General features: G+C 48.9%; 1 protein-coding gene across 1 annotated transcript; it reads right to left on the reverse strand.

Annotated features, from left to right (window-relative positions):
• Window positions 1–22625: 22625 nt before the first annotated feature.
• Window positions 22626–49907, reverse strand: GCK (glucokinase). The gene is made up of 9 exons (XM_075342959.1): window positions 49752–49907; window positions 38746–38900; window positions 37070–37189; window positions 36627–36722; window positions 34100–34199; window positions 25469–25652; window positions 24943–25098; window positions 23625–23858; window positions 22626–23462 (listed from the first exon to the last, which is right to left on the reverse strand). The coding sequence occupies exons 1-9, from the start codon at window positions 49903–49905 to the stop codon at window positions 23318–23320; spliced, it is 1344 nt and encodes a 447-aa protein (XP_075199074.1). The 5' UTR covers window positions 49906–49907; the 3' UTR covers window positions 22626–23317.
• Between the last annotated feature and the right edge of the window lie 22182 nt (window positions 49908–72089).

The following is a 72089-nucleotide window of genomic DNA, read 5'->3' on the forward strand; positions in this document are numbered from 1 at the left end:
CCATCGTGCTCCATCCCCCATGCTGCGCACTCCCAAACGTGCTCCATCCGCCATGCTGCGCACTCCCCATCGTGCTCCATCTCCCATGCTGCGCACTCCCAAACGTGCTCCATCCGCCATGCTGCGCACTCCCAAACGTGCTCCATCCGCCATGCTTCGCACTCCCAAACGTGCTCCATCCGCCATGCTGCGCACTCCCAAACGTGCTCCATCCGCCATACTCCGCCCTCCCCATCGTGCTGCATCCCCCATGCAGCGCACTCCCCATCGTGCTCCATCCCCTATGCTGCGCACCCCCCATCGTGCTCCATCTCCCATGCTGCGCACTCCCAAACGTGCTCCATCCGCCATGCTGCGCACTTCCAAACGTGGTCCATCCGCCATGCTGCGCACTCCCAAACGTGCTCCATCCGCCATACTCCGCCCTCCCTATCGTGCTGCATCCCCCATGCTGCGCACTCCCAAACGTGCTCCATCCGCCATGCTGCGCACTCCCAAACGTGCTCCATCCCCTATGCTGCGCACCCCCCATCGTGCTCCATCTCCCATCCTGCGCACTCCCAAACGTGCTCCATCCGCCATGCTGCGCACTCCCAAACGTGCTCCATCCGCCATGCTGCGCACTCCCAAACGTGCTCCATCCCCTATGCTGCGCACCCCCCATCGTGCTCCATCTCCCATCCTGCGCACTCCCAAACGTGCTCCATCCGCCATGCTGCGCACTCCCAAACGTGCTCCATCTGCCATGTTGCGCACTCCCAAACGTGCTCCATCCGCCATGCTGCGCACTCCCAAACGTGCTCCATCCGCCATGCTGCGCACTCCCAAACGTGCTCCATCCGCCATGCTGCGCACTCTCAAACGTGCTCCATCCGCCATGCTGCGCACTCCCAAACGTGCTCCATCCGCCATGCTGCGCCAGCATCAGCCTCTCTACCCGCAGCATCAGCCTCTCTGCCCGCAGCATCAGCCTCTCTCCTCCCAGCATCAGCCTCTCTCCCCGCAGCATCAGCCTCTCTGTCCCCAGCATCAGCCTCTCTGTCCCCAGCATCAGCCTCTCTGTCCCCAGCATCAGCCTCTCTGTCCCCAGCATCAGCCTCTCTCCCCGCAGCATCAGCCTCTCTGTTCCCAGCATCAGCCTCTCTCCCCGCAGCATCAGCCTCTCTGTCCCCAGCATCAGCCTCTCTGTCCCCAGCATCAGCCTCTCTGTCCCCAGCATCAGCCTCTCTGTCCCCAGCATCAGCCTCTCTCCCCGCAGCATCAGCCTCTCTGTCCCCAGCATCAGCCTCTCTCCCCGCAGCATCAGCCTCTCTGTCCCCAGCATCAGCCTCTCTGTCCCCAGCATCAGCCTCTCTGTCCCCAGCATCAGCCTCTCTCATCCCAGCATCAGCCTCTCTGTCCCCAGCATCAGCCTCTCTCATCCCAGCATCAGCCTCTCTCCCCGCAGCATCAGCCTCTCTGTCCTCAGCATCAGCCTCTCTGTCCCCAGCATCAGCCTCTCTGTCCTCAGCATCAGCCTCTCTGTCCCCAGCATCAGCCTCTCTGTCCCCAGCATCAGCCTCTCTGTCCTCAGCATCAGCCTCTCTGTCCCCAGCATCAGCCTGTCTGTCCTCAGCATCAGCCTCTCTGTCCCCAGCATCAGCCTCTCTGTCCCCAGCATCAGCCTCTCTCATCCCAGCATCAGCCTCTCTCATCCCAGCATCAGCCTCTCTGTCCCCAGCATCAGCCTCTCTGTCCCCAGCATCAGCCTCTCTGTCCCCAGCATCAGCCTCTCTGTCCTCAGCATCAGCCTCTCTGTCCCCAGCATCAGCCTCTCTCCCCGCAGCATCAGCCTCTCTGTCCCCAGCATCAGCCTCTCTGTCCCCAGCATCAGCCTCTCTGTCCCCAGCATCAGCCTCCCTGTCCCCAGCATCAGCCTCTCTCATCCCAGCATCAGGCTCTCTGTCCCCAGCATCAGCCTCCCCCTCCCAGCCTTCCCCAGGATCAGCCTCTCTCCTCCCAGCCTCCTCCAGCACGCCATGCTCCTCTGCCGACACTCACACACCCGATCGCATACACTCACACACACTCACACACACCCACACACACCCGATCGCATACACTCACACACACCCGATCGCATACACTCACACACACCCGATCGCATACACTCACGCACACACACATTGACGATATTGCACATACGCGCTCATACTCACAACATCCGGAGATACCACATGCTTCTGGCCATGTGATCCTCCGGCAGGTCCTGGAAGGTCACAACAGCACAGTATCGAGGCCGAGAAGCAAGCGATATCGCCGGATGCTGTGAGTGTGTGGATGCGATGTGATGTGTGTGTGAGGTGTGTGTGAGAGTGAGTGTGAGCCGGTGTACACTGGTAACTATGATACACATCGGGTAACCAAGGGACCTTAGTTACCCGATGTGTATAATGGTTACCAGCGTTCACGGCCTCCGTCAAGATCCCAGCATAGCAAGGTTATGTCTGGCGCTGCTGGGATCGTGACGGAGCCGGTGTAGAAGCAAGCGATATCCCAGGATGTTGTGAGTGTGTGGATGTGATGTGTGAGAGTGAGTGTGATCTGATGTGTGTGTGTGTACTCACCTGGGAGTCGGAGCTCCGTGTCAGTTGGGCCAGAGCGAGCGTGCATTGCGTGAGGGGGCGGGGCCTGCAGAGAGCCGGGGCGAGAGGCCAATCCGTGGGGGGGGGGGGCGGGGCCATGGCGAGCCCAGCGGCCAATCAGCTTTGTGTCACCGTAAGGACACAATTTTGGAGCATGACAGACAGACAGACAGACAGACAGACAGAATAAGGCAATCTATATATATAATTGCCTTATTCTGTCTGTCTGTCTGTCTGTCTATCTGTCTGTCTGTCATGCTCCAAAATTGTGTCCTTACGGTGACACAAAGCTGATTGGCCGCTGGGCTCGCCATGGCCCCGCCCCCCCACACCGATTGGCCGCTCGCCCAGGCTGCGCCCCCACACGGATTGGCCAGCCGCTCGCCCAGGCTCCGCCCCCCCCACAGATTGGCCTCTCGCCCCGGCACCCTGCAGGCATTGGCAATTCGGCCACGCCACACCCCGCCCCCCTCACGCAATGCACGCTAGCTCTGGCCCCGCCCCTTCCCTCCCCCCGCGCATTCCCCGAACTGACACGGCTGTCACCGAGGTGAGTACTGTACTTCCCCCCCCCCCCCCCCCGCGCATTCCCCGAACTGACACGGCTGTCACCGAGGTGAGTACTGTACTCCCCCCCCACCAACACCCCCCCCCCCCGCGCATTCCCCGAACTGACACGGCTGTCACGGAGGTGAGTACTGTACTCCCCCCCCCCCGGCCCCCGCTCGCACGGGAGTGGTGTGGATACGTTGGTAACCATGCTCGCATGGTTACAAGCGCATCAAGGTCCTGCTGCGGCGGAAGAAAACATACACACATCAGATCACACTCACTCTCACACACACCTCACACACACCTCACACGCACCTCACACACACCTCACACACACCTCACATCGCATCCACATACTCACAGCATCCGGCGATATCGCTTGCTTCTCGGCCTCGATACTGTGCTGTTGTGACCTTCCAGGACCTGACGGAGGATCACATGGCCAGAGGCATGTGGTATCTCCGGATGTTGTGAGTGTGAGCGCGTATGTGCGATATCGTCAGTGTCTGTGTGTGTGAGTGGATGCGATCGGGTGTGTGTGAGTGGATGCGATCGGGTGTGTGTGAGTGGATGCGATCGGGTGTGTGTGAGTGGATGCGATCGGGTGTGTGTGAGTGGATGCGATCGGGTGTGTGTGAGTGGATGCGATCGGGTGTGTGTGAGTGGATGCGATCGGGTGTGTGAGTGTCGGCAGAGGAGCACGGCGTGCTGGAGGAGGCTGGGAGCAGAGAGGCTGATCATGGGGAAGGCTGTGAGGGGGAGGCTGATCATGGGGAAGGCTGTGAGGGGGAGGCTGATGCTGGGGGAGACTGGGAGGGGAAGGCTGATGCTGAAGGAGGCTGGGAGGGGGAGGCTGGGAGGAAGGAGGCTGGGAGGAGAGAGGCTGATCCTGGGGAAGGCTGGGAAGGGGAGGCTGATGCTGAGGGAGGCTGGAAGGAGAGAGGCTGATGCTGGGGGAGGCTGGAAGGAGAGAGGCTGAGGCTGGGAGGAGAGAGGCTGATGCTGGGGAAGGCTGATGCTGAGGGAGGCTGGGAGGGGAAAGCTGATGCTGGGGAAGGCTGGGAGGACGGAGGCTGGGAGGAGAGAGGCTGATCCTGGGGAAGGCTGGGAGAGGGAGGCTGATGCTGGGGGAGGCTGGAAGGAGAGAGGCTGATGCTGGGGGAGGCTGGAAGAAGAGAGGCTGATGCTGGGGGAGGCTGATGCTGGGGGAGGCTGGGAGGAGAGAGGCTGATGCTGGGGATGGCTGGGGGGAGAGAGGCTGATGCTGGGGACAGAGAGGAGAGGCTGATGCTGGGAGGAGAGAGGCTGATGCTGGGATGAGAGAGGCTGATGCTGGGAGGAGAGAGGCTGATGCTGGGGGAGGCTGGGAGGGGGAGGCTGATGCTGGGGGAGGCTGGGACGAGGGAGGCTGATGCTTGTGGAGGCTGATGCTTGGGGAGGCTGATGCTGGGGGAGGCTGGAAGGAGAGAGGCTAATGCTGGTGGAGGCTGATGCTTGGGGAGGCTGATGCTGGGGGAGACTGGGAGGGGAAGGCTGATGCTGAGGGAGGCTGGGAGAGGGAGGCTGGGAGGAAGGAGGCTGGGAGGAGAGAGGCTGATCCTGGGGAAGGCTGGGAACGGGAGGCTGATGCTGAGAGAGGCTGGAAGGAGAGAGGCTGATGCTGGGGGAGGCTGGAAGGAGAGAGGCTGATGCTGGTGGAGGCTGATGCTTGGGGAGGCTGATGCTGGGGGATACTGGGAGCGGAAAGCTGATGCTGAGGGAGGCTGGGAGGGGGAGGCTGGGAGGAAGGAGGCTGGGAGGCGAGAGGCTGATCCTGGGGAAGGCTGGGAAGGGGAGGCTGATGCTGAGGGAGGCTGGAAGGAGAGAGGCTGATGCTGGGGGAGGCTGGAAGGAGAGAGGCTGAGGCTGGGAGGAGAGAGGCTGATGCTGGGGAAGGCTGATGCTGAGGGAGGCTGGGAGGGGAAAGCTGATGCTGGGGAAGGCTGGTAGGACGGAGGCTGGGAGGAGAGAGGCTGATCCTGGGGAAGGCTGGGAGAAGGAGGCTGATGCTGGAGGAGGCTGGAAGGAGAGAGGCTGATGCTGGCGGAGGCTGATGCTGGGGGAGGCTGGAAGGAGAGAGGCTGATGCTGGTGGAGGCTGATGCTTGGGGAGGCTGGGAGAGGGAGGCTGATGCTGAGGGAGGCTGGGAGGAGGGAGGCTGGGAGAGGTAGGCTGAGAGAAGAGAGGCTGATGCACACACACACACACACGCGCGCGCACTGCACAACACACCACACACCACACACACACACACACTGGGAACCACAAACAACTGCCCTACACAGACACCCACACACACAGACAACGCTGCACACACACAACACCCAACACACAAACACCGCGGCACACACAAATATACGCACATACCGCACAACACACACATTGCACAAAACATACCTCCCCCCAAAACGCTACAGACACACAGCGCTCCACAAACAACGCAACACACGCAACACACATACAACACCGCTCTCACCCCCCGTCACACCCAGACAACACCCAGAACATGTACAGCGCCTACACAAACACTTGGTAACTACACACAACAACATCTATATATATATATACATATATATATATAACAAAAATCATACATGAACTACACAATACGTAAATTCTAGAATACCCGATGCGTAGAATCGGGCCACCTTCTAGTTATATATATAGATATATATATATATATATATATATATATATATATATTGTATATATATATATATATATATATATATATATATATACTGCATTGTGAACACCATAAAAATAAAACAATGATGGAATAGCTGTTTGTTTGTTTCTTTATTCCATACCGCCCATCAAAGAAGTTTTAGACATTTTTTAATGTGTCACATGATAAATTAAATGATGCTATAAAAATAGAACCCTTATATGACTAGGTTGATCGAAAAATAAAAAAAAAGTTATGGCTTTTTATCTATAACTCACAGACTGTTGTCAGACAGATAAAAAAGGTCATCTACAAAGTGGCTGTAATCAGCTATTATTAGTTCCTCTCCTTAAAGACCATTAGCGTAGCTGCTTGGAGCCAGGAATGTACCAAATAATTTGCCGGTTGGATGGAATCATGGTGAGCAAAATGACAGTGTTAAAGGATATCGACACCTTTGGGAATAACTTTTTTTTTTAACTAATATGCATGTATTTTGGGCTAAAAATCATTTTTGCAATAGCATTTTAGTACATTTTTTTACATTGTGGCTGTTTTCAAACACATTCTTGCTTGCTGAATAGAATTCATCAGTGAGATCGGTCTATCAGTTTGTTTTTTTCAGCTAATTTATGTCCCCAAAGTTCAACTCACCATTTGATCTGGCTTGTGATCATAAGGCTATGTGCGCACTTACCGGATTTTGCTGCGGATTTTCCGCGGATTTGCTGCATGTTTCGCTGCAGAAAATGTTCATAACATCTCTGCAGTGAATCACCAGCAAATCCTATGGAGAAAAAAAATCCTGTGCGCACTAGGCGGAATTTGACAGCTGCATGTTTTGCTGCGGGAATCCCGCAGCAAAAACAAGTGCATGTCACTTCTTTTCCGCACATCGCTGCGGGATTTCACTCCATTGACTCAATGTTAATCATGAAATCCCGCAGGGAATAACGCAGGAAGCAAATTCTGTGCGGTTCACTGCGTTTTCCTGCGTTATTCCCTGCGGTATTTCGCGGTTTACCTCCGGTAATGTGCATCGCTTGTCTGCGGTTTTGCAGGGAAGTGATGTCATTACAGGAAGAGGAAGCCGTGCAGAGAGTAAACACACACACATCACACACACACAGACATCACAGACACATAGAACACATAGACACAGACACATAGAATACACATAGAAAGAAAACGGAAATATAGAAAAAAAAGAACGTGGGCTCCGCTGCATATTTACCTTCCAGCCGAGGTAAGCACACAGCGGCGGCCCGGTATTCTCAGGCTGGGGAGGGAGAGGGGCAGGGATAATGGCCCCTGCCTCACTCCCCCTCCGGCAGCCGAGAATATCAGCCGCAGCTGCCCCGGGACTGTCGCATACATTATGCGACAATACCGGCGTGTCCTCGGCTCTTCTTACCACCGTGTAGCAGTGGTGGCAAGGTAATACAAGGGGTTAATGGTGATGGGGGACCACCGCCATTAACCCCAGGCTTGATCATGGCAGCGTCTATGTGACAGCTGACATGATCAACCCGTAAGTAAAGTGAATAAAGCACACACAGAAAAATCCTTTATTTTAAATAAAACCAACAAGCCTCGTTCACCATTTTATTAACCCCCCCAAACAAAGCTCCGACATAATCCACACAGCTCCGGCTCCAGCGTCCTGCACTGCTGACATCCAGCCGCGATGTGTCACAGACACAGGCTGAATGCAGCAGACAGCAGAGGTAATTACCGGTCATTTCCCACGGCCGGTAATGTGAACTCACTGCCGACCGTGGGAAATGCAGCGATCTGTCATCTATCCCTCTATCTATCCCTCTGTCTGTCTATCTATCTATCCCTCTATCTATCTATCCCTCTGTCTGTCTATCTATCTATCCCTCTATCTATTCTTCTGTCTATCCACTATCAGAATTAAATGTCTTTTTTTTTTTTTTTTTCTTCAATGTGCTTTATTGCATTGAATGCAATAAAGCACATCCCAACCCGCACGCGGCAAAACCGCGGCAATACCGCGAATAATACCGCGGTAAAACCGCAGCAAACCGTGGCAAACCGCATGCGGTTTTCGGATGCGGTTTCCGGCGGTTTTTTACCGCGGGTGCGGTAATCTTTGAGGACATGCGGAATTTTCTCAAGAAAATTCCATTTCCCAGTGCGCACAGAGCCTAAAGCTTCATTCATACATTTGTAAATCTGAAAAAGTAAATCTGTTTCCGAAAAATAGAGACAAATTTTGGACAGTTGTTATGTATGTATAGTCTTAAAGGGAACCTGTTAGGTCCCCTATACCCTCCAACCCAGCAGCTTTGATACCTGTATGGACAAAATTCCCTCCCGAACCCATTCTGTATAACACTATTCACAAATATCAATGTTTAAAAAAGGACTTATAAACCTCGCTGTCCCTCTGCTAGTTAGGGTATTGACTAGTCGAATGGGCGTTAGTTCCTGTAGCACTGTATCACTGCACTCCTCGCTTTCCACTCCTACAGGGACGCACTGTCACTGATCGCCGCGTCCGGCTCCCTCCACGCTGCCCGATGTCCCCGCACTCGTCCATGTTTCTGCCTCCTCCTGCCTCCCGGGACCTGTGCGCGTGGCACAGGGCCTCCTGGAGTGCTCCTAGGGTGTAAGCATGCACCGCTGTCCCACTGCTAGGAAGTGTTTCTCAGCCTATTGCTGAGAGGCACTGGGTATTTCAGGCACGCTCCCACTAGCAGAGGTGCCTCTTCAACGCCTTTAGCTCAGTTGTGTACTCTCTAGCTGGTTCTTAGGTCACCTGCCTATCCTGCCGTTTGCCCTTTCCTGTTCTCTCCTGACTGTACCTGGTTCCAGCCCATCCTGCTCTGTTGGCACCTGGTTCCAGTACTACCCTGCCTGTATCTGCTTCCAGTTCCATTCTGCCTGTAACTCGTTTCAGCCCATTCTGCCCTGTTGACACCTGCTCTCAGCTAGTACTACCCTGTTGGCACCTGGATCCAGTCCTGTTCCTGCCTGTACCTGGTCCCAGCCCATCCTACCCTGTTGGCACCTGGTTCCATTCCTGTTCCTGCCTGTACCTAGTCCCAGCCCGTCCTGCACTGTTAGCTCCTGGTCCCAACCAGTCCTGCCCTGTTGGCACCTGGTTCCAGTCTTGTCCTGCCTGTATGTCTGTACCTGCTACCTGTCCATCCTACCGTGTTGGTACTAGTGACTGTGTCCGTCCTTCCGTCCTGGCTGTGCCATCTACCTTGATAGAGACTCTGCCTGTCCGTCCTAGCCATGTCATCTGCATTGCTAGTGACTCTGCCTGTCTGTCCTGTCCTGTTGGTGCTAGAGACTCTGCTTCTCCTGTCTGCCTCAAGCTACCCTCGTGGTTCCTGTCTACACTTGTGGCTAAGTCCTGTCTGCTCCTGTGTCCGCCCCTGCCTCAGGGTCAGCTGCCACAGTCCCGGTCTTTACTCCACTAAAGGGTAGCCCGGGGTTCCCCCGTGGTCCAGTGGGTCCACTTTTGCTCAACGCAGCACCATCTCGTTACATTTCACCAGAGTAGTCGGCCCTCTTTCCATGTTATCAGCTTTCCAGCTTCATTAGGCACACAGAACATGACAGGAGGTTCAGAAGATGGCTAATGTACACGTTTTCTGAACTTCCGGTCATGTGCAGTATGCCTAATGAAACCAGGAAACATCTGTGATGCCCCTGGACTATTCAGGTCGTCACAGGGTACTGCACAATCTTCCCTCCTGTGCGGGATTCAACCCCCCATGGTTCTGGGTCTCTATCCTACCGTACTGCCTCCACTAGCAAATAAAATCCTAGATACACCTTGCACCACACCTGTCAGGCACACCAGTGTGTGGCTTAAGCTGGAATAGGGCCGCCCACCTAAGGGTCAGGCAGGGAGGTGGGAGGTGTCAGTTCAGAGCAGTAGTAGCCCTCGAGCTGAGAGTAGCTCTGAGGAAGCTGGGAGTTGTAGCTCCCAGGGGAAGCAGACTAGGTCTGGACCTAGAGGAGTCGGACCCGCGGTGCCTGAGACCTTTCTTGGAGGACGGTCAGCAGCCTGGTCATATCACCGGTCCGGGCCCGAAGGCACGGCAGGGTACACGGACCTTAGGTCGGGGAGAAGCTTCAGGCGACCCGGCAATTAACCTGTGGAGGACAGGGCCTCTATGGACTGTTCCCAAGAAGCTCAGAGAGTGGGGGCACTAGCGCAATGAGGGGGATAGGCATACCTCCCAACCGTCCCGGATACAGCGGGACAGTCCCTCTTCTGAGCCTTTGATCCCGGGTCCCGCCCGTGAGGCTGTTTGTCACGGCTCCACCCACCCACTGTAGCCCCGCCTCGCTGTTTCTCCCTTCTACTATTCATTACAGAGCCGAGCGCGCACCTACTCCTGTGACTGCTGCTGAGGTATGAATCACCCCCTGCAGCAGAGCGACCCCCCTGCAGCAGAGCGACCCCCCCCTGCAGCAGAGCCCCCCCCCCTGCACCAGAGCCGACCCCCCCAGTCCCGGAGCCTGCGTTTCTCTGCAGCTGTTCTCTGACTCCCCGTGTGCGGCTTCTCACTGCTGCAGACACGCGGGGAGTCAGGAAGCTGAGGAGACCGTGCAATCAGCACTTATCTCCTGCAGATAGCAGTGACAATAACCTATGCAGAGTGACATCTGCAGGCTTCTATTACCGATCAGTGGTCTCCTGCCTGTGGAGCAGAGCTGCTGGGTCCTAGCTTCCCAACAGCTTCAGCTCTGCTTTATCCTGGCTCCCCTACCAGTTAAAGGGAACATGTCAGCAGAAATTTCACAATAAAAATAAAAGATTCCCCTCTGCAGCTCCTGGGCTGCTTCTAGAAAGGTTCCTGTTGTTATTGTGCCCCCTTTGAGACCTACAAAAATACTTTATGAAGTCTTACCTTTTTGTATGCAAATGTGTTTTTATGGTCACGGGGGCGGGCTGTCTGGCGTCCGTTATTCCCCCTCCTGCCGCTTTACGCAGTCCCCCATTGCTCATTTACATACACAAGGACGCCTTCCTCATGTAACTGTCCTCCCGAAGTTTTGCGCATGTGAACGCTTTTTCAGGTGATTGCGCAGGCGCGAGATTATGGGCGGCGCTGTGATTGTCATCAGCAGCGTTAACCAAGTACCCGCCCATAATCTCGTGCCCGCACTTTTCCCTCTGACTCCACCGTTATGCGCAAGTGCTGGCCATATGAACCATGTTACCTATTACTGCTTGCACGAGATTATGGGCGGGTACTTGGATGACTTTGCTGATGACAATCACAGCGCCGCCCATAATCTCGCGCCTGCGCAATCACCTCAAAAGCGTTCACACTTTGCACAGTGCTTACTCCCGCGAGAGTGGCACTGGGCATGCACAAAACTTCAGGAGGACAGTTACATGAGGAAGGCGTCCTCATGTATGGAAATGAGCAATGGGGGACGGCGTACAGCGGCAGGAGGGGGAATAACGGAAGCCAGACAGCCCGCCCCCGTGACCATAAAAACAGATTTGCATACAAAAAGGTAAGACTTCATAAAGTATTATTTTAGGTCTCAAAGGGGGCACAATAGCAACAGGAACCTTTCCAGAATTCATCCCAGGAGCTGCAGAGGGGAATCTTTTATTTTTTTTGCTAAATTTCTGGTGACAGGTTCCCTTTAAAGGGAACCTATCAGGTGCAATCTGCACTCAGAGCCAGGAGCAGTTCTGGGTGTATATTGCTAATCCCTCCCTAACTGTCCCTGTATACACTACCATAGATAAAGGCATCTATAGAAAAAGTATTTTTAAAGAGCTTATATCTTATGCTAATTAGCGCGGGGACTAGTCCCAAGGGCGTTACTTCACTTGGCTAGTCGGCTCACATAGCGTGTTAGTACTCACACAGGGGCGTAATAACATGCTAACATGCTATGCGAGCCGACTAGCCAAGTGAAGTAACGCCCTTGTGACTAGTCCCCGCGCTCATTAGCATAAGATATAAGATCTTTAAAAATATTTGTTCTTGATCTCTTTATCTATGCTAGTGTATACAGGGACGGTTAGGCAGGGATTAGCAATATACACCCAGAACTGCTCCTGGCTCTGAGTGCATATTGCACCTGACAGGTTCACTTTAAAGGGAACCTGTCACCAGATTTGGGGCCTATAAGCTGCGGCCACCACCAGCGGGATCTTATGTACACATTCTAACATGCTGCATACCTCCCAACCGTCCCGGATACAGCGGGACTTTCACGCTTTACGTTGTTTGTCCCGTTGCCACGGGCGGGACGGCCGGCTCCCGGGCTCCTCCCACCCACTCTCTCTCCGCCTCCCTGCTTTTCCCTCCTACCATCCTAGTAGACGTGGCATAGAGAGGAGCGCTGCCTGTGCTGCTGCTGGTACAGTAAACTAATCTCCCCAGCGCTGATTTCCCTCCCTCCCCCCTCACCCCCTGCCGCCTGTCTGTGCGGGCGCCCCCCTGCCGCCTGTCTGTGCGGGCGCCCCCCTGCCGCCTGTCTGTGCGGGCGCCCCCCTGCCGCCTGTCTGTGCGGGCGCCCCCCTGCCGCCTGTCTGTGCGGGCGCCCCCCTGCCGCCTGTCTGTGCGGGCGCCCCCCTGCCGCCTGTCTGTGCGGGCGCCCCCCCGCCGCCTGTCTGTGCGGGCGCCCCCCTGCCGCCTGTCTGTGCGGGCGCCCCCCTGCCGCCTGTCTGTGCGGGCGCCCCCCTGCCGCCTGTCTGTGCGGGCGCCCCCCTGCCGCCTGTCTGTGCGGGCGCCCCCCTGCCGCCTGTCTGTGCGGGCGGCCCGCCGCCTCATTGTGCGGGCGGCCGGCCGCCTCTCTCTGCGGGCGGCTGGCCGCCTCTCTGTGCGGGCGGCCCGCCGCCTGTCTGTGAAGGCGGCCGGCCGCCTGTCTGTGAAGGCGACCGGCCGCCTCACTGTGGCTGCCTGCGTGTCCGTGCTGGAGGCCCGCTGGCTGCCTGCGTGTCCGTGCTGGAGGCCCGCCGGCTGCCTGCGTGTTTGTGCTGAATGGGTGTGGATGGGGAGTGGATATGGGCGTGACTGTGAAATGGGTGTGGTTAGGGGGCGTGGCCTAAAAATTTGCCGCGGCGCGCTACGCGCGCCGCAAACTTTGTCCCTCTTTTCCTTCTTTAAAAGTTGGGAGGTATGGGATAGGGCTTTTCAAATAAGCAGCCCACTAAATTCCCAAGCGTGAGCTCCTGAGAGCAGGCTCCTTCACTTAGCCATAGTGGGGAGCGGGGCCCAGAAAGCTCCAAGCTGACGGGCCACAACGGACACTTTAAATTAATGTGCCAGGAGGCAGGTTATGGACCACCAGGCAGTGCTGCAGGGGACGGGACCCGGATGAGCTCCCCCAAGAGGGCAGCGGCACCCAGAGACTTGGTTAACCTGGTTGTCAGCGTCTGCTTTATTGCTGAGTGAGTACCTGATTAACCCCTGCAACCAGCGAACCTGCGCTCCCCCTGCACCCCATCACATCATCCAGAGTCCCGGGGCCTTCCCCTACCCGTGGAGGGTAACGACACCTAGCTGCCCCACTCCATCACCCCGGCTACTCCCAACGTCAGCGGTGGTACTCCCAATTACCATACACCACGGGTGGCGTCACAAACTATATCTCCCCTGTAAATGCCCCCTTCTACATTTGAGTGTTGCCCCTAGCCCCCGGGTCCGGAGACCCTCGAGCCATGAGTAATCACAACCCCCGGATCCGAGCGGTTCGATCCGCTGCAGGGGCGGCACACATCCACCTGTCTTCTAAGGACGTGTCCTAAATGAACCGCGCACATGCGTGAGATTTCCAGGAGTTGGTGGTGACGCCGGATTGTCGAAATCATGTTACCTCACTCACAGGGGTGTGATAACACGGAAAGAGGGACGACTGGTCAGGGGAACAAACACCCCATCGACTGGTCAAGGCTCTAACTATCATAGGGACAGTGAGGTTTTCAAGTCTTTTTTTTAAACATTCATATTAGTGAATAGCGTTATACAGGGCTGGTTAGGAAGGGAAGTTTGACATATAGGTAACAATGCAGGGCATAGGGGACCTGACAGGTTCTCTTTTAGACCCCCACACCAATACCTATCGGCACCTGAATCTTTGATTAGGGAAAAGTAAGTCACCATTGCTGTACAAGTGACAAGTCTTCTTCTTCTTGCCTTCCAGGGAACCCTCAACGTCGTTCACAGAATCCCAAAACGTCCTGGTGGCTCCACCTGGGGGATACTGGCCTATCTAACATAACGCAGATTTTACATAGAAAACATCATAGAACCAGGCACTATGATAACTACATTGTTTTAATACTTTTTACACTTGCACAAGTCAGTGACGTCTCATTGATATAATTTATTTTAATGGACACAAAGGGCATCATAGGTCAACATATTAACAGGCATCACTAAAAAATTAAAATGTAAATTGAAGAACAGATCAGACGTATTGTACATAAAATACATTTTTGGGGTCATTAGAAACACAAAATTATATCTAATGACCTAAATAACAATAGGCCAAATAGAACACATTGTGGTACACATACAGTGCAATGCATAAAATGGAAAATTAGTATTCAGCAAAAATACAAAATCACTTATTCAAGAGAACATGGCAGCAACAATCTAGAGTATATACAGAGCCTAATACTGTCTATGCCCCTTTGTGCCACCAAAACAACTAAACCTGTCGAGGCAAGAACTCCACAAGACTATTGAAGAGTCCTGTGGTATCTGGCCCCAAGATGTTAGAATTGGAGACATGTTCTTAAATCATTGCTAAATACATTTTGCAGTGTGGCACTAAAAGAGGTCACTGCCATTAAAGAATATTATTATCATGAATGGGGTGTATGTGGACTGTACATTCTTTAGGTGGATGATATGTGTGAGACAGTCACATGATGCCAAAATTCACAGTTCCCAGTAGATCATTGCCCAGAATATCCCACTAATTCCATGGCTGGCCTTCTTCCTATGGCCGCCTGGTTGAGTTTTCATGTGTCGCGGGCGGAGAGGGGTTTTTGGGGAACGCCGCTCGCCTGGGGAATCTCTGACGCTCGGGTCCAGTGCTTCTGCTCCTCGGTGACTCGAGCAGCGCCTCCTCGCCCATGAGTGAAAAGGGGGAGGTTTGGTGGTGGGATGTCGGTTGTGACGCCACCCACGGGGTTGTGGTGATGGTGGGCACCACCGCTGCTGGTGACGGGGGTTCCTGGGAGCGATGGCGGGGAGCAGCTGAGGTGTTGGCCCCTCCGTGGGTAGGGGCTGGTGTCCCGGGGCCCGGTAGGAGGGAGCGTGCTGCAGGGCGCAGTGCTGCGGTGCGGTGCCTGATGGCACTGTTGTACTAACAATTGAACCACACAGAGTCACTGGTAAACTAGAAACTGCCAGAGTCGGCAGCCTTCGGTAAGGAGGGTGTTTAAGTTCCACACACGGTGCAGCAGACCCCTGTTCTTTCCCTGCAGTCAGGTGCCTCTTTCTCCACTCTCTCTCTTTCTTTTCTCCTTGGCCGGGAACGGGGAGTCCACTCCCCTGCAGTGATCTGGGATCTCTTTCGATACTGGCGGGCCACTACCCTGCCCCGGTCACCTCAAGTCCCTTCCTCACTAACAGCCTGTCCCGGCCCTTTTGGAGCACGCTTCTGTAGCAGCCCGGGAGCTACAACTCCGGACTCCTCTCCTCTCCCTCTCTGGTGTGGGATCAAATTACCAAGGAGGAGAATGGCCTGCACTTCGCTGGATTTCTGCAGGCTCTGTGACACCCTGGTTTTGCCAGGGTGTCCCACATGCTCATGTGCACATTACGGTTGACAGTGGCATCCCCAGACATAGCAAGATGCAATGTGCTGTCCAGACACCTTTCTATCATACCCAGCATGAGGACAACTCCTTCCTAACTGCTAATTTGCTACATATAAAAGAAAAACCCTACACATGCTCACCTCCTGGACTGGCGCTGTTCCTGCGATGTTGGCCCTACGGCTCTCAGTGGTCACATGACACTATTATGTCAGTGTCACTATTCTGTCAAAACCGATATCCGCAGCACTTTAGCAGCTAAAGAGTGGCTGTCCAGTTTGACAAATCTATTAAAAGGCCTCTGTCTGCACAGAATGACTGTTCAAACCAAGCACAGTAGCTCGGTGCATCATGGTGTGGCCAAACAATTCAGTGCACCTTCCCACCTGCTTGTTTTCCATCTATCTCCGCCATTCTCTGGCTTTATAAAGCCAGAGCTGTCAATCAAACAGGTCGGGCTGGGGGAAGGGGGCTGGTAGAGATATAGGGAAAAGAAGCAGGTGTGAAGGCGCACTTAAAGGTCTAAAGGAAATAAAAAAAAAATTGTTCTGTCCCTGCACTTATACACTATAAAGATTAGATGCTCAGTAACGTTCCATTATCTTTAGAACACTTGTAATTCAGTGTGACAGGAGCTCCTCACCCCTCCTGCCTGGGACGTTACGTCACACATGAGAAGGAAGCTTCTTGCTCCAGAAAATAGGGGTCATGGTGGAGATGTGGCCGCTCTGTCGAGGCGTGTATTTGTATCTTCTTGTTGACCTGATTGCTACTAGAAGGGAACATGCCGCCTGTTCTTGAACTGAATAGAGACAGATAATCAGGGGACTGACACCTAGGAACAGCCTGGACCCGGCGGCCACTTCCACTGTTCTCTGGAGCACAGAGCTTCACACTGATGTGTGATGTAATAACCCAGACGGGAAGAGTGAGGGGTAACCACCTCCTGCCATACTGAATTACAGGTGTTCTAAAGATAATAGAACTGCACTGGGCATCTAGTCTTTATATTGTATGAATACAGGAACAGTACAAAAACATGTTATCTCTCCTGAGTACCCCTTTAAATGTTTGGTCACACCAAGGATATACCGAGCGCTGGTACTTGGTTTGAACAGTTATTTTGTGCTGACAGAGTTCCTTTAACTTTGTCCAAATTTGCACTATAGGAACCCTTCTTTACTTTTATCAGTAAGACTTGGTTGCCCATGACCCCTATCACTGTTTTATCAGTTGACCTACTTTAGATAGGTTTTGGTAGGTACTGTACTAACCACACAATACAGTTATAGGCTAGGTTCACACAGGGCATTTTTGCTGATTTTTTGGTAGCAAATCCTAATTTCTTGGCAGTAAAAATGCCTTGCTTTTTTACGGCGATTTTGCTGCTTTATTGGTGTGTCATGTGTATACAATATATGTTTGAATAATTAAACATATACTATATATATATATATATATATATATATATATATATATATATATATATATATATATATATATATATATATATATATATATATATATATATATATGAAGTGTGTGTCTGTGTGTGCGTGAGATTTCTGGAATATCATAGGTTTTGCTTATACTATAAAAAGCAGCTTTTTATTAGCATGGATTTGCATAAAAGCAATGAAAAAACAGGCAAAAAACGCCATGTGTGATGATGAAGTCGTCTAGCCTTTCTATTCTGATGCTTGTCAATATTACTCAGATCCTTAGGGGTACTTTGCACACTGCGACATCGCTAGCTGATGCTAGCGATGCCGAGCGCGATAGTACCCGCCCCCATCGCACATGCGATATCTTGTAATAGCTGCCGTAGCGAACATTATCGCTACGGCACGGCAGCTTCACATGGACTTACCTGCCCTGCGACGTCGCTCTGCGACGTCCGATGTGTGCTGCCGCAGGAACGAGGAACAACATCGTAACATTGGTCATCCCAAAATTATGGAATTGACCGACACTACACAGATCGCCAATTTACGACGCTTTTGCGATTGTAAATTGGCGCATCTAGATTTTACACGTTGCGACATAGTTACTGGCGCCGGATGTGCGTCACTTTTGATTTGACCTCAACGATATCGCAGTAGTGATGTCGCAACGTGCAAAGTACCCCTTAAGCCTGCTTTACATGGTACGACCGATTGTGCGATTTCACAATCGATCGTACCCGCCCCCGTCCTTTTTGCGTCACAGGCAAATCGCTGCCCGTGTCGCACAAAGTTAGTAAACCCCGTCACACATACTTACCTCTCGTGCGACCTCGCTGTGGGCGGCGAACGTCCACTTCCTGGAGTGGGAGGGACGTTCGGCGTTACAGCGACGTCACACGGGCGCCGGCCAATAGAAGCGGAGGGGCGGAGATGAGCGGGACGTAAACATCCCGCCCACCTCCTTCCTTCCACATAGAGACGGCGGCGGCCGCGGGAGGCAGGTGAGCTGCTCATCGTTCCCGTGGTGTCACACGGAGCGACGTGTGCTACCACGGAAATGATGGTCAACTAAAGTAAACGATATTATGGAACCTAACGAGCAGTACCCGACTCACGATTTGTGAGCGATACTGCGTCGCTAGGAGGTGTCACACAGGCCGGCATCGCCAGCGATGCCGGATGTGCGTCACAAAAACCGTGACCCCGACGATCTATCGCACGATAGATTGCCTGGTGTAAAGCAGCCTTAACTCTTGCCGTCCACGTTTTTCCTACATGTTATAATAAAATGATTGGCCAGCCTTGGACTCCATGGCCATGCTGTGAATGACTCTCCGCTCTGACTAATAAACACTGCTCCCATTGAACCAACTACTATACAACTTTATTAAGACAGTTGAGAATTATTCAACTTTTTATGGACATACAGAATATCAGAGTAATGTCTGATAAATATATACAAGTCTCAAATACTATACAATGGCTATTAGCTTGCAACAGTCTTAAAGTGGCTTTACACGCTACAAGATCACTAAAGCGATGTCGTTGTGTGTGACACCTATGAGCGATTTTGAATCGTCGCAAAAACGTTCAAAATCGCTATCGGTGACATGCCCCCCTCTTCCCAATTATTGTTGCTGCTGCAGTAACGGTGTTGTTTGTCGTTCCTGCGGCAGCACACATCTCTAAGTGTGACGCTGCTGGAATGACAAACATCTCCTTACCTGCGTCCACCGGAAAAGGAGGAAGGAAGGAGGTGGGCGGCATGTTCCGGCCGATAATCATCTACTCCCCTCCTTTTCTATTGGGCGGCGGTTCAGTGACGCTGCTGTGACGTTGCTGTGACGCTGAACGAACCGCCCCCTTAGAAAGGAGGCGGTTCGCCGGTCACAGTGACGTTGCAGAGCAGGTATGTGCGTGTGACGCTGGCGTAGCGATAATGTTCGCTACGGCAGCGATCACCACATATCGTGCCACCGATGGGGGTGGGTGCTATCGCACGCGACATCGCTAGCCGATGCTAGCGATGTCGCAGCGTGTAAAGCGGCCTTTAGACCACGTGCACACATTCAGTATTTGGTGAGTTTTTTACCTCAGTATTTGGAAGCCAAAACCAGGAATGGATGAAAAATACAGAAGTGGTGCCCGTGTATCTATTATACTTTTCCTCTGATTGTTCCACTTCTGGTTTTGGCCACAAATACTGAGGTAAAAAAACTCACCAAAAACTGAACGTGTGCACATTTCTGTATACTGACTTGAATCCCACATTAGGTCACGTTCAAATGTTGAATATTTGGTGAGTTTTTACCTCAGTATTTGGTGAATTTTTACCTCAGTATTTGGTGAGGTTTTTTTACCTCAGTATTTGAAGAGTTTTTTACCTCAGTATTTGTAATCAAAACCAGGAGTGGGTGATAAATACAGCAGTGGTGCCCGTGTTTCTATTATACTTTTCCTCTGATTGTTCCACTGCTGGTTTTGGCTACAAATACTGAGGTAAAAAACTCACCAAATACTGAGGTAAAAACTTACCAAATACTCACCGTGTGCACGCAGCGTTAAAGGGAACATCTCATGTCCTCTCTGCCTTCCAATCCAGCAGCATTCATACGTTTATGCCCAAATTCCCTCCTAATTAGCCCTGTATAACACTATTCACTAATATAAACCGGGGACCACAGAAGAAGCAGGGGAGCAAGCAAGTTCTGTGATGGTGAGTACGTTAGCATCTCTGCCAAGGACAGGTGAGACAATGCTGGCATGTTGGCGTTACAGACGAATTAAGAGACTTAAGGCCACTTTACACGCAGCGATATCGCTAGCAATGTTGCTGCCGATCGCACCGGCCCCTGTCGTTTGTGCGTCACGGGCAAATCGCTGCCCGTGGCGTACAAAATCGCTTGTACCCGTCACACGGACTTACCTTCCTAGCGACGTCGCTGTGGCCGGCAAACAGCCTCTTTTCTAAGGGGGCGGTCCGTGCGGCGTCACAGCGACATCACACGGCAGGAGTCTAATAGAAGCGGAGGGGTGGAGAGCAGCCACATGAAAGTCACGCCCACCTTGTTGCCGGAGGTCACAGGTAAGCTGTTGTTCGTCGTTCCTGGGGTGTCACACACAACGACATCGCTAACAAGGCCGGATGTGCGTCATGAATTCCGTGACCCCCAACGACATCTCGTTAGCAATGTCGTTGGGTGTAAAGCTTCCTTAAAGGGGGCTTTACACGCTACGACATCGCTAATGCGAACTCGTTGGGGTCACGGATTTGGTGACGCACATCCGGCCGCATTAGCGATGCCATTGCGTGTGACACCGATGAGCGATTTTGCATCGTTGCAAAAACGTGCAAAATCGCTCATCGGTGACATGGGGGTTTATTCTCAAAAATCGTTACTGCAGCAGTAACGAGGTTGTTCCTCGTTCCTGCGGCAGCACACATCGCTCCGTGTGACACCGCAGGAACGAGGAAGCTTTCCTTACCTGCCTCCCAGCCACTATGCGGAAGGAAGGAGGTGGGCGGGATGTTACGTCCCGCTCATCTCCGCCCCTCCGCTTCTATTGGGCCGCCGCTCAGTGACGTCGCTGTGACGCCGCACGGACCGCCCCCTTAGAAAGGAGGCGGTTCGCCGGTCACAGCGACGTCGCCGGGCAGGTAAGTATGTGTGACGGGTCCGGCGATGTTGTGTGCCACGGGCAGCGATTTGCCCGTGTCGCGCAACAGATGGGGGCGGGTACCCACACTAGCGATATCAGGACCGATATCGCAGTGTGTAAAGCTCGCTTTAGGCTAAGTTCACACAGGGCATGTTTTGCTGCATTTTTGGTGCGTTTCTGAGGTCACAAAGATGCACCAAAATTCATGCATTTCCTTCTCCCAGCAAAGCCTATGAGATTTTGATTTTGCTGTCCACACTGGGCATCTTTTGTTGGCTGCCTCTTAGCTGAATTTTTGAAGATGCACCCAAGATGCAGCATGTCAATTATTTTGGCGTTTTTCCAGCATTTTTGAGCCCTTCCAGTCAATAGATTTGACTTTGAATACGCATTGGGTAAAACGCGTTAAAAACGCGTTTTAACCGTGGTGCGTTTTTGATGGTTTTTTGGGACAAAACACTGCATCTTTGTGGTAAAAGAAAAAGATGCCGTGTGTGAACATACCCATACATCTTTTAATTAATCAGGTGAGGCATAAAGTAGTGTGCGCCTCGTTCATGGACCATAGTAAAATGTATCGCATAAGAAATGCCACTTTCATCATGAATTTAACAAGTAGGAGCTAGTCAAAAATGTAAAAACATCAAAAGTCTCTAAATTTTTGCTTTGTGCTAAAATTTGTGTCTTTTCATAGCTTTTTATGCTAGTCTGATGAATTGGTTCGGGAGAGATAGCGGTCAGCCAAGGAGCTTTTTCCAACAGCTACTGGACATATACGACCACCTGTCACCTTTTATCAAAGTAGATCTCAACATTGCATAGATATATCTTCTGTCAAAATTCAGCAATATAACAATCATATCAGACATAGAAGACTGAATCCCCATTTTCTTGTATTGATTTCTATCTAGGTTGGACTTATCTTGATTCCTCATAGGCGTTACTTCACCCACAGAAGGGCATGGGTGGGGTATGCTGCTCTTTTCTTAAAGTGGTTTAAAAAGTGAATGGTAGAGCATAAATGCACATATTTTTCTATGACTTCAAGTGACGTGGCCCCTATTTTAGTTACATATACAGTTTTTTCCAGGAAGGTCCCCTCATAGTCATCTAAACGAATAAAAGCTACTGTATTTTTCAGATTATAAGACGTACTTTTCCTCCCAAAAATTTGGGTGGAAATTGAGGGTTGCATTTTTTAATCCGAATGTTGCTTACCGGGGATGATGGAGAGGGGTCGCAGGAGCAATGCTGTGGGTGCTGTGCTGGGGCTGCAGGTGCTGTACTGTCCTGTGCTGGGGCTGCAGGCGCTGTATTGAGGCTGCGGACCGCGGGCACTGTGACGTGCTGGGGCCGTAGGCACTATCCTGACTATGTTGGCGGTGTGGACTTCAAATAATGGCACCCGGAGTTGACGCGTGCGCAGATAGAGCTCTCGGCTCAAGATCTGATCTGTGCACGCGCCGCCTCCGGCCCACTGATCTCCTAGCAGCGGACTTAAATAAAATGACACCCAGAGGTGGCATATGCGCAAATGAGATCTTGAGCCAAGAGCTCCCTTTGTGCATGCATTGACTCCGGGCGCCATTTCTTTGAAGGCTGCACCGCCAGCAGTTTCTGGAAGTTGCCTGCCTCACTGCGCCTACATCGAGCATGTGGGACACCCGCCGCACTGCCCAAGGCATCGCCCTACTCCACCACCTCCCATGCTTCCTGTGACCCCGTTCTACCACCCCTGCCGCCCGCTCCCAGTAAGACGGACCCCTTTTTTCCCTTTAAATTTGGGGTGCGTCTTATAATCCAGTGCATCCTATAAACTGAAAAATACGGTAATTACATTACACAATATTAAAGTACTTTCTATCATTAACGAGTGCGGTTAGCGACATTAGTATTTGCACAAGATGCTGAAAACACGTATAATTCACAATATACATTTTAAAAACTTTGGTAGAAGGATTCACATTAGTTAACACTTGACCATAGATGGATGCTTCACCTTTATTAGGTACTATAGATATATTCTGTCATCATAAGGCTATGCCATCATTTTTCTTTTCATCCTCTGGCTGAAGGTTAAGCATCGGGTTTGACCAGGCTGTCAAAGTCTGTAAAGTGGTAATGTCTCTCTGCTTACGTCCACTGTTACTAATTTCCTGAGAATTCCATGAGCTCTGAAAATGTGCAAGTCTGTAATCTAATAGCAAAAACCTTCAGGGTGTAACTTCACCAGTATGTGACTGTCTTGACAACCTAGAGCATTGCTTTATCCAAACTATTCATACAGACATACTGATTTGGGTTGTTGTAGCTGGCATGAACTTATGTAGATAGCCAAAATTGCACAGATGTCTTGTTGGACCATAAATCTATCAATGTTCTGCAGAACTTTGGGAAGATGGATCCATATAAGCCATTTAGGTCCGTAGAACAATGTTTATGTAATGGAATATTGCCCATTTTGGGGACTTTTTACAGGTCTGACGAATCTGTCTTAGGAGGTATTGAAATGATATGTCCAAGGATTATGTTGCATCAGTAGCTAATGACCAATAAGACAGGCCATCTTGTATGCTACTGCCGAAATCAAGGCTGCGCCTCGTCCACTGCCTTCTTCTGATTGGATGAAGGTGATGTCACATCTTGGTGTCAACTTCTTAACAGCTGTGTGGAACTTATCCTTAAAGCTGAAAGTAGAAGAATTGTTGGTGTCAACAACTTTTATGATCATAAAATAAACAAAAAAAAATTGAGATAAGGAAATTGGTTCCAACCACTTGGATTTACAAATTGAGAATTGGTCATATTATGTTTGACTGTGATGTAGACCACTAAATAAGTTAACTTACGAAGGGTGAAGTTTGTAGACAGATCCGTCCACTCCAACTGTGATCTTGAGGATGTCTTCTCCCCGATTCTTATGCATACGACTGAGGACTCCAGCAAGGCCAGCTCCACACATGGCAGCTGCTCGAGTAGACACGCTTTCACATGCCATACGCACTGCATGGCAGTCTCCCAGGGTGGGCTGTAGACCCAAAGTCCGCAGGAGATTGCAGGTTTGCTTAAAATCTGAAGAGTCTCTGAAAATAAGAATCAGAAAAAAATAAAAATGGGGGCTACAAGTAGCAATCAGGTGGAGATAGTAGCAAAAAAAAAATATAAAATATTCCACTAGAGGGACTAATAAATAGGAGTCCCTCATTTGGGGTTACTATGAATACATAAGCTATAAAGATCTTGTCTTATTTTAGAGAATCCTGCTTTTTCATGCACTTCAAAGACAGCATATTTTAACATGCACCATGTAATGCTTAATTTCTCCACTAGGGGGAAATTGTAGACTTGTAACCAACAGATTTGTAGTGCTGGCATGTCTGCAGATTTGTTGCGTCAGTGTCTCTGCAGAGACGGCGACTTACTCACCGCCCCAGCCAGGTTGCATCCTTCCCTGCACTCCCCCATCCATTTACGTGTGTTGCTACCTCCTTCCACTCCCGGGCCCTGTACATGCTGCACAGTGCTCCCAAGAGTGCACCTAAGATGCTCTTAAAGGGCAGGCACACTATTTCTAGGAAATGCCTCTCAGCCTATGGCTGAGAGGAATTATATATTTAAGGGATCCACCCATTAGGGGAGGTGCCTGTGAAACGCCTCTAGTTATTCAGTTGGTCTGCTACCTAGCTATTTGCCAGGTTCCGAGCTTCCGTCCTGTTAACCCTGTGTCCGTCTCCGGTACCTGCCTTCCCATGCCTGTCTGCCCCTGCAGTGCCCACCAATCCTGTCCGTACCTTCCTGTCCTGTCTGCCCCAGGCACCCCGCCTGTACCCGGCTATTCCTGAGTCAGTCAGCTGTCCTGGGGGTCAGCTGCCACAGTCCTGGTCAATGCCCTGGGAGTGGTGCCTGACGTCCGCCTCGTGGTGGGCGCTTAGTTAAGCCCCTCCCTCTAAAGGGTAAGCCTGGGGTTCAGTGGGTCCACTAATCTCACTCACTGCCTCTACACCAGTTGTTACCATTACAAGACTACAGTCTCAGCACTAGACACTCTTTGATTGGCTTTTTATCAGATAACAATTTGCAAAGAAAGAAACTGACCAAAGCAAACAACCCTTTTAAAGTTCAAGACTGAGAATTCATTAGTAGAAATATAAGGTTTTTCTTTATTACCCTTCTATCTGTGACACAAACTGCGTTTCGAAACTTCCTCTTGTCTTCAGTTTTTCAGAAGCTTCTCCTCCGAAAACCAGATTCTCATTCACCATCTTCATCAGGACCAGTCTGACAAGTTCCCCCATATACTTGCCTCCAATCATCTTTTCATAGCTATACCATGAATGAAGTAAACAGTGAGGGTGTCAATATATCAAGGTCACCATTGAAGAGACCAAACCATTTTAGCAAAAAACAAAATTTCTCTTCAGATAAATAGATTTATTTTGTATTCTGGCAATACCGTAGATACGCAAAATTGGGTTGACCCGACCAATTATTCCCTACCAATTATTGGCATTTGTTATTGTAAACTACTAAATATGGCAATAAAATTATACATGTAGACAATCATGCAGAAGAGGGTTGTCCCAAACTGATGACATAGTGCTAGGATAAGTGATGGTGATCGTAGTGTTGTGACGTCCACCAAAAGTTTGAACAAAATGATCACTTAGACTAGAATAATATAGTGTGTCCTTACAGTTGCTGACCAGGATTCAGGGAGCCCTCGTCCACCACTCGATCGTACTCGAGACGGAAGTCTTCTATTTCACCGGTGTCACCAAATGCACCCCACTCTGTATTGACACACATACGACCTTCCTCTCCTTCCACCAGTTCCACGTTGCACATCTCTTCCATGTAACAGGCATTGCACCCAGTTCCTGGAAGAACAAGAGACCATTAAAATAAATAAAGGTTAACATCTTTAAGGCTCCGTTCACATCTAATTCTTTTAAGGGTGGTATACATGGACACACAGTGGTATATGTCTCCTACTGAAAACAAATCACATTCTGAACAACCCTAGAAGTAAAAAAAAATTGTACAGACACAATCATGTTCACAAAGGCCCATGGATCTGTTTGGTGGGTACATCAAGAGTTTCTGCTGTTTATGCTGCTCGTGTTCAACCATGATCTAAGAACCGAGTCCTAATTATATCTCGTCAAATGACGGGAATCAATAACTTAAGAAAACAGAGATATTTAGGAAAGCAACCAAGCCTACAATTCTCATATATCGCACAGAGGAAGGGCAAGTGCCCCGAAACAGATGTCTACAAATGGAGTTCTTTTCCCTGTGGAGCGGACTCTAGTTTGGCTTTAGATTCTATGTCATGTGGCAAGGCTTCTTAAGAGGTTGATATTGCTATCTCCAATAGATGGCAGAATAGACTCTGCCATCTTCTTTGCATTCCTTTTTCCCAGAGAGCATTGCTTGGCCTATAACAAGCAATCAACATATTGGACTAAAGCCGCCCAAACCTGCCAATATCGATAGGGTAAGCTGATTGTGTAATGCGAATGAGGACCTTCTATCTCTCCCCAACAGATGATGTAGAGGGAAAGAAGGATCCATCATGGAGCTAAGGCCGCTTTCACACTTGCGTTGGACGGCTTCCGTTGCTATTCGCTGCCTTGAGGAATTCCGGTAACCGTTGCAGGAAACCGTTTTATTCCTCATAGACTTCTATTAGCTACGGATAGCAACGGATGGCCTTGCGTTGCATCCGTCAGGCGACGCTGCGTTGCATCCGCCTGGCAGATGGAATGCTGATTGTAGCGTTTTTCTGCGCTTGGCGGAGTGTAAAAAAAAGAAAAGGCAACCTGCAGGAATCCGTTGGCGTCTGTTGTTTTTATAATGGACGCCTATGGTGACGGATTCCGTTAGAATCCGTCATTTGACGGATTCCATTAACGCATCCGCTTTACACAACTGCGCATGCCCAGATGTGTAAAGTCAATGAAAGAAGGGAATTTTGTTTACTTACCGTAAATTCCTTTTCTTCTAGCTCCAATTGGGAGACCCAGACAATTGGGTGTATAGCTATTGCCTCTGGAGGCCACACAAAGTATTACACTTAAAAGTGTAAGGCCCCTCCCCTTCTGGCTATACACCCCCAGTGGGATCACTGGCTCACCAGTTTTAGTGCCAAAGCAAGAAGGAGGAAAGCCAATAACTGGTTTAAAGACCAATTCAATCCGAGGAAACATCGGAGAACTGAACCATACCACATGAACAACATGTGTACCCGAAAAAACAGAAAAACCCCGAGAAAACAGGGCGGGTGCTGGGTCTCCCAATTGGAGCTAGAAGAAAAGGAATTTACGGTAAGTAAACAAAATTCCCTTCTTCTTTGTCGCTCCATTGGGAGACCCAGACAATTGGGATGTCCAAAAGCAATCCCTGGGTGGGTAAAAGAATACCTCATGATAGGGCCGTCAAACGGCCCTCTCCTACAGGTGGCCAACCGCCGCCTGAATGACTTATCTACCTAGGCTGGCGTCTGCCGAAGCGTAGGTATGCATCTGATAATGCTTGGTAAAAGTAAGTAGACTCGACCAGGTGGGTGCCTGACACACCTGCTGAGCCGTAGCCTGGTGCCGTAATGCCCAGGATGCACCCACGGCTCTGGTAGAATGGGCCTTCGGCCTTGAGAGAACCAGAAGCCCAGTAGAACTGTAGGTTTCAAGAATTGGTGCCTCGAGCCCCCGAGCAAGGGTGGATCTGGAAGCTTGCGACTGTTTACGCCGACCAGCGACAAGGACAAAGAGTGCATCCGGGTGGCGCAGGAGCGCCATGCGGGAAGTAGAACCTGAGTGCTCTCACCAGAACCAACAGATGCAAATCTTTCTGAAATTGATGGACTGGACGAGGACACAAAGAAGGTGAGGTGATATCCTGATTGATATGAAAGTGGGATACCACCTTAGGGAGAAATTCCGGAACCGGACGCAGAACTACCCTGTCCTGGTGAAGGACCAGGAAGGGAGTTTGTATGAGAGCGTTGCTAGCTCGGAAACTCTCCTAAGAGACGAGACCGTTACTAGAAGGCCACTTCCCGTGAAAAACGGGAAGGGAGACATCCTTCAAAGGCTCGAAAGGCGGCATCTGGAGAGCAATTAGAACCTTGTTCAGATCTCAGGGCTCTAACGGCCGCTTGTACGGAGTGCTGAGAAGACAAACTCCCCGTAGGAACGTGCGTACCTGAGGAAGTCGTCGTTTCTGAAAAAATACAGATAGCGCTGAGACTTGTCCCTAAAGGGAACTGAGCGACAACCCATTTTCCTACCTAGATTGCAGGAAGGAAGGAAACATAGACGATGCAACCGGCCAGGGAGAAACACCCTGCGCCGAGCACCGAGATAAGAACATCTTCCACGTCCTGTGGTCAATCTTGGCGGACGTTGGTATGCTAGCCTGTCTCATGGTGGCAACCACGTCCTGAGGTAATCCTGACGACACTAGGTTCCAGGACTCAATGCCACACCATCCGGTTGAGGGCCGTAGAATCCAAATGGAAGAATGGCCCTTGAGACAGCCAGTCTGATTGGTCTGGTAGTGCCCCCGGTTAGCCTACCGTGAGGCACCACAAAACCGAGTACCACACATCCTCGGCCAATTTGTAGCGACGAGGATGGTGCGGCCGCAGTCGGTCTTGATCTAGCGCAGTACTCTGGGCAACAATGCCAGAGGTGGCACCTAAGGTAGCTGGAACTGCGACCAATGCTGAACTAAGGCGTTTGCCGCCAGAGCTCGATGATTGTGAAACCGTGCCATGAAGCTGGCACATTGTTGTTGTGCCGTGACGCCATTAGATCGACGTCCGGCCTCTGTCAGCGGCGCCAGATCTCCTGAAACCCGTCCGGGTGAGGAGACCATACTCTTTCGGCCACACCTCAGCGACTTAGGAAGTCAGCTTCCTAGTTTCCACACTTGGGATGAATTGTGGATATGGTGGATGCCGTGTCTTCCACCCACACCAGAACCTGCCGGACTTCCTGGAAGGCTTGCCGGTTGCGCGTTCTTCCTTGGTGGTTGATGTATGCCACCGCCGTGGAGCTGTCCGACTGAAGTCGGATATGCTTGCTTTTCAGCCGCTGTTGGAAGGATTGTAGGGCAAGATACACTGCTCTGTGTTCAAGAACATTGATCTGAAGAGTGGACTCTTGCTGAGTCCACGTACCCTGAGCGCTGTAGTGGAGAAAAACTGCTCCCCACCCTGATAGACTCGCGTCTGTCGTAACTATCGCCCAGGACGGGGATAGGAAGGACCTTCTTTTTGACCAAGAGGTGAGAAGAAGCCACCACCGTAGAGATTCCTTGGCCGCCTGAGAAGAACGACGACTCTGTTGAGGGACGTCGACTCCTCGTCCCATTGGCGGAGAATGTCCCATTGTAGTGGACGCAGTAAAACTGCGCGAAAGGAACTGCCTCCATTGCTACCATCTTACGTAGGAAGTGCATGAGGCGTGTCAATGTGTGCGACTGGTTCTTAAAGAAGAGCTTGCAGCCCGTAGTGAATGCTGTTTGTCTAGCGGCAGCTTCACTATCGCTGAGAGAGTAAGAAACTCTATGCCTAGATATGTTATCGATAGGGTCGGGGTCGGATCTGACTTTAAAAAGTTGATGATCCACCCAAAACTCTAGAGAGTCTCCAGCGCAACGTTCGGGCAGTGTTGGCATGTTTCCTAAGAGAGTGCCTTGACAAGTAGATCGTCTAAATACGGGACCACAGAGTGACCCTGAGAGTGCAGGACTGTGACTACTGCTGCCCTGACCTTGGCGAAGACCAGTTGGACTGTCGCTAGCCGGAAGGTAGAGCTACGAACAGAGGGTGTTCGTCTCCTATAACGAAGCGTAGAAACGCTAGTGCTCTGGATCAATCGGCACGTGTGGATAAGCATCCTTGATGCCTAATGATGCTAGGAAATATCCTTGGGACCTTGAGGCGATGACATGGCGGAGGGATTCCATCCGGAACCGCCTGGTGTCCACGAGCTTGCTGAGCATTTTTAGATCCAGAACGGGACGGAACGGCCCGTTGTTATAGGTACCGCAAAGAATTTGGGGTAAAAACCGTGACCTTGTTCCTGAAGAGGAACGGGGGTCATCACTCTTTCTGCCTATAGAGTGCACCCTGTTTGCAGAAGAGCAGCGGCCCGGCCGGGAGGTGGAGAAATTCTGAAGAATCGAGTTGGAGGACGAGAAGTGAGCTCTATCCTGTACCCGTGAGACAGAATGTCTCACACTCAATGGTCATTGACCTATGGCAGCTAAATATCGCCAAGGCGGGAGAGCCTGCTACGGACCGAGGCCGCAAGTCATGAGGAAGCCGCCTTGGAAGCGGGTTTTCCGACTGTCGCTTTTTTGGGCGAGACTGAGCCCGCTAAGAATCTTAGCTCCTCTGATCCTTTTGAGTCCACCTTGGACGAGGAAAAATGGGACCTGCCCGAGCCTCGAAAAGGCCGAAAACCCCGACTGCCTCTTGCTCTGTTGGGGTTTGTTGTGTCCGGGCTGAGGAAAGGATGAATCCTTACCCCTGGACTGTTTGATGGTTACATCCAACGCTCACCAAACAGTCGGTCAGCAGAAAAAGGCAACTGGTTAGGCAACCTTTTTTGGAAGCAGAATCTGCCTTCCATTCACTTAACGAGCAGACCAGGCTCTGCTTAAAAACACGGAGTAGCGGAGGCTACCGCCGCACGGTTCGCAGAGTCCAGGACAACCTGAATCGCGTAAGAAACAAATGCAGACATTTGAGAGGTTAAGGATGCCACCTGCGGCACAGATGTACGTGTAACCGTGTCAATCTGTGTAAGACAAGCTGAAATAGCTTGGAGTGCCCCAAGGGAGAGAATGCCGGAGCCAACGGTGCGCCGACAGCCTCATAGATGGCTTTCGACCAGAGATCCATCTGTCTGTCAGTGGCATCTTTGAGTTTGCAGTTCCATCTCCCACTGCAACTATGGATCTAGCTACAAGCCTGGAGATTGGAGGATGCCGCTCGGGACATTGGGTCCAGTCCTTGACCAAGTCAGGGGACAGGGATAGCGTGTATCCTAAGCCGTTTGGAGAAGCGCATATCTGGATAAGCGTGGTGTTCCTGGACTGCCTCTCTGAAGGCAGAGTGGTCCAGAAAAATACGTGAAGCTGACTCCTCCACTGGAGGAGTTGTGAGAAATAACCCACATTCTATAGATGGACGCTATAAGATTATTTACTATGGCGTCACAATCAGGTGTATCCAGATTGAGAGCGGTCTCAGGATCAGAATCCTGAGCCGCTACTTCCGCCTCATTACACAGCGAGTCCTTCTGTTAGGACCCTGATGAAACCGAGGCCGCTCATAGCGAGCCCACTTAGGCTGTCTGGGACTGACGTCCGTGCAGAGCCGTGACTCTGGGATGCGTGTGACATTCCCGGAGCTGTTAGTTATTCACACTGAGGGGGGCCATGGATCAATGATTCAACAGTGCCCATCTTGTGAGAGACATGTCCGGACTGCTAGGCTTCTAGTATCATAGCCATAGTCTCAGAAAAACTGTCAGTAAATACTGCAGACACCGTCCTCATCCCCTGGCCATTAGTGCATACAATGGGAGTCTATGTACCTGCCGGCCGTATAGCCGTACATGCTGTACCAGCTGTATAGAAAAACATGTGGTTCTGCACCTTTGTTTTACACAGAGAATATGCTGATAACTCCTCCGCATAATCCAGGAGGGTATATACAACGTGCGACCAAACAGTGCAATGTATATAGTACAAGCATATCTATAAGTGCACTTCTGCACTAGTGGGGTTAGCACCACAGGTGCTGCTTAACGCCTGTTACAGCGATTGTGTGACTATCAGAATGCCAGGGTCTTCCACACTTGTCTCTGTATCGTACAGAAACTGACACTAATGGCTGCCGGTGTCCTTGTAGAGAAGGAAGCCGTGGGCGTGCCTGAGAAAGTGCGGGAATTGCACACAGTGAGAGGGGTGGAGTATGCAAAACATACTCCAGCTCTCAGCTCTGCTCTTGCAGCGTCACGCCCCTACCCTGACTGTCAGGGCTGTGGGCGGTAACGAAGGGAGACTAGGCCCAGAAGCCGGGGACTCGAGTTAACAGCGCGGCCGCCGTAAAAGCGCGGGCCGCGCTGAAGTCCCCGGCGCACCACAAGTGCCAGCCGCGCCGCAGTCCCAGCGGCCGGCGCGACCGCCCTAGAAGTGGCCAGCGTCCCGCCCCTCTCCTGACTGGCAGGTCTGGGGGCGGGAACGAACTAAAGCAGGCCGCAAAAGCCGGGGACTCGAGTTATCAGCGCGGCCGCCGTAAAAGCGCGGGCCGCGCTGAAGTCCCCGGCGCACTACAAGTGCCAGCCGCGCCGCTGTTCCAGCGGCCGGCGCGCCCGAGTCCTAGACGTGGGCAGCGTCCCGCCCCTCTCCTGACTGGCAGGTCTGGGGGCGGGAACGAACGGAAGCAGGCCGCAAAAGCCGGGGACTGTAGTTATCAGCGCGGCCGCCGTAAAAGCGCAGGCCGCGCTGAAGTCCCCGGCGCACTACAAGTGCCAGCCGTGCCGCAGTCCCAGCGGCCGGCGCGGCCGAGTCCCATAAGTGTGCCTGCTTCAGCTAAGCTGAATGAGGCTATGGCACAGGCGCCGCAGCGCTGATGTCCCCCGGCGCACTACAACACCCAGCATGCTGCGGTGTGAGCGCCAAATGCACGGGGACACAGAGTACCTTGAGGAAGCAGGGCCATGTCCCTGATGTACTCCGCTCCATCCAGCATCTTCTCCAGGGGCTGTAGATGGAGCACGGTCTCAGTGCCTGGAGACCGGTAAATCCCACTTCACCCAGAGCCCTGTAAAAAGGGATGGGGAAGGAATCAGCATGTGGGCTCCTGCCGCCGTACCCGCAATGGGTACCTCAACCTTACAAACACCTCCGACATACAGTGGGGTGAGAAGGGAGCATGCTGGGGACACTATATGTGTCCTCTTTTCTTCCATCCGACATAGTCAGCAGCTGCTGCTGACTAAAAAGTGGAGCTATGCGTGGATGTGTTGCCTCCTTCGCACAAAGCACAAAACTGGTGAGCCAGTGATCCCACTGGGGGTGTATAGCCAGAAGGGGAGGGGCCTTACACTTTTAAGTGTAATACTTTGTGTGGCCTCCAGAGGCAATAGCTATACACCCAATTGTCTGGGTCTCCCAATGGAGCGACAAAGAAAAAACTATAACTGATTGCGTCATTTTGTACGATCCGTAGCATCCATTGTGCCACTATATGCAACGCATCCATTGCATGTGTCACACAACGCAATGCTACGGATCCCGTCCAATGCAAGTGTGAAAGCGGCCTAAGCGTTCCTATGTTTGGAGACGTCAGGGGAAATAGCTGTCATCTGAACGATTATTCGGCCAACAGCTATCTAATGGATTTAGGAAGGTACAATATATGGCATTCAACAGCATTTTACCACACAAACTACGGTAACTATATGTGCATGTAGCTCTTTGAAAGACAAGTCCAGCAATATCTTTAAATGGCAAGCTCGTTTCTCCATCACTAAGAAATCGGCATTTGAATTAATATGCAACTGGCTATAGTAGATCTAAAGCCTCTGTCATTCCAGCTCTATTCCCCGCCTCCTGCTTCACTTACAGCTTCTTTGTCCGAAGTCACAGAGCATAGAGGCTATCAGCAGGCGGAAACTAAGCTGGGTGGGGAATGGAGGAGTGGACTGGCCATGTAAGGGTATGTGCGCACGTTGCTTTTTACCTGCTTTTTTGCTGCTTTTTCTTCTGCGCTGTTTAATGCCAAAATGGATGTGTTCTTCTATTCAAGCAAAGTCTATGGGAATTTGGGTTTCTTGTTCACACTATGTTGTTCAAAATGCTGCCTTTTTGTGGCAGAACTTTGGTCAAAAACTCAGCTTTGCAGTGCAAAACCCAAATGGCAAAAACAATTGACATGTTGCTTCTTTGAAAAGCTGAGTTTTTGACCAAAGTTCTGCCACAAAAAGGCAGCATTTTGAACAACATAGTGTGAACAAGAAACCCAAATTCCCATAGACTTTGCTTGAATAGAAGAACACATCCATTTTGGCATTAAACAGCGCAGAAGAAAAAGCAGCAAAAAAGCAGGTAAAAAGCAGGTAAAAAGCAACGTGCGCACATACCCTAAAGGTATTTCTTGTTGTCTTTGAAAGAGCTACAAGTGCCTATAAATGGTTTGGGGGAAGGGGGAGGTTTTGGGAAAATCCTGCTGACAGTTTCTCCATAAATTTTCCTATAATGACATGGCGCTTTCCACAAAAAAAAAAAATGAATGCAGACTTACCTACTATCATGCCAACTTCACAACAGTGATCTTCATAGTAACAGGAGATCATGGTGGCAACAGTGTCATTCACCATAGCAACAACATCCATTTCAAAATCCTGGAGTGGACAGAGATAACATTACTATAATTACACGAGAACATAAAGACAACAGTGTAATGTGTATAGACAGCATAGAAAATTAACTATATTCATATACTGTATGTATGTGATTGTCTATAGTGAATGAGCTAAGGCCCTGATTCATCAAACTGTTTCAGGCAGCTCTGCTAAACTGGATAGAGATGGGGAAGAATGGGCGTGAAAATGCCCGCCCGTCAAATTCATCAATAGTGATGCCATGTTTTATGCCAGCAATGTTACTCCAGGCCCCGAATAGGGTAGTATTTCTGCTGAGGTGCACGCCACTAAGCATGCGCCAAATTCATTAAGTGATGTGAGCTAGGATGGGAGGAGTGTCACCGAGCAGAGGGTTGGTTAGTGAGACAGGCCAGGAAGAGGGGTAGTTCTGCAGAAAGGTTCCAGATGTGAGGACATGCTTTGTACTAGGGTCCTTCTGGGAATCGGGAGGAATCCTCCGTTGTGTCTTGAGCCTATGGCTCACCTTGTGATGGGCATGGTATAGCCGTCCGAGGCAGCAACTGGACACGGGAAGCCACGGAGCCAAGAAATGGGGAAAAGCAGAGATTTAGACTCAGCTGCTGGAAGGCTAACACCCAGGGCAAGAGATAGACAGGAAAAGTATCCAAAAAAACAGCGGAAGCAGAACAGGATTGAAATGGCCATGTCTGTCCAGAAGATTGAAGATCGATTAAACCAGTTGTTGTTTGCAAAGATTCTCTCTGTGTGATGTGTTGCCCTGCTATGTCTATGACGGTGACCGGCTGTGGGGAGGTGGACGCTCCTCTGAAGACTGAAGTAAGTGTCGCAGCCCCCGTTCGGGGCAGAACCCACACACACTAGCTCAGCCTGTTCAAGTCCCCCTCGGCCTAGCATTTACTCCCTTCTACAGATATGCGCCCCCTATCTAATGTGTATAGTGTACCGCCCCGCGGGCTCGGCCGGCTGCCGAGCCGCTCGGATTCGTGCTCGTACGGTAGGTGGCTCGAGATCCTCACGGACCCGGGGGTCACGTCGCTCATCAAAGGGGTTGGCGCTACACGTAGGGACTTCAGTGGGGAGTACCACGGCCGGAGCCGCAGTGGTTTGTAGGGAATTTAAGTTTGTGACGCCACCCACGGGTTGTAGTGAATGGATGGACACCACCGCTGCCGTTGACTAGGCCTCCCGGGGACGGTGTTGCGCAGCTTGATGTTGACCCCTCCGTGGGTAGGGGAGTGAAGGTCCCGGGGGCCTGAGGGAGGTGCTGAGGCGAGTGGATGTGTGCGTGCTGGGTGATGATGCGGTGCGGCGCGGTGTGCGGCCCGAAGACATTGGTGTACTTACTATGACACAACACACTGGAGTCTCTGGTTAACCAAACGGGGTGATGAACGGGACCCGCAGCTGGCTGCAGCTTCTCCCTTAACAGGTTGGTGGTTTCCGCCTTTCTCCTGCACCTCCTTAATGTGAATCTTATGACTCCTATGCCTAAGCAACCGTAGTCCGCTCCCCGGCTTGCTGGAAGTCGGGAGAGCCCTGTTTGCCCGCAGACGCTGGCCCTTTGAGTCTCTATGCCTTGGCGGTGGCTTTACCCTAATGGTTGGGCTGTTGTCTTCAGTCGGGTCTTGTGTGGGAAAGGTCCTAAAGTCCAGTCCTCAATCAGTTGACTTGACTCAGCCCTGTTGGTTCTGGGTTTCGTACTGGGTCTGAGTACCCTTCCTGGTGCTCCGGTTTCCAATCGGTTGCCTGGTTCGGTACCAGTGGGCCACCGCCCAACCCCGGTCCCTACGGTTTTACCGGCTGTAATCCCAGCTCCTGCAGGCGGCCACCACCGTCTGCCTCCTTGCCAGAGGTGACTGGGCTCCAACCCAGACACCTAAGTAGACTATTGGCAGGCCTGGTCACAGGTCTGCCCTTGAGCTCGCCTTCTCTCCTCCACGGTCAAAGCTAATCTCCTACTCTCTCTGCTTCCCACGGGGAACTGCCTCCAGGCCTGTGAACTCCTCGGTGGGCAGAGCCAACCACCTGGCTCCACCCCCCTGGTGTGGACATCAAACGTGGAGGGAGGTGACAAGGGTTTTGTAGTTTGGCTGCTGTCACCTTTTTAGGGAGGGGGTGTGTGCATGGGACTACCTGGGACGACCTGACTAGTCCAGGGCGTCACAATAGTTGTTGCTAAGAATCAATTGTTAAGTATAGTACTGTTTGAAATAGATTGTTGGTTTTCTTATGGAGTCGTCGTCCCGTTGTGGCCAGCCAGCATCAGCAGCAGTATGTGGCCTGCATGGATCCACAATCCACACAATTCAAGTCCACACACCCAGCCAGGACAATCTAGTTCATGTAGCGTGCCGGAGGAACTAGAGTCAATCCCTTGCCCACGACTACCATCTGACGCAACTCTACAATAACACCGCATCTCACCCCTCGTCTCTTGATGGCATCTCTCAGCAGTCCAACAACATTGTTCCCCTCAGCACCAGAAGCTTTGAATCCTTTGGTCCAGTTCAGGAGGATACCCTATAGAGAACATATACAAAGAAATTCACTATTAGCCTTTCTGCATAATATATAGGTAACCCTAAAAACACAATATGCAATATATATGATAGTGATGGCTTCACAGCCCCCATACACAATAGAAAATAAACTGACCATTCTCTGCATTTTGGCATGACTGGTTGACCATCTAATCTCTATAGGGACTTCCCAACTGTCCCCCCATGAGTTAAGCTGAAGTCAGAAGTGGCTCCTCTTTTTCCATTGAATACACATGTTCACTTACTCGAGTGTGCATATGCTATGGGGACACTGGACACTTTTAGTGACTTTTTGTCCATATTTGAAGCATATTAAAACTGGTTCACCTTGTCGATATCCTCATGCCGGACCGGGAAGGAGAAGGTAAATCCAAGGGGCAGTTTTTTGTGTTTCATGTTCTGCTGGTCCAGATAATCTGAGATACACTCCGCAATGTAATCAAACAGCTGAAAAGAAAACACCTGGTTACTATAAAAGTTAACACAATAAAAATTCTACACCTGTTTTTTGGAGTACTTTACCCTTGTAGGACTCTTGTCCGATTTCACACGGACTTCAACATTGATTATGCATCTAAATTCACTAACAATCTGCATCATATGCACTTGATTTGGGTTTTGCTAATCCTTGTTCACAAGGATTGATTGATGGAGACTAACTTTGTTTGAGGGACTGAGATGGACTCTTTGTTGCTAAGCATCTTGATGGCATGGGTGACAGACAATCCTGTGGTGTCAGCTATAGAAGGTCACAGCGTCTGGCTGCAGAAACTGCTCCCTGACCTTCTATCATTCCTGCTTGGTTTTCATCCTTTTCCCTTTAAGACTCAGGGGTGTTGTTCAGGGTGTTAGCTGCTGTTCATCAGTACTTTCCTTGTCTATATATACCTTCACTTCCTATTACTGGTGCTGGTGATATTTGATACATCTTTATCAAGTCTTCAATGCAAGCAGGCGGCTTGCATACATCTAGAGCATCTTGGTGGTTGTTGCAGCTTCTCTGCCTGAGACAACTAGAGATAAGTTGTTTGTGGTTTTCTCCCTGTCTGTTATCCCTTTGTGTCCTTTAGCATGTAGTAGGGTTGACGATGAACTCATCCCATCTGCTCCCTACCTAGGAACTCAAGTGCAAGTGCTGGGTCAGCCTAGGGTCAGGTATCCAGCTCAGACCATAGGTGTGGAACCTATCTAGGGTGGTGAGGGAACCCAGGGCCCAGTGGTAGGTTTGGTCAGGGGGTCACCCTCTCCCCCTTATGGAGACACATCAGATACATATTAAACAGGTATTGCAGATCTTGAGGGATAAACTGTATGCCAAACTGGAGAAGTGTGTTTTCGCTGTCTAAGAGGTACAAGTTTTGGGATACCTGTTGTCTGCTTTGGGTTTTTGGATAGATCCAGAGAAGGTCCGTGCTGTACATGACTGGGATGGTCCAGAAAACCTGAAAGCGTTACAGCGCTTTCTTGGGTTTACCAACTTTTACCGGAAATGTATTCAGAATTATTCAGTAATTATAAAGCCTCTCACTGAGATGACAAAGGCACAGATTTCTCTAACTGGTCATAGTCCGCCCAGCTGGGCTTTTTCCCTTTTTAAAAAGATGTTTTTAGATATACATGGTTGCTACCACGAGCAACTAGCTGTCACTATATGAATGGATGTAACCATGTATACCTAAGCTGCAATGCGCTGCACATGAGGTAAGGGACATAGCTAATCAGGAGAACTATACTACATTTCTAATTGGAGGCATTTATTATTATTATTATTATTATTATTATTATTATTATTATTATTATTATTATTCCTAGTACATATTGGGATAGGATCCTAAGTTGGGGGATACCCCTTTTAAAGATTTTAACCCAAAATACTTTTCTATCTCTTTCTATATTTTGGTGTATTGATGGGTGGATTGGGCAATTTAAAATAACTATTACTTATTTTCTTAATACTCCACCAATATAACCCAATGCTGTGTTCTTCCCATACATGTCCTCACCATCTCAGCAGTTCCCGTCATGGCATCCTCAGGAATCGAATACATCTTATGTTTGGTCTCCACTTTCCACTCTCCATCTAGATCCTCCCCTACTTTAACCAACATTACTCGAAAATTAGTGCCACCGAGATCCAAGGCCAAGAAGTCTCCAACCTCTAAAAGAGTCAAAAGGAAAATAGGGTACATGAGCAAACTGAAACTTGCAAGATTTCTTCTAGTTACAAGTTAGAACATCTAAGTCACTGCACTATTAAAGGGGTTGTCTGGGAATGTTATTTTAGTGGTTTATCTGTAGGATAGGTCATCAATACCTGATCACAGTGCGGTGAATCTATAGGGACGGAGGTGCTGCACCCGTCACACCCACCATGCAGATGGAGCGTTTCAGTGTAGCTTCTCAGCTAAGCATTTCCACCTGCCGGGGCACTAGGGGCAGCTGATCAGAGGTGGTGTAAGGTGTTGAACCTCCACCATACTGTTGATGTATCCTAAGGATAAGCTATTAATGTAAAAGCCCACAAGAACACCTTTAGAATGTAACCACAATTCATTGTATGTGTAGCGCCCCACGGAGCAGGTGCATTTAACCTACTCATCACCGGGCCGTCGACTGTCATTGTCATGGCCGGCCTAGCCCGGCTCCGTTGCCCTGAACAACACAGAAGATGGCTGGGGAAGGGATGATGGGAGTAGTGGAGAGGTGTTTGTTGTGACGCTACCTGTGGTATGCGGCCAGGGAATGGGCTGCCGCTTCTGTCGCTGTCCTCCGGGGCAGATGGTAGTAGCAGCCAGGGATGGTATCGCTCTCCACAGGTAGAGCGGGCCCCAGGGAGGATGATGAGGGGAGCAGTAATGGCGATGGGGAGCTGCAGTACGGGTAATAAAGAGTCAGAGTCTATAGTTGTGGTTCCAGGTTGTTTACTCACTTTTGTGTGATGCCGCTCACCCAGGTAATATCGGTCACTTGCTATGATGGGTTCCATCGAACCCGAATCCCTTTAGAGATCAGTCCGGTTTGGTGTTCAGTGGGTTTCTCCTTATAACGCCTGTCTGTGGATCTCCTGGCTTGAAGCTACATGAGGACCCGAGGTTTCACGAGATGTACTCTTGTCCCTATATGCAGGTGCCACGGTTCTGATGTGGGGCTCGGCTTGCAGCAAGACCCCGGCTCCTATATGGCACTGTGGTGTCAGGCGCTGAGTGGTCAGGGAAGCTTGAAACTTCCCTGTCCAGGTAGATTCTGGAAAACCAACGTGAAGTATGATCTTCCTTAGGGTCCTGCCGCTCTGCATGGCGTCGGTTCTGTGGGGAGCAGAGATCACTCTCCCCACGGCAACCATTGTGAACTTCTCCTCCTTCACACCGGAGCACCTGTAAGACACGTCTGCTCCGCTGCTCTCCTGCTGGAGAACTCTCTTAACTGTTGTGTTGGCTCCTGACTCCCCTTGGTGGCTGCACCTCCCCCTCCAAGGTCCTAACCTAGTGAGACTGGGGCCCCTGTTGAGGGCATCCTGTAAATGCCTCTCTGTCGGCAACCCCTTTATTACCCGACCCTAGCCCAGTCCCCAGTGGGAACAGGACAACCTGGTGTGTATTTGAGTGTGTAATGTGGTGAAACTGGGACTGACCTCCTCAGGAACCGGGTTTAGCATTACACCCAATGTTGGGTGAAATACTTTGTGGCGACTGAAGCCTCAGGGGCGCCACATGTGCACAGATCCTTTAAGACAGCAATATGTATAGTCGAGGACAAGCAAATTAGCGGGGTCAGAGTTTATATGTGAGGATGCTGAGCGAGGCGTCACAAAGCTCTGTTCTAGGTGAGACCTAGGGGTGACACAAAGAGGCAACTGCCAGAATTTTGTGATCAGATAGCGATTATACAAAAATTCTATCTCTTGTATTTCATTGTTTGCAGACTCCCCTTGTAAACTGCCAAATACTGTATATTAGACTGTTGTTTTCTGACCCTACCAATATCGGCATCTTGGCTGACAGGCTAATATGTATGGGTGCCTCCCATCTCTTCCCAAAAGATAATTTAGGGGGAGATAATCATCTTGCATGCTCAATTCCGGGAAGCTGATTTTGTTCTTAGTGAGATAGGTTGCTGCCAAAATCTGGCAGCATTTCTCTAATAGGGAACTGATTAAAGCGAGTGTTCCTGCATATATAGGGGTTGGGGCAAGGTAGCTGCTCATCGGCCAAGTGGTCTGTCGGCCGACAGCTATTTATTGTGTATGGGGGGCTTTAGATTTGTACTGCTGTTAAACTGTGACATTATATAACCTGCCATTACTGCACACCCCTCCCGCTGAATGGTCAGACACTTTGCACAAGAATAAATAAAACAAATGGGAGACAGAGCAGGAATCCTCATGTCACTGTGCCTGAAGGTGAAGGACGCAGGCAGAGGAGCCGCACTGAGCCACTGTTTGATCAAGGCCTGTGTTTGCTTTCAGACTGGTGACAAACCCTGTGTGCAACAGAAATTTGCTGTATGATGTGAATATCAGATCACCTCTCGAAAGCTAAAGTCCACAAAAGTGGTGTAATGACTGAGGACATTGCCGCTGGTTATACCCGGTTAAGGCCTCCTTGTAATATGTGATTCCACTTTCATCTGCTTTTGAAAGGCATTTTTTTTCTACTAATGAAAGAAAAGATTGTGGAAAAAAACTTTTTTTTTAATTTTTTTGTCACTTGCCATAAATATATAATATTTGTTATCTTATGTAAATGTGGCGCCCTAGACAAGCCAGGGGCCACAGAGAACAACACCTACACATCCCACACTCCCGGTCAGGCACACCAAAGTCAGACAAAAACCCTTGTTGCCTGCCTCCATGGGCTGATGTCCACACCAGGGGGTGGGCCAGGCGGTTGGCCCCGCCCACCGAGGAGTACACAGTCCTGGAGGCGGGAAAAGTTTACAGTTGAGAGTGGAAAGTGGAAGGAAGGAAAGTGGTAGTAGAGCAGACTGAAGTTGGTCCGGGTGTGTGGCCCGGATGGAACAGCAAGGTTGGCAGACGGTGGTGACCGTCTGCAGGAGTGGCCTATCGGAGTTTACCGTAAGGACCGTGGACGGGCGGTGGCCCGGCGGTACCGGACCGGTACGCAAAGAGAAGCCAGCACCATCCGGCAGGGGCTTACGGACCCTGGCAAGGCTAGGAGTCGCCGTGAATTTGCCAAATCCGTTATCGAAGGGAACCTCCTGGGTTTCCCAGCAGCCAAGTCCCGACAGAAGGCAACCGTCCAACCGAGAGAGGGAAACACAGTCACCGCCAAGGCTAAAGTTCCCAGGGCCAGAGCCTGTGGGCAAAAGGGGCTCCTTCAGCACCCATCCAAGCTGGGGAGCGGGTTACCGGTGGGAACCCATTGAAACCGTTACACTACATAGGTGCAGGGAAAGGCAGTCACCATTAACCTGCCGGGAGAAACAACGCCGCAGCCGTCTGTGGGACCCGTCCATCCAGCCGTGTGTTTTACCGAGAACTGTGTCCTCATCATTGGCTGAGTGAGTACCACCGTGCCGTGCGGCACAGCGCTGCCCCCGCGACCCTGCACCTCACCAGGCCCCATAACCCGCCTGCCATCCATCCCTACCCCATCACCGGGCCCCGGGACAACCAACCCCCTACCCACGGAGGGGAGACCTAACATCCAGGCTGCTCCCTGTCATCGCTCCCGGGATCCCCGTCCAGAGCAGCGGTGGTGTCACGAATATCACCACAACCGTGGGTGGCGTCACGGACAATAACCAAATCCCCACCATCCAATCCCCACCCTTTTCACTCACGGACGAGGAGCACCACTCGAGTCCCCGGGATCCGGCCCACCGCTCGAGCCACCACCGAGCAGCCGCAGCAGCCGCGGCCGGACCCGGGACTCCTCCGCCCGCGACATAAATGCTGCTATTTTCCTAAATTTGTTGTTTATTTTTTTGCTCCTGCACCTCTCTATTCCTGGGATATGTCCTCCCCTTCACTGTATAGAAATCTTTTTAGTTAGGCAAAGGTCCTCAGTAAAGGCCCATTTACACACAACGATATAGCTAACGAGATATCGTCGGGGTCACGGTGCTGGTGAAGCACATCCGGCCTCGTTAGCAATATTGTTGTGTGTGACACCTTTTTGCGATCAGTAGCGATCGCAAAAAGGTGTCAAATCGTTCGTCGTGTACACGTCGTTCATTTTCAAAAAATCGTTCCTCATTTGTAACGCAGGTTGTTTGTCATTCCTGTGGCAGCACACGTTGCTATGTGTGACACCGCAGGAAAGAGGAACAACATCGTACCTGTGGCCGCTGGCAATGAGGAAGGAAGGAGGTGGGCGAGATGTACCGGCCGCTCATCTCCGGCCCTCCGCTTCTATTGGGCGCCCTCTTAGTGAAGCCGCTGTGACGCCGAACGAACCTCCCCCTTAAAGGAGAGATTGTTCGGCGGCCACAGCGACGTCGGTGAACAGGTAATTGCGTGTGACGCTGCCGTAGCGATATTTTTCGCTACGGCAGCGATCACCCCGTGACACGCCACCGACGTGGACGGGTGCTATCGCTCGCGACATCGCTAGCGATGTCGCAGCGTGTAAAGCCCACCTAAGACTCTCATAGAGAAGAGTTGATGACCACGCCCACTTGGCTAAAAAGACTGTGGAGAGCAAATCTCAGGGATGGAGAGGTGTAGGAACAAAAGAAAAATAATGACAGATTCAGAACTGCAGTGCTACAGCCAGGTAAAAATAATTAAAGATTTAAACCTGACCACATTCACTGACTTCTGTAGGAGATTGTTGTGGGCATACTCTGTGATCTCTGTGAAGGTTTCTAAGCAGGGAGGGGAGGACGTGAGCTGCGACAATCACTTATTGGGAATGATGGAATATTATCAATAAATATATGTGCCCGTCATTGTAATCCTGGATCTGATGAGGAGTTGGATAATTGGCATGCACACTACCGTAGATGAGGTGCTAGTTGTTTGGGTTGAGAAAATCCCAGATATATTATAGGAAAAACACTGCATGCTCTAATTTTGCCAAAAATTATGAAGAACTTTTAATAGTGAAAACAGGGATAGTTGAACATGGGACCAGGTGAAAAGCGACTAACTGATGTTTCAGCCTTTCTGGCCTTGTTCCCAGGGTCGCGGTCATTGGTGGTCCATGATACATCTGGTGATTCTGAAAAATGTTGCACTAATGTCCTTTTCAGTCTTGGGTTCGCCAGCACACCAACGAGCCTAGGCACGGGAGTGCTAGTGTCGCGCCTAGGGATATGGGGTACTCGGTCCCGGGCAGTGTCTATCTTGGGAATTTCACTGTATTGGCCATTGCCCGGTTCCGTGCCCTGGGCCCTTTTTGTAATGGGGGTGTATTTACAGGGGATTAAATTAGTGTTCATACGTGACGCCACTTACAGTGTTGCGGCTATATGGAGGGAGCCGCCACTGCAAAATGTCACTACTGAGGCTGGTGGTAATTGCAGCCTGGGTGGTACGCCCTCCGCAAGCAGGGCTGGACCCCAGAGAATGGGTGATGTGACGGGCGTCGGAAGAAGGTAGTCCACACAGTAGTTTAGTGCAACTGGTTTTTACTCCCTGCTTGTTGGTGGTAACTGGTTACCCGAGGCCGGCTGGTTTCACCTCCAGGTCCCCTTCTTTCCAGTGCCAGTGTAGTAATCTGGTACCTTCTTCCCCTGCACCTGTCTTTGGTTAATGGATCCCCGTAGCGTAGAGCCACTGGGGGTCCCCGTCCGGTGGTTTGTCCACTTCTGTCCGCCTGACGGTAACATGAACCCTGTGGGGTTGGAGTCTCTAGTCCTGTCCCCAGTTCTCCCTTTGCTACGGAGTCTTCGGATTCTTAGGGTCAGCGAGGTCCTTCATGCTCCCCTCGCTGTGCAGGTGTTAACAGGCCGGCTTGGAGCTTCTCTCTGTTCTACGGTCCTGTACCCCATCGGTGCGTAGTTCTGGGAGTACTTCACCGGCAACTACCCTCCTAGGTACCAGGTTACTGTCAACCCCATATCAGTACCTCTCTTCACCTCCACCTTCACAACTCAACTCTCTCAGACCAACTGACTCTCTGTCCTCAGTCCTCCCCTCCCACCTGGTCAACTAGTGGACTGGACTGGCTCCACCTTCTATTGGTCCGACCCTAGCCCTGTACCATTGTATGGGGGATTGTTGGGGAAAACTGGGATTACCTGGAGTTTTTGTGTGTGACCGGCACTGGTCTTCCGGGGACCTAGGGGGGTAGGCCCTGCATCCTGGTGGGGATGCAGAACCTTGTAGCACCCTTATGGCTTTAGGGGCGCTACACTAGCGGACCCAAGACTGAAAGGGACATTAGTGCAACACTTTGCAGAATCCACGGATGAACCATGGACCAGCAAAGTGTTGCACTAATGTCCCTTTCAGTCTTGTATCCGCCAGCACTCCCATGCCTAGGCTCATTGGTGTGCTGGCAGACCCAAGACTGAAAGGGACATTAGTGCAACCTTTTTCGGAATCACCGGATGTACTACGGACCACCGATGACCACGACCCTGTGAACAAGGCCACACAGGCCGAAACATCAATTAGTCAATTTTCACCTGTTCCCATGTTCATCTATCCCTATTTTCACTATTAACGGTTCTTCATGGTTTTCAGCAAAATTAAAGTGTGCATTTTTTTTTTATGAGAATCATACCTACAGAACAGAAATGTCAGCGTGTTGTGGTCCTCCATAGCTCAGTGAAAATTGCTGATTTTGTTTTATTTATTACATATGGTGACATTGAAAACTAACATAAATACAAAGAATTCTAAAAACAATATTTTACATAAAAACTTGACAGAACACCTTTTTCAGACACTTTCCCTTTCTGTGTTTCTGGAAAGAAATTTCACTTTTTCTGTGATGGTGACAACACCTAAATACTGGTTACGTTATATAGATGATGTTTTCTTTGTGTGGCAGGGCACAACAAGTGATTTAAAATGATTTACAAACCAACTAAATAAAAACAAATTGGATATTGCTTTTACTTAGTCGTACAATCACACAGCTGTGGAATTTCCGGACATTAAAATTGAAAAGGACCCTTGCTCACAATTACAAATTGATGTATACAGAAAACCCAGAGTTGTAGATTGCTTACTGAAAGCCAATTCTAGCCATCTACTGTATTTACCACATATACCACAATTAAAGCCATCCCAGTTGATGAGTTCCTCAAGATGAGGCAGATCCTCTCATCAGAGGAAAAATTTGACACAAGCATCAGATTTAAAATCTTGGTTTCAAGATAAGGGGATACAGTAATCGTTGCATTCACAATGGCTACCAAAGAGTCCAAAAAAACAATAAAACAGGACACACTATTGCAGTGTCACGCTGTACTATGCAGTGTAGCTTCACAGTGCAGTAAGCAGGCAAACCCACAAGATACCAGTAGAGTAGTCAGTAAACCGGGTCAACAATAGGAGATCTTGTCAGTAGTACAGGGATAATAAAATCATAATCAGGTGATCGCAGAGAGTCGATAGCCTGAAAGTCATGTATACAGCCAAGGGAGAGACTGAGCCGAAGTCGGGAACGAGGATACAGGTCAGATGTCAGGAAGTCCAAGTAACATACAAGGGTGGAGAAGACACAGGACGGGATCAGACAGATAAGGCTGGGAGAACGGGCAAACAGGACCGGGTAGTCAGGGAATGGGATGGACAGAGGAGGACACGGGTCAGAACAAGGTAGCTGGGAGGCAGGACAGAGCGGGTAATTCACGGGAGCCAGGCACGCATGCTGCAGAGCAGCGACTATCACTGGAACTGCACCGGAGGCATAGCTCCAGGATATAGCATTGAGATATCCGGAACAAGGCAGAATGAAATTAACCCCACACATGACCAATAACCCTGAGAGGGAATACCAGTCATGGCTCAGCGGCGGCCAAGCCAGGTCATGTCATGGAGAAAAAATTATTCCACATGCTATTGTTTGAAGATATATATTGTCTTACATCTAGACCATTGGAAGTCCGCACAAGGGAACATATACGAGATATCTTGGCTGCAAAACCAGTTATGGTTGAAACACAACTTTAAACTATACCATGACATGTGTCAACTATTCTATGATTGTAACCTAAGTCCTTGACCATATAAAATGTGGCATTAGGGGAGAGAGTATCAAATGGTTCTTAAACCAAAGAGAATGTAAATAGATAGTTGAACTAGGTACTATGGCCCCTCATGGCCTCAAAGAATTAGGCTTTTGCTCCTTCCTTCCTTATTAATATTCTCCCATTTTTACGCCATCTCATTACATCTTTTAATTGTGAGGCCCTTTATGATTTTTTACTAATCATAATGGCTCCCTTAATGAATATAATGACCAATAGATAACCTTTAAAAAATAACTACAAAGAGTTTATCAAAGACATATTTTACATAAAAACTTGACAGGAGACCATTTTCAGACACTTGCCCTTTCCATGAATTCTCGAAATAAATTTCACTTTTTATGTGATGGTAACAAAACCAAAATATTGGGTCTTCATCAGGGACTAACAAAACATTTATTTATTTTTTTTCATTTTATGCCTTTTAATTGAAAAAGCTTAAAAAAAAATGATTTTCCCCTTAACTCTTCAGATCTGATCTGTGGTTGGAATTTAGGGATCTGTTCTTCAGTCTGAAATTAGAGAGTCTGATGTGGAGTTTCAAATAGGGCTTGGTCTGGGGTCTTAAATTAGGGGTCTGGGGTTTGATCAGGGGTCCGCCTCATTTTAGAGATCTGGTCTGGGGTCTGAATTTATTTAAAAGTCTGTTCTGTGATTTGCATTAATGTAGGTGTGTGATCCGAGGTGTCAATCAATTGAGGGATATTGTCTTTTGTCCGAATTTATTTAGGGGTATGATCAGAAGTTTGAATTAATTTACAAGTCAAGTCTCGCATCTGAATTGATTTTGGGGTCTGGTCTCGGGTATGAATTTTTTTATTGCTGTAGATATTGGAAATGGCTGCTGAAGTGAGGAGTCAAAGATGTCTCCGAAAAGGAAGATAACATAGTGGTGAGTACTGGGTGAAGAAGTTGTCAACTGGATTTCTAGAGGAGATGTCCACTCTCTTGCCATGTTTCTTATAGTAAATCTCATACTTATATACCATAATAAATCTTTGCACAGCCGAGGCCTAAATGACAACAAGATGCTTCCATTCCCCTTGTCAAGTTGGTGTGTCCCTATACTGACAAGTCCAGAGAACCATGGTCTATGCAATCTACACAGGAAGCATCATAAATTTTAATGGGAAGTAACTAGCTCCAAAGTCAAATGTAAATGGCATTTCTGCTATATTTTTGGGGCCTGAAATTTTATCCGAGCCAGGGGCTACTGGAAAATCCTCTGGGGAGCTGATTGCCTTTAAGTCAGGGGTCCCCAATCTGTAGCTTGGGAGCCACATGTGGCTCGCGGGCCCATAATATGTGGCTCGCGGGCCCATAATGTGTGGCTCGCGGCTGTCTTCCAGCTTGGTTGATAAGCACCAGGTCTAGCAAGCAGCTATGAAGAGCAGGTCTCCAGGTCATTACTTTTGTGAATAGCCCTGCACAGAAGAGCAGATCTGAATGGAGGTAGGAACCCCTGGATCTTGGTGTACTACCTCAGTGTGATGATTTCTGTGGAAAAGCTTTGACTGTCATTATGTAGCGCCCAGGGAAGGGGGTACTCGGTCCCGGGCGGAATATACCGTTAGGGATGTCACTTTAGTGGCCGTTGCCCGGTTCTGTGCCCTGGTTCTCTTTTTGTAAGGAGGGATGTATTTACAGGGGAGATAATAGTTAATGTCATGTGACGCCACCTGCGGGTTGCGGTTAAGGATGGAGAACCGCCGCTGCTAAATGTGGGTACTCCCAGAGCTGGTGGTGATTGCAGCAATGGTGTTAGGCCCTCTGCAGGTAGGGCCGTGCCTGGGAGATTATAAGGGGGCAATAACGGAGACCACACCAGATTGTCTTTAACAGTCTCTACTCACTCAGGCCCTTGTATTACTGGTTCAGGTCCTTTGGAGTATCAGTGCCAATGTAGTGACCCAGGTTGCTCTGTCCCTGGCACTCTCTATTGGTTGGGTCCCCATAGCGTGGAGCGTTTGGGTCCCAACTGTCCCTTTTGGGGTACAGTCTCCTTCTCCGTACAGCGGGCAGTGCGGACCCTGTAGGGAGGCAAGTGTCCGAACCCCGATCCTAGTTTACTGGTGATGCCCCCGATTTATTTGGTTCGGTGAAGTCCGTGAAAGTGTCTTCACTGGGCAGGTATTTATCAAGCCGGGTAGAGCTGGTGCCTGATCTAGGGCCCTGTGCCCCGTGCGTGCTCCGGTCCCAGCAGTATCTCCGGTACCAGACCTGGCGACCTCTCTCCTGTGCCCCCGGGTCACCGTTGCACGGACCTAGCTCAGGCACGTCCGCATACCTCTCCTATGTGCTACACTCTCTAGACTCTCTCCAGACTGACTGCTGACCCCTCCCACCAAGCTGGCTAATCCCAGGGACTCGTTCCTTTCCATGGCGTCCATACCCTTACATAGTTAACCCTCTATGCCCGGTGTGGAGTGGAGAACTTAGGATTTTGGTTGTGCTTTGGTGGTATCGGCACTAATACTCCAGGTCCCAGGGGGTAGGTCCTGCATCCCCTAGAGGATGCAGTTCCCCTGTAGTGCCGTGAGTGACTCAGGGGCGCTACAATTATACTAGTAATGGAGACTCTGAGGGACACTACTGTGAGAAGGGCAGGAGCTGGATGTGGCCCGCGACTCTCTCGTAGACCTTAATGTGGCTAGCAAGATCAGAAAGGTTGTGGACCTCTGCCCTACAGTCAACGTGATTTCTATGGGTTGAAGAAAATCAGTCATATTCAGTGATTTATTACATAAAGTGCCATGTGACATGGAATATTTTTATTGATGGTCTCTAGATAATCTTTCTAGGTCATTGTTTATGTTATATCACATTGCCCTATACTTCTTACCAGAGCCATCCGGTGTGGAGCGCACATAGGTGGGTAACATTTTCACACTGGCCTCTTCATTCGTCTCCAGGTGAAGACCTCTTTCCATCTCCGCCTGTATTCTGCTCATAAGGACCTGCAAGTCTTCTTCATGAAGCTTGAATTCAGATAGCATCTGCTCCACCTACCGAAGGTGAAGGACAAGGTCAAAAGATAGGAAAACTGGGTCAGGAAGATGCAATTTCAGCAGGGGGTCTACATGTAATCAAAACCTGTCTGTAAATAATAGGGCATTAAACCACCACTGAGTTTTACTTTTCCAGACATGTCCCTCATATCAAACAGACAAAAAAAAAAAAGACTGACTGCACTCCTCAACCTGACGTGTGAACAGGTGCATAACTGAACATGACATAAAATACAAAAAAACAGTTTGCACTCTGATAATGCTAAAGTATGGAAAACATGAATATGTGAACATGGACCTGCATTACTGCTAAGGAAAATCTGAGAAAAATGAGATATTTAGCATATAGAAATGGCCATTTGTATATCTGCTCAGTTGCCCCTTCACGGCATATCTCGTAACTGGGTACCTAACGCTATTCTGAAGCCTCTCTCTGGGTTAAAAACCTCCTGTGTATGGGCACGTAGGAACCTGCTATATAGGATAAGATTACCTGTGGCAGAGAGAGGCTTCAGCATAGTGTCAGGGACCCAGTTACGAGATATGCCGTGAAGGGGCAACTGGGCAGATATACAAATGGCCATTTATATATGCTAAATATCTCATTTTTCTCAGATTTTCCTTACCAGTAATGCAGGTCCATGTTCACATATTCATGGTTTCCATACTTTAGCATTATCAGAGTGCAAACTGTTTTTTTGTATTTTATGTCATGTTCAGTTATGCACCTGTTCACACGTCAGGTTGAGGAGTGCAGTCAGTCTTTTTTTTGTCTATATGAAGAGGGTCATACCTTCTGACCGTGCACCCTTCCCCCAGTTGCCACAGGTAATCTTATCCTATATAGCAGGTTCCTACTTGCCCATACACAGGAGGTTTTTAACCTAGAGAGAGGCTTCAGCATAGCGTCAGGGACCCAGTTACGAGATATGCCGTGAAGGGGCAACTGGGCAGATATACAAATGGCCATTTATATATGCTAAATATCTCATTTTTCTCAGATTTTCCTTAGCAGTAATGCAGGTCCATGTTCACATATTCATGGTTTCCATACTTTAGCATTATCAGAGTGCAAACTGTTTTTATGTCCCTCATATCAGGGCTGTGGAGTCAGTAAGCCAAACCTTCGACTCCGACTCCTCAATTTCCCTTGCACCGACTCCGACTCCTACATATATTGCTTATAGTTAGGTGAAAAATTTATTGTAGTACATGAACATGTGTATGTGATCATCAGACATTTAATAATTTTTATGATACAATAATCAAGATATTTGGATAGAATATAAAATATATTTATTGGAATACAACTTTAGAACACAAAAAACTGTAATAAATTGTAAATATGCAATACACTATGTAATATACAGTAGATTACATATATATCTTGTTTGTGTGTGTGTGTATATATATATATATATATATATATATATTACATATTGTATTACATATTTACAATTTATTAGTTTTTTGTGTTTTTAAAATTGTATTCCAATAAATATATTTTATCTAAATATCTTGATGATTGTATCATAAAAATTATTAAATGTCTGATGTTCACATTGTACTATGATAAATTTTTATCTTAAATATAAGCATTATACTAAATGTTATTATTTAGTATGTTTTTCTTGAAAACTGTTTTTTGCCACTTACATAGTGCATTACATAGTGTTATATATAACACTATGTAATGCACTATGTAAGTGGCAAAAAACAATTTTCAACAAAAACATACTAAATAACATTTGTGCAGTCCATGAATTTGTTGTAAGAAATAGAATTGCCTCCATCAGATCCGCCTTCACAGATGACCTCAAATCTGGCTTAGGCTAAGTTCACACTTCCGTTGTTTTTCATCAGTCACAATCCGTCTCCTTGAGGAATTACATTATCCTGCAAAATATTTTGCAGGAATCCTGTTTTTCCCCATAGACTTCTATTAGCGACGGATTGCGACTGATGATGCTGCGTTCAATCCGCTGCGTCGCGGTCAGTCGTTTTTTAACTTACTGACGGGCGGGAGCAACGCAGCCTGTAACGTTTTTTGAGCAGCGCGATCTGTAGGATTTTGCTGCGCATGCTCTCTCTGGCTCCCTGCACCCGTAACCAGGTTACACATCGGGTAACCAAGTTATGCGCTTTGGGTAGTTATCCGATATTTACAGTGGTTACGGGTGCAGGGAGCCCGCGCTAAGCGGTGTACGCTGGTATCCAAGATAAATATCGGGTAACCAAGTAAAGTGCTTTGCTTTTAGTTACCCGATATTTACCCTGGATACAGTGTGCAAGGAGGCCGACACTTCCCCACTCGGCTCCACCCCCTCCCGCACTCCGCCTGTGTACACACTCACACACACACACACACTCACACACACACACACACACACACACACACTTGTCCCCAGCCCTGAAGTCCCCGTGGCACTGACGTCCTCAGCTCCATGGCCCCGCTCGGCTCCACCCCCTCGCGCTCCGCCCCCTCCCGCACTCCGCATGTACACACGCATGTAGACACACACACACACAATCACCCACCTGTCCCCAGCCATGCAGACCGCGGCACTGACGTCCTCAGCTCCGCCCCCCCGAACTACGCCCCCCAAACTTCGCCCCCCCCGAACTCCGCCCCCCGCACACAACGGAGTCCGACAATGAAATTCTTTTCTTTGTCATCCGTTGTCATCCGTTGTACAACGCATCAGTCACATGCGTCAAGCAACGCATGTGACTGATGTAAAACAACGGAAATGTGAACTTAGCCTTAATAATTTTAAGGCTAGAGAACAACCTCTCTACAGTAACTTGGGTTGGAGGCAAAGCCGTAACCACATGGGCAACATCTCTAACAATTTCCGGGTATAAAGGAATTGCCTCATGCACAGTCAGTTTTGATGAACGGTTGAATTTTTCTATTTCTTTGAGAGCAAGTGAAAAATTTTACTGAAATCTGGTCAACCTGCTTGCTATAGGAGACGGAGTGAAATCTTTTTCCTTGCGGCAATGCTTTGCCTGCTCCGTGTCATCCAAATACTTGTCAGACTTAAACTCCTCATCTGATGAGGATGAAGATATGGCAGCAGTAGCACTGTCAGGCCCCAAGTCCTCTTGCACCTGGCAGTCCTGTAGCCGCTCATCCTAACTGCTACCTCACTCAAAGCTTCTTTTCCTTTAGTAAGCTGTTGATCATCAAGCAATATACGATGACTTGGGTCAACATAAACAGCTGCTAGAAAAAAAATATTTTCCAATAGCTGTGTCTCTCTCTTTCATTGAAGCAGAAATGCCATCTGTAATTAAACCTCCTCTTTCGGACAGGCAAAATAGCAAGTTCTTCCACTCCCTTATGAAAATGCCAGGAGTTAAATCCTCAGCTTGTAATTTTTTAGTCCCGGTAAATGGGTGATTAAGCAATTCCTTCAATTCAGCCACCTGTGTCCATTGACCTTCATTTAATGTTACTTGAGGGCTCACCATATCTATAAGAAACGATTTTAGTTCAAGCAATCGCTCAGTCATTAAATAAGTGTTGCCTCACTGAGTGTCTTGATCAACAATTGCCCCTTTCCCAGCACGTCTCTTCAAGATGGAATCAATTTTAGGGGTTCTGGCAGCAATAACCAACTTCCTCACTTTTCCAATTTGAATTCCAGCATGTTCACCCAGTTTCACTCATCCGGCTTTTCGATACAGTACGAGTACGATACAGTACAGTGGCAGCGCCGCAACTTCCTGGTCACATGCTCCGGTCTTATGACAGCATGTGACCGGCATTTGCTGCGCTGCCACTGTACTGTATACACTGTACTGGAGTGCGCCGCATCTGCCAAACCGGCGAAAAGCCGGATCTGTGAAACCGGGGTCCCACTTGCAGACTATCTCTTATTGCCAGCTGCAGCGTGTGCACAACACAGCGCATGTGATGAATTTGAAAGTGTTTTGAAGCAGCTTCAACAAGATCATCTAATCCTAAAGTATCATTTTACTGGTCTTCTGTTGTAATATCTGTTAGTTCCTCAGTTACATGAACAGCGCTGTGGCTCCATCTCAAACATACTGAATCCTAAATTTTCTTCTAGCTGTTGTTCATTACTCTCATTCATCAGTTTAATTGTACTTATCAAGTTTGAAGCATTGTCCTTTACAATAGCAAGAACCTGTTCTTTTTTGAGTTCGTAGTCTTGCAGGACTTTTTCCACTTATGCGGGCGTCACACGGTACGATATATCTGGCAATATGTCGTCGGAGTCACGTCGTTAGTGAGGCACATCCGGCATCGTCAGAGATATCGTACCGTGTGACACCTCCGAACTGTGAACGAGCAAAAATACTCACCTTATCGTTGCTCGTTGACACGTCGTTCATTTTCATAATCTTGTTCCTCCTTCTGTGCACCGGTTGTTCTTCGCTCCTGTGGCAGGCACAGATCGCTCCATGTGACACCTCGGAAACGACGAACACAGCTTACCTGCGCCCCGCCGGCAATGCGCAAGGAAGGAGGTGGGCGGGATGTTTACGTCCCGCTCATCTCCGCCCCTCCGCTTTTATTGGCCGGCTGCCGTGTAACATCGCTGTGACGCCGAACGTCCCTCCCCCTTCAGGAAGAGGATGTTCGCCGCCCACAGTGACGTCACCCAGGAGGTAAGTACGTGTGACAGGGGTTACCGATTTTGTGCGACACGGGCAACTAATTGACCATGACGCAGAAACAACGGGGGCGGGTGCGATCACTTGTGTGATCGCACAATTTATCGTCCCTTGTGACACCCGCATAAGGCCTGGAGAAACTGGCTGGTGTGATGAGCTTTAGTATCTTTTACTGCCAGTGTCTTGCTAACAATTTCTTTCTTGTTACAAATATATCGAACATTGATGGCAAAATAATTCCGTTAAATGCAGTGACTCTGGACATCCCAGCAAAGGTAATGGGTTTCAAGATAGGACATTCAGACACATCGTGTTATGAGGATCCTCACAAAGAATGAGCAGTCAGTTTGTGTGGCCTTTTTCTAATCTGTTTTTGCTATTGAAAGCATTATTTATGAGCTCATAAACCTTTCAGGTGATGCAATTTTTAAAAAGCTGATCTGCTTTTGCAGCTGACAAACGTATCCTCACAAAACGCAGCAAAAACGCTGTGTGTGTGTCGCGGGCGGAGGAGGGGACGCTGCGCTTTCCCACTGCTCGGGTCCGGCCACTGCTGCTGCTGCGGCTGCCGCTGCTCGGTGGTGGCTCGAGCGGTGGGCCGGATCCCGGGGACTCGAGCGGCGTTCCTCGCCCGTGAGTGAAAAGGGTGGGGATTTGATTGTGGGGGATTTGAGTATTGTCCGTGACGCCACCCACTGTTGTGGTGATATTGGTGACACCACCGCTGCTCTAGACGAGGATCCCGGGAGCGGTGACAGGGAGCAGCCTTGTTGTTAGTTCTCCCCTCCGTGGGTAGGGGGTTGGTTGTCCCGGGGCCCGGTGATGGGGGTAGGGAAGGATGACAGGCGGGTCACGGGGCCTGGTGAGGTGCAGGGTCGCGGGGGCAGCGCTGTGCCACACGGCACGGTGGTACTCACTCCAATGATGAGGACACAGTTCTCGGTAAAACACATGGCTGGATGGACGGGTCCCACAGATGGCTGCGGTGTTGTTTCTCCCGGCAGGTTGATGGTGACTGCCTTTCCCTGCACCTATGTAGTATAACGGTTCCAATGGGTTCCCACCGGTAACCCGCTCCCCAGCTTGGATATGGGCTGGAGGAGCCCCTTCTGCCCGCAGGCTCTGGCCCTGGGAAACGGTTGCCTTGGCGGTGGCGGTGTCTCCCTCTCCTGGTTGGACTGTTGCCTTCTGTCGGGACTTGGCTGCTGGGAAACCCAGGAGGTTCCCTTCACTAACGAATTCGGCAAATTCACGGCGACTCCTAGCCTTGCCGGGGTCCGTAAGCCCCTGCCAGATGGTGCTGGCTTCTCTTTGTGTACCGGTCCGGTACCGCCGGGCCACCGCCCGACCACGGTCCTTACGGTAGACTTCGATAGGCCACTCCTGCAGACGGTCACCACCGTCTGCCAACCTTGCTGTACCGCCCGGGCCACACACCCGGACGCTGTCAGTTAGTTGCTCCACTACCACTTTTCCTTCCTTCCACTTTCACCTCCCTAGCTGATCCGCTTACTTTTCCCGCCTCCAGGACTGTCAACTCCTCGTGGGCGGGACCTATCGCCTGTCCCACCTCCTGGTGTGGACATCAGCCCCTGGAGGAAGGCAACAAGGGTTTTGTGTCTGACTTCGGTGTGCCTGACCGGGAGTGTGGGGTGTGTGGGTGTTGTGCTCTGTGGCCCCAGGCTTGTCCAGGGCGCCACATGTGAATGTAGCCTTAAGGGTGCTCTACACGCTGCGACATCGCTAGCGATCTCGTTAGCGATGTGACACGCCAGATCGTATCTGCGATCTGGCGTGTCACATCGCTAACGAGATCGCTAGCGATGTCGCAGCGTGTAAAGCACCCTTTAGATCAGGAATAGAACAGCCATTTATAGGACATTTCATACCTTTCCCAAATTCCTATGAAAAAATATTCAGGACATTCTGCATTGCACTACTGTCCCCAATTTATTATATATTTTAGGTGCATTTTATACTGACTCTGACTCCGACTCCACCAAAATGAGCTCTGACTCGGACTCCCGACTCCACAGCCCTGCCTCATATAACTGCACATTTCGGCATTTTCTATAAAGAAAAAGTTATAATACAGTATGTTGTATGTAAAGTACATATTTGTCAGTAGTCCTGATGGGACTTTCCTGGTATTATCATATACAATCCTGGCAAATTTGGAGTTTTCCTGTGCACCAAAAACTCCAATGTTTACATGAAACCTGCCCCAAAGTGGGTGGACCCATCTGATTTCCGGGAGCTTCTTGCACGGTAATGGGCAGGACGTAAACATCCTTTATATATCAAGAGCAATAGTAATGTTGGAAAGTATTAAATTATTAGGGTTGTCCAGAGAAAAGACGAGCAACATCCAGCTTGGCCTCGGACTTGTTTGTGCGAGTAACAATTGAAAAGAGATTATCCAGCTATGCACAAGGAGAAAAACATTTTAAAAATGCATAGTTTATTGAATCATCTTAAAAAACAAACCAACGTGTTTCAGGCATGTAGTGTCCTTACTAGTGGTATAAACAGTAAAAGCAACTAGTGGAATATATAAGATACAGAGAAACACATAGATCCAATTACATTTATAGATTAATTAACTAAAAGCACGCCCCAATTTATCAACTCATAGGTGTATGCAACAAGGACAGCTGAATGCATACTAAATGACATTGTTACATCAGTAAATGAGAGAATACAAAGAAAAATATAACATAACAATTAATAGTAATACAGCAAATCACTTCTAAAATTAAGGCCGCTTTCACATTGTGTTCCTCTCCACGTTTCAGTGGTCCCGTCAGGGCTTCCATCCGAACCCCCCGCAAAACGGGATTCAGACGTATGTCCCGACGGGGCCACTGACTATAATGTTGCAGATGGAGTCACCGTGTGCTCTGTCGTGCACCATTTTCAGAAGTATTTGCCAATCGGAGGCGGACACCCAGACATAATATACTGCGTCTGGCTATCCGCATCCAGTAATAATAATAATAATAATAATTTTATTCATTTATATAGCGCTATTAATTCCACAGCGCTTTACATACATTGGCAACACTGTCCCCACTGGGGCTCACAATCTAGAGTCCCTATCTGTATGTCTTTGGAGTGTGGGGGGAAACCGGAGAACCCGGAGGAAACCCACGCAAACACGGGGAGAACATACAAACTCCTTGCAGATGGTGTCCTTGGTGGGATTTGAACCCAGGACCCCAGTGCTGCAAGGCTGCAGTGCTAACCACTGAGCCACCGTGCCGCCCGTAAGCGTATACTACCGAAAATGGTGCACGACAGAGCACACAGTGACTCCATCTGCAACATTATAGTCAGTGGCCCCGTCGGCGCATACGCCTGAATCCCATTTTGTTATTACCATGATAGTAAGTTATCCCCTATCTATTTACTGATTGCTTGGTGATCAGCAATTATAAGCAATCTCAATAACATGAATCTAGAACCCATGAATCGGTCTCTGCAGACCCCCGTCCTGAGTGGACTAGAAGTACAGATGCTCATCCCCCTCTCCATTCATTCTCTGTTATGCACTTTGCTCAACTTTTTCTTGCAGTTCCATAGACAATTATTGTAGCAGAGGCCGAGCACAGACACCCCCGCTTCATTCAAGATGGGACTACTCTACTCTGCGAGGTTCACAGCTTCCAGAGCCTTATTCTTGGGATCACAGCTGGCCCAACCCCTTGTGCCCACATGGAGAGGGGATGTTGTACTATTTTGGTAAGAGACCTTTAGAGAGAATATGTCACAAGGTTTTTGCCCCCTACTCTGTGAATAGCTGTCATGATAACTCTGGGATAGCGAGGAACTGGGGCCCCTTCGGCTGCTTTCACACTACGTCTTTTTAACATGCGTCCTGAACGTTTTTTTGCTGCAAAAGCGGATCCTGCTTTTACAGCAAAAAACGCATGGAAACGCATGTGTTACTTTGCAGGATCCTGTCACTGGATGTTTAGGGGCGGGCATTGGAGTCATGTGATCGGGAGTGAGGGGAACTAAACGTGCCAGACTGGGAGCCGGCATCTGACAGCTGCGAGGCTCGTAACCAAGGTAAACATCGGGTATACTTGCTTGGATACCTGATATTTACTTTGGTTACGAGCGTCTGCAGCTGCTAGGAGCCGGGCTCCCTGCACACGTAACAAACGTAAACATCGGGTAACTAAGATAAGTGGTTACCCGATGTTTACCTTGGTTACGAGTGTCCGCAGCTCTCAGGTCGGGGAGAGGGAGGGGGAGAGAGACAGAGAGGTAGGAGATAGACTGATCACGGGGCTGGTTTCTGGGCATGCTCAGTAGAGCAAGCAGGACCCTGTCTATCAGCACGCCAGCGTTCACATGCGTTTGCGTGCTGTTTAGTCAGGATCCAGCAATTTGCAGAAGTTGGACGCAGCTCAAAAACGCTACAAGTAGCGTTTTTGAAAGATGTTAAAAAACTGCAAGTCGCTGGATCCTCACTATAACGCACGCAAACGCAGGTGAACGCATGTTAACGCGAGTCCATTGCAAATGCATTGAAATGAAAACACATTTGCACTGGATCCGTTTCTGCGTTAAAAAAACGTTCAGGACGCATGTTAAAAAGACGTAGTGTGAAAGCAGCCTTAGCTGTCCCTCAAGTTAGGGGACCCTATGCTATCTCTACTCTTAGGGATACCCCTAATGGTGGAGAGGCGTTAGTCTCCTTCCTGGCCCTGCTACTGACTAGTCCTGATCTGTTTCCCTCTCCCCCTTCCCCCAGGGAGTGTAATGAAATTCACAGATATAGACAGAAAAGGGAAAAAACAAAACTTTGTCACACAGAACACACAGGATAACACAATAAGGCTGGTTTCACGCTACGTTTATTTAACATCCGTCCATAACGTTTTTTTAGCGGAAAAACGGATCCAGTGCAAATGCGTTTTCACTTCAATGCATTTGCAATGGACTCGCGTTAACATGCGTTCACCTGCCTTTGCGTGCGTTATAGTGAGGATCCAGCGACTTGCAGTTTTTTAACATCTTTCAAAAACGCTACTTGTAGCGTTTTTGAGCTGCGTCCAAATACTGCATGTCACCGGATCCTGACTAAACAGCACGCAAACGCAGGTGAACGCTGGCGTGCTGATAGACAGGATCCTGCTTGCTCTACTGAGCATGCCCAGAACCAGTCTCGCGTGATCTGTCTCTCTCTCCTCCTCCCTCCCTCACCCTCTCTCTCTCTATCTCTCTTTCCCCCTTCCTCCCCTCCCTCTCTCTCCCACCTGAGAGCTGCGGACACTCGTAACCAAGGTAAATATCGGGTAACCACTTCTCTTAGTTACCCGATGTTTACGTTGGTTACGTGTGCAGACAGCCCTGCTCCTAGCAGCTGCAGACACTCGTAACCAAGATAAATATCGGGTATCCAAGCCCGATGTTTGCCTTGGTTACCAGCGTCTGCAGCTGTCAGAAGCCGGCTCCCAGTCTAGTTCCCCTCACTCCCGATCACATGACTCCAATGCCCGCCCCTAAACATCCAGTGACAGGATCCTGCAAAATAACAGATGCGTTTGCATGCGTTTTTTGCTGTAAAAGCAGGATCCGCTTTTGCAGCAAAAAAACGTTCCTGACGCATGTTAAAAAAACGTAGTGTGAAACCAGCCTAAGAGATTCAGGAGGAAACACAAGAGAAGGAAGGAAGCTATAAAACAACAGGGGTAAACTTCCACAATCGCAACAAGCAAATAGCACAATTTTCACTAGAGAATCTGGGACACCACACCTCACAGGCCAACATAGTCAAACTATATCTGGCATGGGTGGAAGGATTCAACCAGGATAAATAGGAGGGGAGCAGATGTGATAGGCCTCCCCACAACCAGTGATCAAAAGGAGCAAACAGAGCAGCAGAAATTAACTCTTGCTAGCCTGTCTATGAATAAGCACACAGCAGGTCGACATCCAAGTCTGCCTGTGTTTATCCCAGACATCAGAGAAACCATCAGGTGGAGTGTCAAATCTGCAATGTGAACAGAGCCCAATGCCGCCATGACAGTCATCAAAGTTTGTACAAAACTCTGTGTGACAATAACAATGTAGAGACAGTGACCCTCATTCTAGTAATGTATCACTTACTGGGCTGCTTGCTGTAGTTTTGATAAAATCATTGTTTTATCAGCAGGAGATTATCATTAGAAGACAAGTAATTCTGCTACCAAGTAGTCCTCCATATTTATGACCTCTATATAACCCTTCCAACACCCCTTATTAGCTATTTTCTGCCTGTGCACAGTGTACACAGATAGCTGCCAATCAATGGTATGAGCAGCGTTATACAGAGCTCAACATTCAAATAACTGGAATATCTGTAGCATATAAAACAGAGATTTTCTCAAAATGACAGCAAGCAGCCCAGAAAGTGATACATAGCTGGAATCAGGGTCTCAGCCTTTATATCTGCTCTCTCACATGGGGTAACAAAAAGTTGGTGAAAGATTCCCTTTAATATCTCAAGTGCACAATGTTGCAATGAGCATGGAGCTTCTGCGACTGCACAAATCATCCTTTAGGTTCCATTTATGCATTAAAGCACTCTAGGCCAGTGATGGCGAACCTCTCTGTCAGCACCCGCGCTGTTGCCTCATCCAGCCACTTTGAACTGCTGGTGTGATCGCACCGGCAGTTCAAAGTTGTGCTGGAGCGGAGGAGACATCTCTCCCCGCCCTGACACTCCTCTCCTAGGCCGCAGGCCTGTTGCCTCGGAGACATCGGGAGTGTCAGTAAGCAGCACCAGCGTAATGATGTTTTGTGGCCGCACGGGAACTGAGGACCCAGCGGCTCACATTTTTTATTATATAAACTGTGTGCAGCTGTACCAGGATGTGGGAACAGGCCAGGATGGGGGGAAACTGCCAGGATGTGTAATACCTGCCTGGATCCACAGACTCAGACGGGCTGTAATGGACAGGCTAGAGGGAAGCCACTCACCAAGCAGGACCCCTAGAACCCTGAAACCCTTTAACCCCTATACAGGGATTTGGAATTACACCGGGCCCAAGGTGATCACTACCTGTGAAAGGCTGCAGTCCGATGAGAGTAGACGTCAGGCAGGATCGAACTGGGAAATGCAAAACAGGGACAGAATCGGCAGGCAAGGATGTAATCAGAAAACAAAGCAGAGGTCAAATCCAGATTGGGCAGCGAGGTACATAAACAGCAGGTAGGAGGGTAGTCAGGAAACAAGCAGAAGTCAGAACACAAGAATCACTAAACAGAACAACTAAACAGAACAGAGCGGGACAGGAACCAGGTATACAGAACTATCTCTGGCAGTGGTCAGCAGACAGGAGGGGAATAAGAAGGGTGTAGTGTCTTCCCATTCGTTGTAGCTGAACGATGGTAACTTCAGCTGGAAGACACATGCCACCTACAGTCATCCAGTTGTACTGCAGATCCCAAGGAAAGCCACCCCAGTGGATGAGCGGGGCTTGAGCCCACTAGCACCGCTGGCATCGACTCCTCTCCCATCACTAGCACTATCCACAGCATGGAACACGGCGTCGCCTGGTGATTGAAGTAGAAGTCGCTGGGGCGGACTCCGGTGGGGACGTAACAGGATAGGATAAACATGCCAGGATGGAAGAAATTGCCAGGATGGAGGAAACTGCCAGGATTGGACAAACATGCCAGGATGGGACAAACATGCAAGGATGGGGGAAACTGCCAGGATTGAGAAAACTGCCAGGATGGGGGAAACTGTCAGGATGGTCAGGATGGAGGACACTGCAGGGATGGGGGAAACTGCCTGGATGGGGGAAACTGCCTGGATGGGGGAAACTGCCTGGATGGGGGAAACTGCCTGGATGGGGGAAACTGCCTGGATGGGGGAAACTGCCTGGATGGGGGAAACATGCCATGATTGAGGAAATTGCCAGGATGGGGGAAACTGCAGGGATGGAGGAAACTGCAGGCATGGGGGAAACTGCCAGGATGGGGGAAACTGCCAGGATGGAAGAAACTGCCAGGATGGGGGAAACTGCCAGGATGGAAGAAACTGCCAGGATGGAGGAACATGCCAGGATGGAGGAACATGCCAGGATGGGGGTACATACCAGGATGGGAGAACATGCCAGGATGGGGTACATTTACCAGGATTAGGTACATTTACCAGGATGGGGGAACATGCAGGATGGAGGAACATGTCACAATGGGAGAACATGCCAGGATAGGGTACATTTACCAGGATGGGGTACTTTTACCAGAATGAGGTACATTTACCAGAATGGGGTTACATGCCAGGATGGGGTTCATTTATCAGGATGGGGGAACATGCCAGGATGGGGTACATTTCCCAGGGAGGAACATGCCAGGATAGGGTACATTTACCAGGATGGGGTACATTTACCAGGAAGGGGTACATTTACCAGGATGGGGGAACATGCCAGGATGGGGTACATTTACCAGAAAGGGGTAAATTTACCAGGATGGGGTACATTTACCAGGATGGGGCCATGATGGCAACAAATATACCAGAATGTAGGAAATATATATTTATATATAGGACATGTTTACAAGGAAGTAGCCCAGGAAGGGGGACATAACTACATAATGAAGGGGGAGGGGAGCAACTTGTATGTCTTTATGGGATTTCGATGTTTGTAAATTTCAGGGTGAAATCTGATTGCATTCCATGCTAAAATCTGTCTGTCTAATATTCTGCATTTTTTTCATACAGATCAATCCAACTGCTGTGTCTGGAAAGGGCAGGGGCTCAGCTTCAGTGTGTGGTAAGCAGGCATGAGCGTGATGCCCCCTGCTGAGGAGAAGAGAAGACGGCAAAGGTAAGGTTACAATCAATTACCATAATTATTTGCCATGTTGGCACTTCGGAAAAAAACAATTGGGTTTAGGGCTACAGTTTGGGCACTCGGCCTGTGAAGGGTTTGCCATTACTGCTCTAGACCATGTTTTCATGGGAGATAACCTCTAAAATAAAGCATGGAAAGATGTATTACATGTTCATATAGGATATTTTAAATAGCCACTGGGTTAAATACACAGATTAACAGTTCAGGACAGCAGTATTGCGCAATAGGGTCACCATATGCGAGAAAAAATTCTTTAAAATTTAACTTTTAATTAAATTATTCATAAAAATGAGGATAATCCTCACTGACAAACAAACAAACAATACAAGAATAGGTTTGGCCCCTCCTACTTTTCAAGAGTTCAATGCAAACCACAAGTAGACTATTACCGCTAATATAAAGTGGAACTTTTTGCCCATGAATCAGGTGCCAGTTTCATAAAGTCCACTGATAAATAAAGAATTGGAATTATCTCACCAAATTCTGATATACCACATATTAAATTCGAATGGGTTCAGGCATCCTCCTGGCGGAACCTCATGATTATGAAATTGTACCTCCCAACGCGTTTCGTTAGAAAAGCAAACTCATCAGGGGAGCTTATAATTGTGGCAATTACATCTCAGATCTCATAAAAAATGAGTCCAAAAAGTTCATCATATGCTGAAACAAAACAAATATAGAGTAACAATAAGTATCAGCATATCAATGGTTAATCACACAATCATATGTGGAGAAACTCACCAAAGATCATAGACTCAAAACAGGAGTCATATGTGCGGTCAATCCAATTCAGGTCCCACAAGCCATGGACCTCACTTGCAATGGCATGCTGAAATACATTTATAGATAAACAGACACCAGCATGTCAGGACGATTCATTCCATGACAGCATGCAGACAGAGCAGGGGGACTCGCCACATGGCAGGAGCGGCCGTGCTTATCGCTCTAACAAGAGAGCCACCGCAGACTGTCAGGGTTTAAATGTTCCCACCCTGCACCAGCGTGTGACGTGGTTTCCGCCCATTCCGGTCACATGACCGCAGAGGAGCACACCACGTCATGATGTTTACACTGTAGCCGTGGTGATGTGCACCTCCCCTCAGCAAGTCATGTGACAGAACGTCACACAAACAAGGGAAACAGCCCGATATTAAACTGCAGGCACACAGTATCATTCCGGCTTGCATGCAGATTCAAAGAATCGTCCAATCCTCCAGCATTCATTCACAAGTAATCACTAGGAGGGTATTGTTTGTACAGAACAGACTGCTCATGACTCAGTGATTTATATCCGCTTATTTTGAACAGTCGGTTTCACCAGTGTATATCACAAGCAGTATAATGGTGATTGCATACCATACTCGAAAGGTCACAGCCATACCACCACAATAATCAAAGACATGCCCGTGGAGAACAAAAGCCCCACTTTAGAATGATGTCACCCAGAAATATGGGGACCTCAAAAAAGCTCAAAATCAATATTATACTCAAAGGGCAAAATAGCAAAGGGGCTCCGATGTCATACTAATAGTCAGATTAAAATAACCTACTGAAGAGCTAGCAATAAATTGTGCCCATATCGATCACAGCAAACCTCCAAAACCTATGAGGTTCATCAGGGGAACCTTTAAGAATACCAATCAGAAATAGAATTAGAAACCGCCACATAGATATTAGCCTGACCCTACTTAAACCAAATTTCAGGGATGGCCCTACCTATCACGTGGGGGTCGGCGCCGTAAGACAGAACGATGTGTGGGCGCCCCCACTCGGCCGACGTCTCACCCTCCTAACTAAGCTCACCCTACAACACCACTAAATAAAGGGTGCGAAAGAGAGTTCTTCATTTAAACCATTAGGATGAAGTGTTTTCAACCAGAAAATCCATCTGGATTCTTGCTGCAACAGTCTCTTATCCCAGTCCCCTCCTCTAGGTGGAGGCCTGATGTGATCGATACCCTGAAATTTCAAAACAGTGGAGTCTCCATTGTGTACTTTATTAATGTGCCTCGCCAATGATGTATCATTATTAAGTCTAATGTCCCTCAGATGTTCTCCTATCCGTCGTCTTAGTTCCCTGCGAGTTTTACCTACATACTCCATATTGCATATACAGGTCGCCTTATATATCACACCTCGTGTTTTACATTAAGTCTAATGTCCCTCAGATGTTCTCCTATCCGTCGTCTTAGTTTAGTGAGTTTGAAGAGGGGCATCCCTAAGGGACAGTTCGCCAGAATTCGGAGGAACTGCTCTGATGAATTGCATTTCAAAAACCAGTCTAAAGATCTAGAGAAAAGATTTCTTGAAAGAGGATATCCAGAACAAGTGATAAGTAGAGCGGCTGCTGACATAAAGAAGGTTAAAAGAACAGATCTTCTATACCCCCCTAAAAAATTGGTGAAGGACGAGGGCAGGGATGTGATGAGATTTATAACAACTTTCAACAATGGAGCGGGGGATGTAAGAGACATCCTTGAGAAGTATTGGCCCATATTGAAAATGGATGGTGATATAGGAGACCTTCTTACAGACAGGCCATCCGTTACGTATAGGAGAGCGAGATCGCTGAAGGACCGGCTGGTTCACAGCTATCTCGCCCCAAAAAATCCTTTTGAGGCTATACCAACGTTGAAGGGTTGTTTTAGATGTGACGGATGTATTGCCTGTAACTCCATCATAGTGGGAAACAAATTCCACAGTCAAGTGACCAAGAAAGAGTATGACATCCGGTCGTTTATTAATTGTAAAACACGAGGTGTGATATATAAGGCGACCTGTATATGCAATATGGAGTATGTAGGTAAAACTCGCAGGGAACTAAGACGACGGATAGGAGAACATCTGAGGGACATTAGACTTAATAATGATACATCATTGGCGAGGCACATTAATAAAGTACACAATGGAGACTCCACTGTTTTGAAATTTCAGGGTATCGATCACATCAGGCCTCCACCTAGAGGAGGGGACTGGGATAAGAGACTGTTGCAGCAAGAATCCAGATGGATTTTCTGGTTGAAAACACTTCATCCTAATGGTTTAAATGAAGAACTCTCTTTCGCACCCTTTATTTAGTGGTGTTGTAGGGTGAGCTTAGTTAGGAGGGTGAGACGTCGGCCGAGTGGGGGCGCCCACACATCGTTCTGTCTTACGGCGCCGACCCCCACGTGATAGGTAGGGCCATCCCTGAAATTTGGTTTAAGTAGGGTCAGGCTAATATCTATGTGGCGGTTTCTAATTCTATTTCTGATTGGTATTCTTAAAGGTTCCCCTGATGAACCTCATAGGTTTTGGAGGTTTGCTGTGATCGATATGGGCACAATTTATTGCTAGCTCTTCAGTAGGTTATTTTAATCTGACTATTAGTATGACATCGGAGCCCCTTTGCTATTTTGCCCTTTGAGTATAATATTGATTTTGAGCTTTTTTGAGGTCCCCATATTTCTGGGTGACATCCTTCTAAAGTGGGGCTTTTGTTCTCCACGGGCATGTCTTTGATTATTGTGGTGGTATGGCTGTGACCTTTCGAGTATGGTATGCAATCACCATTATACTGCTTGTGATATACACTGGTGAAACCGACTGTTCAAAATAAGCGGATATAAATCACTGAGTCATGAGCAGTCTGTTCTGTACAAACAATACCCTCCTAGTGATTACTTGTGAATGAATGCTGGAGGATTGGACGATTCTTTGAATCTGCATGCAAGCCGGAATGATACTGTGTGCCTGCAGTTTAATATCGGGCTGTTTCCCTTGTTTGTGTGACGTTCTGTCACATGACTTGCTGAGGGGAGGTGCACATCACCACGGCTACAGTGTAAACATCATGACGTGGTGTGCTCCTCTGCGGTCATGTGACCGGAATGGGCGGAAACCACGTCACACGCTGGTGCAGGGTGGGAACATTTAAACCCTGACAGTCTGCGGTGGCTCTCTTGTTAGAGCGATAAGCACGGCCGCTCCTGCCATGTGGCGAGTCCCCCTGCTCTGTCTGCATGCTGTCATGGAATGAATCGTTCCTGACATGCTGATGTCTGTTTATCTATAAATGTATTTCAGCATGCCATTGCAAGTGAGGTCCATGGCTTGTGGGACCTGAATTGGATTGACCGCACATATGACTCCTGTTTTGAGTCTATGATCTTTGGTGAGTTTCTCCACATATGATTGTGTGATTAACCATTGATATGCTGATACTTATTGTTACTCTATATTTGTTTTGTTTCAGCATATGATGAACTTTTTGGACTCATTTTTTATGAGATCTGAGATGTAATTGCCACAATTATAAGCTCCCCTGATGAGTTTGCTTTTCTAACGAAACGCGTTGGGAGGTACAATTTCATAATCATGAGGTTCCGCCAGGAGGATGCCTGAACCCATTCGAATTTAATATGTGGTATATCAGAATTTGGTGAGATAATTCCAATTCTTTATTTATCAGTGGACTTTATGAAACTGGCACCTGATTCATGGGCAAAAAGTTCCACTTTATATTAGCAGTAATAGTCTACTTGTGGTTTGCATTGAACTCTTGAAAAGTAGGAGGGGCCAAACCTATTCTTGTATTGTTTGTTTGTTTGTCAGTGAGGATTATCCTCATTTTTATGAATAATTTAATTAAAAGTTAAATTTTAAAGAATTTTTTCTCGCATATGGTGACCCTATTGCGCAATACTGCTGTCCTGAAATGTTCATATAGGATCCATGAGATTAGCTCAGATCTACAGTTTGGGCAAATAGCGAGCTCAGATTGTAATGTGGCATGGGGTGATAGTCGTGGGCGAGGTAATTGTCTGCTGCACCCCGGAACGCTACATTGAAATGGGGGTTCTGGCTGGCTGTGTGGTGAACTACAGTAGCGATACACCTTTGCAGGCCGCATGTTGCCGATAGCTTTGGCAGGCCAGGACCAGATGGTGTACAGTTCCAGAGAGGAAACCACAACTTCTTTATAAAAACAAAGTCTTTACTGAACAGACGGCTGATGACAACACCAAACACACGAAAGTGGGCACATTGCTTCTAGGAGGTTTCATATGCATTAAAGAGTAAGTCCAGACATATTCCTACAGTGTGTTCATTCTCATATGCCCTTACACTTCCACATAGGTCTGAGCAATTCACCATCACCCAGCTCCTCCTGACATCACAGTCCTCTAGAGTTGCTCCGTCCTCTCTGCGGCTTTGCGTCATATTACTCTCCTGTAGAGATTGTGCCAATATGGCCGGACAAGGCTACTCGCCTCCTGACGCTTCTGGATCTGCTACCCAGGACTCTCTATTCGACTCATGCACTGTTTCTGATAGGCCCGTCCCTTCTTAAGCTATAAGCCATTAAGGGCCATACTGCTGAGTGTCTCCCTTAGGCTACTTTCACACATCCGGTTTGAGCCGTGCGGCTCAATCCGGCTGTGAAACCTATGCAACGGATGCGGTGAAAACACCGCATCCTTTGCATAAGTTTTTACATGCGGCCGGTCCGTTTTTTTCCGGTTGCGGCACGCTACTGAGCATGCGCAGTGGAAAAAACCGCATGCGGCGGCCGGATGCGTTTTTTTCCGCATCGCGCCGCATCCGGCATCCATAGGCATGCATTGAAAATGCGCCGCAGCGGCCGGATGCGGCGCGATGCGGGTTTTTTTTGCCGGAGCAAAAAATGTTGCAGGGAACGTTCTATCCGGCCGCCGCATTTATTTATTTTGCCGCATCCGGAAAAAACCGTATGCACCGCAAAGCCATCAGGTACAATCCGGTTACAATGCAAGTCTATGGGGATAAACCGGATGCGATACCGGATCCGGTTTACCCGTTTTTTTCCGGATTGTACCTGATGGGAAAAAACTGATGTGTGAAAGTAGCCTTAGGGATCAGTCTCTCGGTCACTCACTCAGTGGATTCAGACTATACTCCAGTCACTCTGTATTGTAGATGGCTCTTTTCTCTGCTCAGAATCTCACTTTCGTGGCTCTTGGTCTCCTCTCCTGTTACAGGTCACCCATATCATGCGGCTCTGCTTCTCCTCAGACCTGACGTCTGTTCCTGTCACAGGCTAGGCCCCAACTGACGTTTCCACAGCAACCGTTTCTCTCCCTCAGCAGTAGCTTTTTCCCTATTGGCTAATCCTAGAATCCCAACTGTCACCTGTCTGTTACCGGGCAGATTTCACTTTTCATCTGCACCTATAACACTAATAATACCTTATTAAGCATTATTCATTATATACTACATAACATTACACCTTATACCAATACACATACTATACATTACATCTTCAATACTGCTACACCTCTGCATAAAAAAAAAAAATTTTGTTTAACCCCTTAACGACCCATGACGTACTAGATACGTCATGGATCGTGTGCCGGTAAGCCCCGCCCCCTGCCGCCGGCGGGCGGCGGCGATCGGCGCACATATCAGCTGTTATCAACAGCTGATATGTGTGCCTGCTAGCCGCGGGTGGAATCGCTTCCACCCGCGGCCATTAACCCCTTACATTTCGCTGCCAAAGTCTTGGCAGCGATATGTACATGGGCGCCGCCATGACAGTGACTTACCCCGCCCCCACCGGAAGTCACGTGACATGATCACATGACTTTCGGCGGTTGCCATGGTAGCACAGGGTCATGTGATGACGCCTGTAGCTATCATGACTCACTTCCTCTCAATGCCGGAATACAGCCGGCATTGAAAGTGAAGCAGCAAATCTGCAGTTCTCAGCTCTGTAGCTGAGATCTGCAGATAGTGCAGAGCGATCGGATTGCTGATCGCAATAGCCCCCTAGGGGGATTAGTAAAATAAAAAAAAAAAGTAAAAAAAAAAGTTTTAAAAAATAAAAAAAAAATAAAAAAACCTAAAAGTTTAAATCACCCCCCTTTCACCCCATTGAAAATTAAAGGGTTAAAAAAATAAAAAATACACACATATTTGGTATCGCCGCGTTCAGAAATGCCCGATCTATCAAAATATAAAATCAATGAATCTGATCAGTAAACGGCGTAGCGGCAAAAAAATTCCAAACGCCAAAATTACGTTTTTTGGTCGCCGCAAATTTTGCGCAAAATGCAATAACAGGCGATCAAAACGTAGCATCTGCGCAAAAATGGTACCGTTAAGAACGTCAGGTCGAGACGCAAAAAATAAGCCATCACTGAGCCTGAGATCCTGAAAAATGAGAACGCTACGGGTTTTGGAAAATGGCGCAAAACGTGCGCCACGTTTTTTGGACAAGCTTGTGAATTTTTTTTAACCCCTTAGATACAAGTAAACCTATACATGTTTGGTGTCTACAAACTCGCACCGACCTGAGGCATCATACCCACACATCAGTTTTACCATATATTGAACACGGTGAATAAAATATCCCAAAAACTATTGTACAATCCCAGTTTTTTTGCAATTTTTCCGCACTTGGAATTTTTTTGCCGTTTTCCAGTACACTATATGGTAAAACTTATGGTTTCATTTAAAAGTACAACTCGTCCCGCAAAAAACAAGCCCTAATATGGCAAGATTGATGGAAAAATAAAAAAGTTACGCCTCTCGGAAGAAGGGGTGCAAAAAAACAAAAACGCAAAAACGGAAAGTGCCCGGGGGCTGAAGGGGTTAAAAGAACTGAAGTCCTCAGTGGTTGATACCTTTTAATGGCTAACTGAAAAGATGGTAATAATAGCAAGCTTTCGAGACTACTCAGGTCTCTTTATCAGGCATGGTATAACACAAAATCTGAAGAGTCACATATTTATACACAACAGGACATAGACTGGGGCAGTAAAAAAAAAAAACAAAAAAAAACAAAAAAGCAACCAAGTTATAAGAAAAATATGTCGCTGTCCAGTTGTGCGCGTTTCTTCAGAAGTGTCTTTAGTTCCATAAAGATGCGGTACATTCTGGTATCCTCCATTTTGATACAAGTAAAATAAACCTCTGCATAGTAACATTCTCTACTCTGCTACATCTGATACATTACAATACCTTACACTATACACTTTATATCTTATCACATGTATATATTTAAGAACACATTTGGTGTCTTCAGGGGTAGGAACTCGACCACCATCTTACAAGATCAGTAATACTACAGCCATGTGGATGGGAGCTTATTTACATAGGACCATAACACACTTTGTGAGCCAAGACCTATCATGCTCAATATGGCTGAGTAAATAAGAATTTTGCATACTGTGACTTTTCCCTTCATTCCACTGCTTCTGGGTAAATGATGAAATGTTTTGGTAATACCCCGATGTGTGCCCCACATGACAAGGTAACATGTTAGTAATGGGAAGCTGGCATAAATATGAGCATTGGGCAATCTGATAAGAGTTCAGTTTGCTTGAAGTTCCACACAGGGTGACTGGGGTCATCTCCTGATCACGATTTTTCTCCATGCATAATACTGGCCTTATTTATTATGTCTTGATTGGGAGTTGCTGTATCCGTGTGGCACCCTGGACAAGCCAGGACGTCACAAGTACTACCCCAACACACCCCACACCCCGGTTAGGCACACCAAAGCCAAACATAAAATCCTTGTTGCCTTCCTCCAAGGGCTGATGTCCACACCAGGGGGTGGGCCAGGCGGTTGGTCCCGCCCACCGAGGAGTTCACAGTCATGGAGGCGGGAAAAGGAAGCAGAGAGTTTTGAAGTTGAAGTGAGAGGAG

This window comes from Anomaloglossus baeobatrachus, chromosome 4 (assembly GCF_048569485.1).
Source record: "Anomaloglossus baeobatrachus isolate aAnoBae1 chromosome 4, aAnoBae1.hap1, whole genome shotgun sequence".
Lineage (NCBI taxonomy): Eukaryota > Metazoa > Chordata > Amphibia > Anura > Aromobatidae > Anomaloglossus > Anomaloglossus baeobatrachus.

Coding starts and splice junctions, on each gene's coding strand:
- GCK (XM_075342959.1), bottom strand. CDS start 49,905: ATGCTATCTGAATTCAAGCTTCATGAAGAAGACTTGCAGGTCCTTATG. Junction 38,901..49,751: donor CTCCACACCGGATGGCTCTG/GTAAGAAGTATA, acceptor TGACTCTTTTAG/AGGTTGGAGACTTCTTGGCC. Junction 36,723..37,069: donor GGCATGAGGATATCGACAAG/GTGAACCAGTTT, acceptor TGTTCTCTATAG/GGTATCCTCCTGAACTGGAC.